The following is a 72,089-nucleotide window of genomic DNA, read 5'->3' on the forward strand; positions in this document are numbered from 1 at the left end:
TGATTGCAATAGGATCTAGAGGGATGCCAAATAATGACCAACGTTGAGTAGTGACCCAACTTATGTAGCTCCAACTGTCTATAGGGTGTTGACTACCATCTATAATCGACACCTGGAAGAACACATTAAGGGGCATCCTTATTTAGATCACATCCTCAATGAGGAGGAGCTGCACATTGCCAGTCAAGTGGACTCCAACGACTTCTTGCTTGATGTCCTTGCTTCATTCTTTGGTATGTGGCAACAAGAGACTCTTCTTCTCTCCTCTTGCTTACTTGTGTATCCTTGAGAGAGGAAGTGAGGGAGTATGAGGGAGTGAGAGTGTGAGGGTGAGGGATCAAGGAGGTGAAGCTCTCCACCATCTCCTCTCTTCTTCTTCTCCTCTCTTCTCTTCTCTTGTCTCGCACGTGGCTATGGCGGATGGAACTTGGAGATGAGGGAGTATGAGGGAGTGAGAGTGTGAGGGTGAGGATCAAGGAGGTGAAGCTCTCCACCATCTCCTCTCTTCTTCTTCTCCTCTCTTCTCTTCTCTTGTCTCTCATGTGGCTATGGCGGATGGAACTTGGAGGTGAGAGAGGAAGTGAGGGAGTATGAGGGAGTGAGAGTGTGAGGGTGAGGGATCAAGGAGGTGAAGCTCTCCACCATCTCCTCTCTTCTTCTTCTCCTCTCTTCTCTTCTCTTGTCTCGCACGTGGCTATGGCAAATGGAACTTGGAGGTGGAGGCTTGAGGATGCTTGAGCTTGCATCAAGAATCGTGGAGGTACCAATGTGCTTGAGGGAGGAGGTATTGGGGGTAAAGGTGCCTTTGCCTAGCCCCCATGTATTACTACACTGACAGTCACCGCCACTGCACACTGCAGGTGGCTGCGGGCACCCGTCACCATCACTTTATTCTTTATTCTTTTAGTGACAATTTAAATAAAGGAAGGCCTGGTCACACATTATGGCTGTTGGAATTTCCATTTCTAGTCTCTCCCTTTCTTGCTCTTGCTCTCCCGCTATAGCTCTCGAGTCCAACCTTCGATCTGTCACTCCCTTTCAACTGGTATCGGAGCTTTACTTTCCAACTCTTGAGCTTGGTTCGTGGCATTCTCAACATCCCATTAACTCTCTACTTGCATTGGGTCTCCTTCCCGGCAGCCATATCCGACTCCTTCGAGCTCCTGTCACTCCCCGGCTTCCCAAGCACCTTCCCGGCATTATTGGGCACCTTCAAGGCATTACATCATTGGTATTTGATCATTTTCCTCAGAGTTTACTTTAGTTCTCATGTCTCACAGGCTGTAAACAAGTTGTAGGCAGCCATAGCTCACACCTCTTGGAGCTTCCTTCACCTGGATCTTGCTTCCAGCCTATCAAGGCTTGCTAAGGCTTGGTGTAGGCCTTCTTTGGCCCTCATTTGTGTCCCCTTTGGGCCCCATTGTTGACACATGGGACAACAGACCCCTCCAACCAGCTCACTTTTTTTTTGCGCATGTTTCAAAATCCGGCCTAAAAATCACTCTTTTTGTCATATATCGGGCATTCGGAACCCGATTCAAGCAAGGTAAGAGTCTAAGTTGGGGTTTTGGCACACTCCGACGTGATGGTGATGTCAGATTTGCCAAATTTTGATGATAAAATCTTCTACAATAGATTTTAGGTTTGAGACAGCATGTATTTGTATGCCTGTGCTTGTTTGGATATGACTACGTAACCGGTTTGATGCCTATTACATCCCAATTGATTGGGGACTTCCAGCTACATGTAATGCTATGATTTTGGCCTGATTTTTGGGTTGAAAATACACCGTTTATAATAGTAAATGCATGTTGAATACTCTTGGGCTGAAGCTATCTTTCATGCTTTGACATATGCCTATTGGTTCTGGATGTATGTCTTGGGTTATGCTATGATGTATTGATCATCAAGGGACGACTTTGAGCTTGTCGTTGAATCCAGATGCTTTTGGAAGCTTGAGCTTATTTCAGCCTACACTTATTGATATTGGTATATGCTTTGACAATGATGCTTCTTGGGTTTATGCATACCTGTTACCTACGGCTTGATGCTCATGGCATGGTTGATTACCCTATGCATACGTTGAGCTTGAGTGCTCATTGAAGCTCCACCTTGGATGCATTTTGGATTATCTGGAGTAGTCTTGGATGTTACTTGGCTTGTCAGAGTTTGGATTGGGATGTATTTGATGTCTTACATGCTTATGGATACTATATACGAATGCTCTACCGCCTACATGTTCGGGATGTACTATTGATGTATTGTCTTGGACTTATGTCATTGGCACTATGTCTTGCCTTGGCTTGAGCTCTTGAGCTCGTACATATGACTTTTGTGCGAGTGGGAACATTCTTGAATGCTTATCAGACATTGAGCAGGTGGTACTTTTATGCATTGAGCCGTTACATGCCATTGAGCAGTTACAGACACTTGAGACTTTGGGACTTCTTATCTTTTGGGATGATACATCATATGTCTTGGTTCACTGTATGCTTATGAGCTGTCTCAGTTTTGGATCCGTATCTTTGTGAACTGACACCTACTTGTGTCAAGTTTTGGTAGTGGCAAGAACACTTTGCCCAGCGAGTCAGATGTATTGGCTAAAGTAGCAGCTTATGGATCTGCGCATGAAGGAGAATGTGACTATGTCTCCTCACTTGAGCCAGTTCCATGCTATACTCAAGAACTTGACTTTGCATGACATCACTTTTGCAGAGGATGTTACTCCTCTTTTCTTGCTTGGTACTCTTAATGAGTCATGGGATGTATTCCGCACTGCATTATGTGCCTCTACTGCTACCTTGAAATTATCTTATGTTGAGAGTGCTCTTCTACAAGAAGAGGTTAACCGTAAGAATTTGGATGCCTCTCGTGTGTCGCATGCTATGACAGTTAGAGATAGGAATGATGGATATGGAAAGCATGGCAGTGGCAGTGGCCGTGGACGGGATTCTCAAAAATCTCGATCCAAGTCTTGTGGGAAGTCATGTAGCAAATCCCGTGTAGATGTTACTTGTCACCATTGTGGGAAAAAGGGCCATATTAGGCCACAATGCCATGAATTGCACAATGAAAGGCACAAAGATAAGGGGAAAGACAAAGTGCAGGATAAGTCTTTTGATCTCGCAGCATAGTGCCTGCAAAGTCCAGTGTTAAAATTGAAGAGATCAATGTTATGCAGCCTGAGACTGTTGATGATGATGATTATATCCTAGCAGCTTCTTCTAGTACTTCGCAAACGATAGAGATACACTCTATGCATGCACAGTGTTGGCTCTTGGACTCAGGTGCATCCTTTCATGTGACACCTTGCTGAGAGTGGTTTCATTCATACCGTACTATTTCGGGTTCTGTGCGCTTGGGCGATGACAGCTTTCTTGATTGTGGGCATTAGTGATGTTAGGCGCAGTTTCCTTCTGGCAGTAGTTTTGTTATGCAGGATGTACGTCATGTACCTGCTTTGACACGCAGTCTCATGTCAGCTGGAAAGCTTGATGATGCAAGATATCATGTATTTTTTGGAGACCTTACATGGAAGATCACTCGTGGCAGACTTGTGATTGCGAGAGGTGCCAAGGCTGGCAGTCTCTACCCCTTGATTGTATCAACTTCTTCCCTTGATCATGTTTTGTATGTGGGTTCTATCCCACATGTATCTCTTTGGCATGCTCTTTTGGGCCATATGTCTTTGAAGGGAATGAAAATGCTTTCTAGTTTGCAGTACTTATCGCCCCTTGATTATGCATGTTTTGATTCATGTGAGCATTGTCTTTATGGCAGGCAGACTAGGTCTACGCATAAGAAGTCTGGTAGGCCACGCACGAGTGAGCCCTTGGCATTGGTACATTCGGATGTCTCTGGGCCCATGCCTTGTCAATCTATGGTGGTGCAAAGTATTTTGTTACATTCATAGATGATTTTTCACAGAAAGTTTGGGCTTATCCCATTAAGCTCAAATCCGATGTCTTGGCTATGTTTCAGAGATGGCTTGCATTGGTTGAGAACTAGTCTGGATATAGGCTAAAATGCCTAAGGATAGATAATGGGGTGAGTATGTCTCACATGCTTTTGAGCAGTTATGTGATAAGAGGGGTATTAAGCGTCAATTGACCACCCCCTACACCCCCCCCCAGAATGGTTTGGCTGAGCGGATAAATAGAACCATCCAAGAGCGTGTACGCAATATGCTTAGTCATGCAGGCCTACCACAGAGCTTTTGGGCTGAGCCAGTTAGTATAGCTATGCATGTCATAAACAGATCACCTTCTAGTGGTTTAGATTTTCAGGTTGCAGAGGAGGTATGGACTGGAAAACCCCCCTCTTATGCGCATCTCCGTGTCTTTGGATGTGAGGCATTTTTCCATGTGTTCAGGGACAAGAGAAGTAAGTTGGATCCCAAGAGTGACAAATGCATTTTCCTTGGTTATGGGGATGTAGGCGAGATGGATTACTGTCTCTGGGATCCGCAGGCACGGAAAGTCATCCGCGGTCATGATGTAGTCTTCCATGAAGACAAGATACATAGGCAGCCTAAGAGAGTTGTTGAGATCCGTAGGATCATATTTCAGGAGAAGCCAAGAGCTCTTGCACAGCCAGTTAGACAGCCTATAGCTACAGTAGATGTTCATGGTCAGGGCGTTGAACAGGCAGCTGGGTAGGCAACAAAGCCTACCGTGAGACAGTCTACTAGAGATAGACATCCACCAGATAGATTTCAGCCCTCGATGCATTATGTCTTGGTTACAGATGCAGAAGAGCCTTTCACTTATGATGAGGCTATGCGCAGGGGTGACAGTCACTCCTAGAAGAGGGCTATGTAGCCTGAGATAGACTCCTTGCATAAGAATGACACTTGGGATTTGGTTTCCTTGCCTACGGGCAAGAAGGCTTTGCCATGCAAGTGGGTGTACAAGCTAAAAAGTACCCCTGGACACCCCAAGCCAGCATACAAGGCTAGATTGGTAGGAAAGGGTTTTAAGCAGGAGCATGGTGTGGACTTTGATTAGGTCTTTTCTCCTGTGGTTAAGATGACCACCCTGTGCTTAGTCTTGGATTTGGTTTCTCAGCTTGACTTGGATTTATACCAGATGGATGTCAAGATAGCTTTCTTACATGGGGACTTGCATGATGAGATTTATATGGAGCAGCCTAAGGGCTTTGCAGAACCTGGCAAGGAGCACCTAGTATGCAATTTGAAGAAAAGTCTTTATGGCTTGAAACAGGCACCTAGGGAGTGGTATCATAAGTTTGATGCCTTTATGCAGTCACAGGGCTACAGCCCGAGTGCTATGGATCCGTGTCTTTACACGAAGAAAGCTCGTGATGGTTCTTTATTGATTTTGGTACTCTATGTGGATGATATGTTGATAGCAGGGACAGATCATGATGAGCTAGATGCTCTTAAGGCACAACTCAAGAAGAGCTTTGAGATGAAAGATCTGGGACAGGCCGCTCACATACTTGGTATGTGCATTACACACGACAGGCATCAGGGACTCCTCTACTTGTCACAGAGGGAGTACATTCATAAAGTCCTTGAGCACTTCCGCATGCAGGATGTAAAGCCTATTGGCTGTCCATTGCCTTCTTATGTGAAGGTATCACAGGCTGATTGTCCGTAGAGACAGAAGAGCAGAAGGCCGAGATGGCCAAGATTCCCTATGCATCCGCAGTGGGCAGTCTTATGTATGCCATGATAGCCACTCGTCTAGATATTGCCTTTGCAGTTGGTATTGTGGCACGCTATATGGCTACACCTGGCAAGAAGCATTGGAATGCCGTGAAGGGTATCATGAGGTACCTGAAGGGCACTGGAGATATGTGCATATGCTATGGCAGCCAGGATACAGGAGTTGTGGGGTACATTGACTCTGATTATGCAGGATATGTAGATAGTAGGAAGTCCACTTCCGGCTATGCATTCATCCATGCTAGAGGTGTTGTTTCTTGGATGTCCAAGGTGCAAAAACGCACGTCCCTTTCTACTACAGAGGCCGAGTATGTTGCAGCCACTGAGGCTTGCAAGGAGGCCATTTGGTTGGGTCATTTAGTTGCTGACCTTGGTATTGATGCTATCCCTACACTGCATTCGGATTCTATGAGTGCTATTCAGTTAGCCAAGAATCCAGTCTTCCATGCGAAGAGGAAACACATTGAGGTGAGGTATCACTTCATACATGGGGTCGTTGAGGACAAGTCTGTTGATCTTGTCAAGATCTCGACTGACCAAAATCCTGCAGATCTACTCACGAAAAGCCTCTCTACAGAGCACTTTGCCTTTCTCGGGAGGTTGATGGGCGTGCGATGAGATGACCTCTTTCCTCATCCTGTTGTACATGTGTACATGTTGTAATGTCTTTTTTCTTTTTCTTTTCACTCCTCACTGGGGTAGATTCACCTTTAAGTGGGAGGTTGTTGGGGGAAAAGGCGCCTCTGCCTAGCCTCCCGTGTATTACTACACTGACAGTCACCGCCACTGCACACTGCATGTGGCGGGCGCCTATCACACTGTCAATTTATTCTTTATTCTTTTAGTGGCAGTTTGAATAAAGGAAGGCCCAGTTACACATTGTGACTGTTGGAGTTCCCATTTCTCGTCTCTCCCTTTCTTGCTCTTGCTCTCCCACCATAGCTCTCGAGTCCAACCTTCGATCCATCGCTCCCTTTCAGGAGGCAACTCATTCGGCCATTGAGGTAAGCTCATACACCACCCTGGTAGGATCAAAGGCTCATCGACTAGGTGAGAGATAGCCATAGGTGCTCACTTGAAACGTGTGAACAAATAAGCAATCCATGAATCTTGGCGGTTGAGAGTGAGCTCCCTACATGAAAGTCCTTATGGTTGTGGTGGTTTTGATAGTTCTAATAGTTTTGGTACTTCTAGACTAGTTATGAAAGTCATTTTGGTTGTGGTGGTTTTGATAGTTTTGATACTTTGTGTACTTCTAGAGTATGTTTGATGATTTTGGTAGTATTGACTAGAGTTTCTTTTTTTTTTCCTAATGTTTTGAAACTCTTTGTGTTGGGAGTACCAAGAAGGAGATGCTAAGACAGATATGTAGTACAATGATGACCAGTCAAAGTCTTCTAAGTATGGATTGCTATTTGAATTCTTTAGACTAGACATGAAGCCTAATACGTCCGTGGTATCTCATCTGAACTACATGGAAAGTCTTCTAACCTAGTCTTGCAAGAATAAATCTAAAAATGGATGAAGATATATATGTATTGGTGTCTTGTTACAAATTTTGCCTACATATTATGATAATGTCTCAACCACCCTGATCAACATTCCAAACCCTAAATTGGTTGGCATTAAGGCCTCCTTGTTAGAAGAAGAAAAGAAGATTAAAGGAAAAGAAAAAACTACAAAAGACGGACAACTGTTGTATGTCAATAGTAAGAGGAATAAAGGCAAAAGGGATCGGCTAATTTGTGACTTCTGCAAAAAGATCACACATAGTGAGAAGTGTTGTCATGCCAAAAAGAGGTCTCAAAAGGCCTACCTTCCAATGATGAAAGAAGAAGAAGACCATCAGGAGCAGAAGGACAAGCCTCACCAGTCCTTTTATTCCTAGTTTCTTGATGGAATTTTTTGAAGCATTGTATGTACTTGCCTCTAATGCTCCTTTCATAAGCCATGAAAGCCTCCTCATGTAACCTATGCATAACAACCTCTACACACTTAGTGAGGCATTGTAATAGCCCTTGGATGTTAGCCATGTTTTTTGTATCTGCACTTAGCCTTTTTTGTGATAGCCTCTAGATGATTACCATGTTTATGGCATACCCACACTTAGCAAGGTTCTATTCATGACAGCCTCTATACACTGAGTGCATTTTCATGGTTGTGATTGAGGAGGGGTGTTGAGAGTTTGGCAATCACACCCGTTTGTATGCCTCTTTTTATGGATCCGTAAGGCAAGAGACATGTAACCAATCCTAAATCCCATATGCACAGTGAGACAGAATACTACTATCCAACTACAATAAAGCATTGTACTTGACTATCACTTTCAATGAGTTGAATGTAATATATCATGATGCCTTCTTCTTTCAGTTAGTATCATTGTCATTGTCAGTCTCCTACACAAGATTGTGTTTATGAGTCCAAGCTTCCATCTTGGAACCTAATTCACTTGTGTAGCAATCAATCCATTGTCTACATCATCATGAGTCTTGTATTCATCTTCCAACCTCCATAGCTCTTGCCATGCTCTAGATCCATCTTTCTAACACTGAGCACTCACAGAGTTGATTCTATGCAATTTTTTGTTCTCTATTTCACACAAAATAGAATTGTTCTGGTTTTTAGACAGCAAGTAGTAAATTTCATAATGCATGTTTGATGCTTCAAGGATGCTATTTTGGTACTTAGATGATATGGTTATGTTTTTTGGACTAATTTCAACTTGAAATAGCTTAGGTTTCACTATCATGTCAATGCTATAATAACAGGCCAACAAGCATTTATCAATGAAAAGCTTATGCCTAATGCTCATTGATGCTTTACAGGATACTCAATGGATAAACTATTACCTCAATTGTTATGTATATTTCTTGATATGCTATGGCATACTTTTAAGCTCCATTACATTGATCTTGGATATGGTTACATGCCTTGGTTACTTCAATGGTTTATGAAATTATAGGCTTGAAGAATCTATTGGATTTTATGCTCATTGCTATTACTTCATGTATCTTGGATACTCGGATGTCATGCACTTGATGTTTTGAGCTTGCATTGCTCATTTGGCATTTGATTTTGCTCCAATCGGAGTTGGTGGCACTACTTTGGATGTTCCATAGAGCTTTGGATTTATGTAGTTAAGCTTGAGCTTACTTTCTATGGGACATTTACTTCATGTATATGCTCTCTTGATATGTATTGGATGCAAGTATCCTACAGTGGGCTAATTTGATAACTTACTTTGGACCTAGCAACATTTGTGTCTATCAATGTGTCGTTAGTGATATCATCTATATACTTTTGGGTTATGTATTGAGCTTCGATTAGTGGGTTATACATTTGGCAGTTCTCTTCTCTTTACCCTGAGATCTTCTACGTGCATGTTGTCTATGTCTACCACGTGTGGTTACTTACACATTGCAATTATAACGACTTTCTATATTGATTATTCGTGTTCTTTATTTCTTGGTTGCTCACAATCTATTGTTGACATACTAGTACAATTTATTACAATAGCTTGTCATTTCAGTTGTATGCATTCTATCTAAGGGTAGTCACTTGGATTTGACGGTTACTTTATTACAATTTGTGGACAACTCACTATTTTGGCAGTTTCTCTTACTTAGCCCTTGATTTTTCTCTATTTTGAGGCTATTTTGCTATCATTTACAATAGCCTATTTATCTTGGATTGTGCTTTCATCTCTTGCATTATGGCTGGTGGATCAAATGACAATGATATCTTTAACATTAAGGAGTTGGATGGCACAAATTACAACTATTGGAAGGCACAAATCTGGCAAGTTCTAAAAATTACAAATCAAGCCATTGAGACATGAGGGTGTAAAGCCTAAACACTTTGATGTAGAGGATTGGGTTGAGCTAGATCAGTTACGTAAATCTACAATCATGTGTCACTCTCTAAGTAGGTGTATTATAATGTTGTCTTTGACGGGCAGACCGCCTACTAGTAGTTATGGGATAAGATTCATAATGTCTATGATAAGCAAATCATGCCTCTCAAATGTATTGGTTGAAGCAACTCATGGACCTTCGTATGAAGGAGGAGACGTATATGTTCACCCACTTAAATGAGTTTCATTCTATTTTCAGCCACGTCTTTGCAGGGGATTGAATTGAAGGAAAATATTCATCCCTTCTTCTTGAAGATTACGTTGCTTGAGACATGGGACACATTCTATACTACTATGTCTGGAAATATACGTGCTCATGGGTTGCAATTACAAGATGTAGAGGGTATGAAGAGGTTATCAGAAAGAATGTAGATCCTTCCCGTACCTCTCAATGCTTTGGCAATCAAAGGCAATAATGGTAGGAGCAATAATGAACACAATGGGAGAGACTCTCAGAAGTCTCGTCCTCAGTTAAGTGGATAATCTCGCAATAAGTCTTATGGCTATAAGTCTGCATTGACTTGTCACTATTGCGGGAAGCAATGTCATATTTGGCCATAGTGTCATAAAATGCATGATGACAAACGCAAAGAAAAGGAATTTGATAAAGTGCTAGAAAATAATGAGGATCATAGCATTGTCTCTAGTAAGTCCAATGTCAAGATTAAAGAGATTAATATCATACAAATTGATTCTGATAATGACTACACACTTGCAACTTCTTCTAGACTTGATGTTTCACAATTGACTAATATCTCATCTACCTATGCTCAGTGTTGGCTGCTTGATTTAGGGGCTTTATTTCATACCACCCCTTATCGAGAGTGGTTCCACTCCTACTGCAGCATGACAGGATCTATCACATTGGGTAATGACTTGGCATTGGGTATTGTTGGTATTAGAGATGTTCATCTGCAATTTTCTTCAAGTTTTATGTTTACTTTGCATGATGTACACCATGTTCCAACTTTGACTAAAAGCCTACTTTCAACTGGACGGTTGGATGGTGCAAGTTATGATGTCTCTTTTAATGATTCCTCATGGAAGCTTACCTATAGGAATCTTGTCCTGGTATGAGCTACTAAGTCTGCTAGCACTTTTTACCCCTTACTTGTATCTAGGTCTATCGACCGTGCTTTGGCAATGGCTACAATACCACATGTATCATTATGGCATCGCCACCTTAGAATTAAAGAGAATGAAAATGCTTACATGTCTGCAGTATCTTCCGTCACACTTAACTGTCTTTATGGCAAGCAAACTTCTAATTCAAGAGGTTGACATTATGTGCATGGGCGAGCCTCTGGCTCTTGTTCATTCTAATGTTTATGGACCTATGTCTTACAAGTCTTTAGGTAGCATGAAGTATTTCATTACTTTCATTTATGACTATTTGCATAAGATCTAGGCATACGCCATGAAGCAAAAATCGAAAGTCTTGAATGGATTCCAGCATTGACTTGCTTTTGTTGAGAACAAGTCTAGGTATATGCTGAAATGCCTATGATCTAACAATGGGGGTGAGAATGTATCTAAAAAACCTTTGAGCGGTTTTGTGATAAGAGAGGTATTAAGCGTTAGTTGACCACCTCATACACCCAATCCCATCCTAGAATGGTATGGCTGAGCGTGTGAATAGGACAATTCAAGAGCGAGTTCATAGTATGCTTAGCCAAGCAAGCTTACCGCAACACTTTTAGGCTGAGGAAGTTACTATTGCCATACATTTGATTAATTGATCTTCATGCACTGCTCTTGACTATTAGGTTGCCCATTTGCGTATCTTTGGTTGTGAGGCTTTCTGCCATGTTCCCAACAACAACAAGTGTAATAAGCCGAATCCTAAGTCCATGAAATGCATCTTTCTTGCTTATGGGGATGCAAGTGAGATGGGCTATCATCTATGGGATCCACATGCTCAAAAGGTCATCTGCAACGATACACAGGGTGATATTTCAAGAGGAGCCTCCTATTACTGTATAGCTAACTAAACAACCTACAATAGCTAATGCTCTAGAGGTCCAAGTCCGTGATGTTAGATAGGATGTATAGGTCCCATAGCCTATTTTGCAACGGTCTACAAGAGATAAACAACAACCTGATCAATTTTTGCGCCCTCTATGGATTATGTTATGGTGATAGATGCTAGTGGGCCTCTTGCCTATGTGATAAGGCCATGCACAGAGATGATAGTCACTCTTGGAAGAGGGCCATGTAGTCAGAGTATACCTCACTGCAGAAAAATCATACATGGGATTTGGTTTCTTTGCCTAGTGAAAAACATGCTTTGCCGTACAAGTGGGTGTACAAGTTTAAGAGTACCCCTAGATGCCCCAAGCTAGCCTAGAAGACCAAATTGGTTTTGCTAAGGGTTTTAAGCAAGGGCATGGTGTTGACTTCAATGAATTTTCATTTCCTTTCATCAAGATGACTATCATACGCTTGGTTTTGGCTTTAGTTGCATAGCTTGGTTTAGACCTCTATCAGATGGATATCAAGAAAGCTCTCTTACATGGAGACTTACATTATGATATTTATATACAATAGCCCAAGGGCTTTGAGGAAAAAAGGCAAAAAACACCTAGTGTGCAAGTTGAGAAAGAGCCTTTATGACCCTATAATAACAGCCTTATGATTTGGTACTCTATATGGATGATATGCTCATTGGTGGGAGTGCTCATGATGAGCTGGATACCTTGAAAGGTTAGCTCAAGAAGAGCTTTGAGATGAAGGACATGGGATATGCCTGGCATATTCTTGGGATGTACAACATACACGATCACTCTAAGGGGCTTCTGTACTTATCGCAAAAGGAGTACATCCAAAAGGTCCTTGAGCGCTTTCATATGCAAGATATCAAGCCAATTGAATGTCCTTTACCTTCTCATGTGAAGGTTAGTCATGTCGATTGTCCATAGTCTAATGAGCAAAAGGGAAAGATGGCCAAAATCCCTTATGCATCTATAGTGGGTAGTTTGATGTATGCCATGATAGCCACTCGTCTTGGCATAGCATTTATAGTGGAAGTTGTTACACACTACATGGCTACACCTAGTAGGCGGCATTGGGATGTCATGTTGAAGGATATCATGAGGTACCTTAAGGGCACTGTAAGTATGTGCATATGTTATGTACAAGAGTCATGGGATACCGTGACTCTGATTATACGGGACATGCAAACAGTAGGAAGTCCACCTCTAGCAATATCTTCACCTTTACTAGAGGTGCAATTTCATGGATGTCCATGGTGCAGAAATGTACGGCCCTATCTACTATAAAGGCAGAGTGTATTGTAGCCACTGAGAGTTGCAAGGAGGCTCTCTAATTAGGTTGTCTATTTGCAGACCTTGGTATTACTAATGTGGTTTCTACACACTACATTCAGATTCTATGAATGCCATTCAATTGGCCAAGAATCCTCCAAGAATCCGATCTTCCATGCGAAAGCAAAGCACATCAAGGTACACTATCACTTCATCAAGGAGGTGGTAGAGGACAACTCTGTTGAGCTTATCAAAATCTCGATTGACAAGAATACTGCAAATTTGCTCACTAATAGTCTCTCAGTGGAACGTTTTTCCTTTCTTAAGAAGATGATGGATGTAGAATGAGATATCTATTTCTCATCATGTTATACTTTATGTACATTTGTACTTTGTCACTTTTTTCTTGTTCTCTCATCAATAGGGACACATTCGCCTTTAAGTGGGAGATTGTTGGGGATAAAGGTACATGTGCATACTTGCATGTGTATTCATTACACGTATTCATTACACTAAGAATGCCCACACACCTGTACATTGCAAGTGGCGGGCACTTATCACAATCACTTTATTCACTATTCTTTTAGTAATATTTGAATAAGTGAAAATTGGTCACACATTATTGTGACTACTACTATTCCCACAGACGGTGTATCTCACTCTTGCTCTCTTGCTCCATCTGCCATAGTTCTTGCTTTGCTCTTGCTTCCGCTTGTGTGCTTTCACTCGAACTCTACCTTTCAGTGGCAAGTAACACCTTTTTATCCAAAGTGGCGAGTCTTATCCTTTATGCAAATACCACTCCCACAACATGCCATTTAGTCATGTTAGGACTAGCATGCACATGTATACTTAAGAGAGTTGATTTCTTCTAAGTACAAAATGGTATTGCATAATCCCAACAAGAGTAATATGTACCCATCTTTAATTGTTTATGATGTGCTTATGGTGTGACATTCCTTACATATGAATTCACTCTAAGATTGGGATATTTTAATTTAAGTCAATACACTTTTCACTTCAAATTAACATATTGCATGAGAGAAGACTATATTCTATGGTTGATCAAATCATTATTAACCAATCTTAAGAGTGCAAATTACAACCTTAGAAGATGTTTCAAGACAACCAATTGATAGGGCTGCTATGTAGGAAAGTTTTAATAATGCCCTAAAAAGTCATTCACCTAGAGAATGTGCACAAAACCAAAGGATGTGCTATAAGGCTAGCACACAAAGCCTAAAAGCTCTCTATATCCCCCTACGAGTGAGATTAGATGGCAACAAACCCAAAAGAGAGACAAATCATTCACTTGTTACAATGATCAAACTTACATCCAAAAAGACACACCATAATCTTCCAAAATAAGCTTGCACTAAACTCTTCATAACAAAAAAAAGGGTTATTGTCAACATTATCCCGATTTGACTTATCATATTTTTTATTTTTGCTAACATATGATCTCTGGTTAAAAGAAAATCTCAAGTGAGATTGCCCCAAAAAAAAAAAAAAAACATATATTGAATGGTGAATTACACTATTTCCATCCAAGATGTCCCAATTATCCATAAAAGTTGGTGCTTAGTACTATTAGATCTAAACACTTTCTAGGTATTGTGGAGCTTTAAGCATATTAGCAAAGAGGCATTGATACTAGTGAAGGGTCATTGGTTGGCGATCACCTTTCCCATTTCCTACACATAATATCCCAACAAATTGTGTCCTCTATAAATGGGCTTAATGTGCTTAGGTATGAACTTTTGTAGGTAGGTTGGGCTATAATTTATCAACTTGGGGGTGACTTGAAGGCAATGCACGTCCTTAGAATTTATGAAAGAGCTATAGGGTTTAAAACCAATTTGTTGAAATCATGTTGGTTGAGTGTCCCAAAGACTACCTTATGAAGCTAGATTGACTTGACAGGTGATTAGTAAAGGGAAAGTTTGATGCTATCTTGGCTTCTCAATATAATAGGAATAGGGATGAGTGATAATTGGAAGACAAGTTGGGTGATGGACAAATTAAGAATCAAGGCACGCAATTAGAAGTTCCACATCTTGGCCGCCTCATATGTGAATGAATATTCTTGAGATGTTCCTTTTTTAGGCACTCCAGTTTTATCTACTAATACTACAATGGAATAACTGAATGCAAAAAATATAGGATTCTATGATGGGAAACTTCATTTGGGGTAAGCAAGGCAAGATTAAGTATATTGCCTCAATTATCATGGAGCATATCAAGGACCAAGCAAATAGTGGATTGCAAGTGCTTAGAGTTGACATTAGATAAACTTAGGGCTAAGCTACTTCTAAAGTGCTGGGAGCAAGAAGCACCTTAGGCAATTACAATGGTAGAAAGTCTAACAAGAAATATCAAGTTTTGGAAGAAATTGGGCTTAAATAAGAATGCAATCATGTCCACACAAGCATTGTTTCTTGTGAAAGTAAAGGGTATTCTATTGGACATGTAGCAACATGGAGAAGATTGTTGCTCAAAATAAAAGGGACCAACTAGCCAAGGAATAGATTTGAAGGCTAACATATTATGGTCTTGGGATATTAAATCCCCCATTCCGATAGTCCTCAATATAAGAGCCTGTACTTTGGTCAACAAAGGGCTCATAAAAACAAGTATTGGATTAATAGATATAGAGAGGTTATGACAACAAATTAAGGGAGTTGCCAAGTGGAGGTAACCAAGGCATCTAATCTCACCTCAAACCAAATAACTGGATTTTTTCCCCAAAGTAGTTGCAATGCCCAACAAAACTACAAAGACTTGCTCAAATTATCAACAAAACAATTAAGAACCCCAAAAGTTGCCACCTCTACAACTAGGCACAAGAAGCATAAGGGAGGCCTTAAAGAGAAGGTTGGTGAAAAAATTTACATGCCAAAGAGAGACCAAAAGGATAACCAAAGCATGGCACATTACGATGTCATATTGACAAATTAATACACTATAGTCACGGATGTCATACTTGCAAGCAAGCAAGCTTGGTGAGATCTCAAAAAGTGTATTCCCATTTGGTCATACAAACATTTTGGGATGGATGTGTAGCATCTCAAGCCTAAAAATAAGTCCTAACACATTAAATTTGGTGCTCAAAATAGAGATATGCAAGCTTGTATGTTCAATGAATGTGGACCTTCATAAGGAAAGATTGGAGACCTCTCATACCAAAGTGATTACCCTCAAAGAAATTCAAGAATCAAAAAATAGGATTTTATTGGAGGTGTTAATTGAGGAAGTAAAATGGAGCAAAATAGCATCAAAGATGTAGTTTTGGGGAGGTGTTGTCTCACAAGTACAATCAGTGTATCTTTTGTCTCACGAGTAAATTGAACAAGGAGTATCTAGCTAGTCTTTCGAACTTGTTAAACTACTAGGATCCAAACCAATATGTAATCATATCTATTAGTATTATTACAATATTTAGGAGTCTTAATTACTAACTTGAAATTGACACAAAAAGGGGGGGATGCTTATATCATACTCTTTGATCAAATATATTAGTCTTAAAAACCCCATTAACTTTTAAGAACCAATTGAAGGGATACTACTAAAATTTGAGGGATATGTTCATGGGGTTCTAAAACTAATATTGTCATACCCTGCATTTTGATGAAAATTTTGCTTCAAATTTATCAAAACCCCGAACACCCCTATCATTCTAACAAAAACTTAGTACACAATATGCAAGGTTTTCTGATCATAACTGTGTTGAAAAGTGAGAGATGCTAGATTGAGCAATCAAGAATTCTTATGATACTATACAACAGCTCATAATTTTGGTCATCATTTGCTGAAAACAAGTTTGAAAACTTTCAGAAAATTCCAGGCCACTTTGGATATTTCCTGTTTTGAACTATTAAACCTTCAACCCATGCACATAGTCGATTCCACAAGGAAATAAAGATGGCACATGAAGGGAATGTTTCTACCTTCCAAGCCAGGCATGTTCTAAAGAAAGACCTAGGAAATGTATTGCATCTTTAAGAATATCAAGCTCTGGCGAAGCGACTCGCTTTGGGCTGTAGCATTCAAGTTACCAAAATGAACCGACCAATTTCCACTTTCTTAAGATGTGGCCTTACAATTACAAGACTAGTCTTACAATTTCTACACACAGAATGTGGCGTTAAGTGTTACAACCCTACACATACAAAACTAAGATATAAGACTTATTAACAACTCTGCAAGGCCTGCTACACAACCCAAACCAATGAAATCACATCCTTGTAGACTATTATCCCCACAATGGTCTTAATGCCTTTTTATATGTCCAGCGCCAACTGAGAAAATGCAAGAACAAGAGCATACCCATGTAGAAGTATGTTGCTTACAGCTTGCAGTTCTACTCAACTGTTCTAGATGTGATAGAAAGAGAGTGAAGGGTGTGTGGTATTTTAATGCAACATCTGTACACCTTCAAAATCCCTTTTTGGCACTATGGGACAGCTGTGGTAGTGTCACTCCAGACTGTGAGCTCTTTGTATTGAGGTTTAATTCTCCAACTGAAATTTTGGGCATTTTCCTGCAATGGAGATTCAATCACACAGATAAAGAGCTTTGTCAGACAATTATCTCAGGGCCCTCCACATGTAATTGCATATCAATGCAGCTGCATATGTGAAGAATCAGAAAGTTAGTTCCCTGCTCAAACAATCGAGCTATCAGCTGCTCTTTTTACTCTCATTTTGAAAGATATTTTCAGTTTCGAAGCACTCGTGCAAACTACTGGCCTCCATATCGCAAAAGAAGGCCCTGCATATTTGTACATGAAGTTCATGCACTTTGTATGAACTAAGCATCAATTTGGCACTTGCTCTTGTGCACAAGCATGCTCCCGATGTATAATAGTATCATTTGAATTCTGCACCAACGCTATTCTCATCCACCAAGAAGTCCCCCTAAGGGGTGTCCGTCACCCATGTACTCCATTCAAACTTGAGCTATTCCTTCCACACCCCTGCTAGTTCATCTGGTTCCAATTGATTCAGCATGACATGAGCTTTCCTCCGTTTCTTTGCCTTGACCTTCTTCATGTATTTGCCTGCTTTTGCCCTCTTCTCTTGTGATCTTACCTGTTTGCATTCAAACACATCAATAAAAACACCACGCACAAACACAACTGCTGGAAAATAATTAAAAGAGGTGGCATTTATGGCATAAAAAAGAGGCAATCAAGTTGAAAGCCAGCAAAAACTGTGCACCTACATGTGTACACTCATGCATGCACAAGTGAGTGTGTGATCAAGAGAGAACGAAAGGAGAAAACACACACATGTATGCACCCATGCATAACCATGCATATGCACATATAAGATCTTACATGAATGCGAGAAAGACAAAATAAAAGTAAAAATAAAAATCAATTTAGGAACTATTCTCTGCAGACAAAGGCCTGTGTTATATTTTTTCTACATTTGTAGTTCCAACATTCCAATTCTTAACCAGTATGAAACATAAACAATTTGGAAAAAGAACTTGCCGTATTAGGGGAAATGTAGAAAGGATTCTCATAGATAGTTTGGCCTCCAAAGCTTCCATTAAAAATTTTGATCGGATGCAGACAGAACCTCGGACCAACCTGCAGAAAAGTTAAAAAATCAAGCCTATGCTCTCTACACTTCTTCATCAACTTGTCCATTTGAAACATCTGAAACTTCAAGTTTGCTATAGTATCTGACACTTTCAACTCGTCAGGCTGACTGAAACAACCGGCATTCAGTGACAAGTCATACATAATCTACACAAAAATGCAATATAAATTCATGCTGTGAGGGTCCAGAGGACTACCTCAATAAGAGTCATCTTATCCAAACCACCTTTTCCTATCTTTTCTGTGCCATGATGAGGAACATTAATCTGCAAATACCACATAGAACAACATGAAAGTCAAAACTTTGCCAACAATCTGTGGAAGCTTGGAAGGCTTGATGCTTGAAAAATATTGACAATCCCAAAAAAACTGTCAGTGTTAAGCACAACCTCATCCAAATTGAAACATCGTAGGTAGGCCGACAATTTTGATATTCAAGCTAACAAGAGAATCACTCGAGGAAATTGACTACTGATTTATGAAGAGCATTGATATAGAAGTGCAAAACAAGCGGCCATCTGAGATTTACGTCCTTGGCATACACAAGACAACCCACCTGGTGACCCATAATGCCACCATGACCCTTAAAACACCCCGACACCTTCCTGCTCGTGCATGTGTGCACACTAAACACCAATCCCCACCCCTTGAGGCACACACCCACAACCATCCTTCCTCCATCCTCTCCGCCTGCTCATGCCTAGTCCTGCCCCCCAAAATTTGGCCAATCAAAAGATCACTCTTAAGAGCAGCACTCATGAAGCTTGATTACTAGTAGGAAGGGTAGCAAAAGCAGTACAAGTGCAAGGACAATTGGATGATGAGCTTACAACAGATCCTTAATGTCTCTCTGTCTTGAAATGTAACCCCCATGTGTTGCATAAGTGCCCTTAAATGGATCTTACAGGGGCAAGCCAGCATTCAACCAAGAAGAAGCCTTCGCAACCAAGAAATAGAAAGGTTTGTTCCCTCTTCAACTGTCCAGTTTTTAATTTTTGGAAGTTGGAAAGCCACTTTCTAAAGATGGCTAGAAATGGTGTTTCAAAAAGTCTGACCAAGATAAAGCATGCATATGCCTCTGCCTATGATTACTCCATTTAATGTTACCAACAATCTAATGAGAGATGTACATGAATCCACACGATATCAAAAAGCTCTGTCAAATTTTTGCAAAGTGTGTATACCTCACTCAGGTAGTGATCTAACCAAAATAAGTTAAAATAATGGGACTGATAATTCATGGGGATTGTGGTACCTGATAGTTTCTAAACCATACATGATTGTCGGTCACTGAAAATGCGAAAACATGGTCAAAAAAGGGCTTCACTTTCCTGTGATCTTTGGGTGTGCAAAATATCTGCAAACCACCAGTTATGTGCTTTCAATGTAGGTCATACATGCTTCAAAACTTAGCATGCTAACAGGACATTGCACTACCTGTCTTAGCAATTCTTTGAGCAGTTGAAAATGAGGCTGCAAGTCAAATGCTGCTGAGAATGTTAATAATGGACGTGAACCTTTGAGGTGATTTCCGGTAAGCTTCAATTCTGCCATTGTATGCACTGTAAGACCCAAAACAGAGCTATTTAGTCATCACCCTCAATGTTTGTGAATTAGCATCATTCATGTTGTTTGAAATGAGGTCTCAAATTTAAAAGCAGAGATTTTACATTCAGTGCATTAAAAACGTCTATAAAAACCCAAATACAGCTATGGACATCATATTTAAGTAATGCTTGCATATACATCTTAACCTACGAACATGTATCTGCAGCTCTCTTAGCCCCTGAACAAAGACTGTATCATAGCATGTTGTGTTATACATCCAGTCTGCAGACCTCTTAACCCTGCCAATCAACCTTGCATCTGCTCGTTTTATTTTCTAAATTATGAATCTAGCACTGATACCAAAAGAGGTTTGATAATCTCATCGCCATACAACTCTTCCACATATAGAAGCCCCACCACCACCCCCAAACTTTTTTCACTGCTCTTTAAAGCTCCAATATCTAGTCTCACAAGCCTGGTTCAATTCTTCTTGCAACAAGTATGCCAGAATAACTGTTTCACATTTCACATGCAAGGTTGAATCCATCTCACCACCAATTACTGTGTGTCCAGCTCAAGTTGTTTAGTCTATTGATGTGCAACACCATTGACATCTTCTTATCTGGAAAACACCTTAAAACATATTTGGCGATGCAAGGTTGGATCCATATTACATATTTGGCAACGCAAGTGCTGAGCCATAGACAGGGGGAGCTCTAAAAGAATAAGAGTTCCACCTACTCCCATCAATGTGTTGAGGTGCCGAGAGACCCAATATTTACTTAGCTACTAGCTATTGTTATTCAATTGTATTTGGTGTCACTTACATAGTGTGCATCACTATTTAAAATAAGTGCTAATACATATGCTATTTAGTACTATATTTGGTGCATTTTGTTTTGAGTGGTTCCACTTGAGCACTACTATCACATATTCAACTTAATACTATTTGACCAATGGTACTTAGCTATATAGTTAGTCTTATGCTATTCAGTACAATTTGGTACTGCTCATTTCTGTTTCATTTACTTACATTATTGTCATACGCCTCAGTTGCTTAGTACTATCGTATGCTATTTAGTTCTCTCCAGTGTCATTAGAAGCTACTACCTTAAGATAGCCAATCTCATATACTATTTATTACTACACATTTAATGCAAGCTATTTTGTTGAGCTCAAAATTCCAAACAGTGTGTTTTAGTCTATTGATGTGTGACATCATTGCAATTTCGTATCAGGAAAAACAAAATTTTAAAAGTCAGAATTTCCGCACCAGCTTTCACCAAAAATTTAACAGAGGGACCACTGGGGCACTTCGACATCCACAGATATAGATCTTTCTTTTTTCTGCACTGAAAACATAATACAAAACCTTCAATATGTGCATTATATGACGAATGTAAGCTCAAAAGCATCGGTACAGCAACTTATTCCCTAAGCCCACCTCAAAAAACAAGCAGCTGCTGCATCCTTTGAGATCAACAAGTTCATTCAGTGTTGCAGCTTTGTTATCCCTAGCTTGCACTTTCACATCCTTTTTACTATGTGGCAGCAACTCCACTATATCCATCATCAAATGACGGAACCTGCATTTGGAAACATTACAGGCCTTAGTGACTCACTGACTACTCCTTTGAAGCTAGTTTTACTTATAAAGCATTGATGTTCCTAGAGATGATAAAATTATTGCTCAAAAACAAACCAGCCTATTAAAGAAAGAAGAAGCCAAAGCGTCACTAAAAGGGAAGTAGCTTTCATGTCTCGACTCTAGCTTCAGAGCTTAGCACAAGCTTGTCTTCTTCACCCAATCTAAAAAAGGAGCATTTCACATTAAAACTTATTTAGCTCATTTAGACAGCCCAAAACTCAAACTTTAATGCTATAAAGAGTTTCTGTATCACATAAGCAAACTCCCATAGTTTGGTCAGTTATGTGCTCAGTCACTTAATATCCCATGCATGCATTCACTCCAGTCTTCATCATGTGGCTGCTGTACGCTGCTCCTCAATTTCTCCACCTGCCAGCTGTCCAGCATTGTCCTCATCAGTTCTGGGCCTGCATTTTGCTGCTGTGCAGGCCACCCAACATCCGACTTACCTCTCCCATCTGTCACCCAGCTTATCTCTGCATCTTGTGATAAGCTGCCATCATTTTCAGGCAGTACACTGCTGCATTTACCTGTGAGAGTGCACAACGGAAGAGGAACACAAGCACATAGAGAAAAGGGGAAGAGAGAAGACAGCAGGAATGAAAGGGAAATCTGCGCTGAATCTGGAAAGAATGACGAATACAATGATGGATTGATTAGTCCCTGCACGCAGCCCAAAGCATCAGTGAGGGCACCAGATCAGGCTGGAATATGATGACAGCACCAAAGACAGTGAAAGAGATAGTGACCAAGATAGAAATGGAGATGGAAGTGTGCAGCCAGCAGTCCTCGCGAATGATGGAGAAGAATGTTGCAACGTGAGTGAGCACCTGCAGAAGATAAAGAGATGATCTTACCCATTAAGTGACCTAGCTACATACAGCCAAATAACACCAAATCTGACCGACCAGCAGCCTGGGGACAAAGATGTGCAGTTGGCCAGTCAGAAACTGGCTGAGCAGCCCCAACTGAAGTGAAAAGTGCCACCATCCTCAAAACATCAGGCCGCCCTAGGTAGATCACAAACAACTAGCTCCTCCTGACTGCTGGAATGCATGGTGCACAAACTAAGTGCTCTGGCACAGTCACAGCTCCAATGTCCCTATCAGACTCTAACAGGGCTCACAACCAAGAGATGACAAACTAACAAAATGTGGCAGGCTGACACCCTTCTCAAATCCTGGAAGTGTCTGAAGACCCAACAACCTCACATGATGATGCATAGAAGCCTGGGAGAGGCTTCATGAAGAGATCCACCGTATTGTTTGCTAGGGGCAATAGGTCACCGCTAACTCAAGATCCACGATTCGCTCCCAAATCAAGTGGTACTACATTGAAGACCCAACAACCTCACATGATGAAGCATAGAAGCTTGTGGGACAGGCTTCATGAAAAGATCCGCCGCATTGTCCACCATGGGATAATAGGCTACTGCTAACTCAAAATGCATGATCTACTCCCGAGCAACGTGGCACTAAACCTTGATGTGCTTCGTGCAAGCATGAAACACAATTCTTTGCCAAAGCTAAGGCATTCTGGTTATCCACAAGTAGTTATGTGGATCCTATCTCTAGAAAGCCAACCTCCGCCAACAAGCAATGGAGCCCAACATCCTCCTAAGATGTAGAACAAACTGCACAATACTTAGCCTCCATAGAAGATAAGGCAATGGTAGGTCGCTTCTTGCTGCTCCAAGAGATTAGCTCGAGGTGAGGGAGAAAGCAAAACCGGTAGTGAGCATCTCAACTTTGCATCACCTGCGCAATCTGAGTCAGTCCATCTAGCAAGAGTCAGCCCCCCCCTACATGATCCCGTTGGATCGAGTCCCCTGTAAGTAGAGCAACATGCGCAAAGCAACACACAAATGTGCTCGAGTAAGAGTCTTTATGAAAGAAAACAAAATGCCATCACAAAAGAGGTGTTTGGCCGAGTATGGATAAGCCAAATCACTAATCCAACGAGACACCTCTACCAAGTAGCATCAAGAAGGGGGTCTCTGGTGGTAACAAACTTGGACTCCAAGTCCATGAGGCTAGAAATACGCGGACACTCAACCATAGCAAACTCCAAAAGAAGCTAGGAGATATACCTATGTTTGGAGATGAAAATGCCCAGTGCCATCTGATAGATCTATAGACCAAGAAAGAAGTGAAATGTTACATTAATTAATATAACTTATGGGGAGACAAGCGCGAGGGATGACCGTGCGGGGGCTTTGGGCACCCGTACGGGGTTAAGGGGAGCTTGGAAGTAAGTGAGTAATACTAAAATAGTACTCACTAGGAAAAGATAGCTGGCAGAGGGAGTCACGACGGCATGACACTGCGAGAACTTCCTAAGCGTGGTCGGGGGGAGAGACAGATATCTCTCGAGCTTGTTTTTCTCAGTCGTTCATCAACAAAAGAAAATCTAATAATCAACGTAACTTACCTTGAGCCATCTAATATTGGTATCAGAGCAGTCTGGCTATGTCCTATCGAAAAGTTTTCGGCCCGTCTTTAGCCACTTCAACCACGCTTAGGTGAATCCCCATGAAACGGAAATACAAGAAGAACAATGAGAAGAATTTTTTGCTACACGAGAACAACTTGATGATCTAACTACTCGTGTGCAAGCACAGGGGGTTCAAATGGAGTTGCTAATTCAAGCACTCACTGAAATAAAATCCCAATTAGCCTTATTATTCGAAAGGGATAAAGGTAAGGTAGAGACCTCAGATATTCCGTCTTCATTGAAAGATCTAGATGTAACTATGTGAGACCCTAGGGAACCCCACCAAAAGCTGAGGAATAACCCAGTGTTAAAAGATATGAAACCCCCTCGGTTTCATGGGGAGGAAAAAGACAAAGATAAAGATACTATCTTTAATTTCCTCCAAAAATGGGAAGATTTGCACAAATTAAAGAATACTCCACCACGTCTCCAAGCGCTGGAGGCCAGTCTAACCTTAGGGCCGAAAGCAAATAAATGGTGGAGAACTTTAAAGGAGGCAAATAAATACCTGAAACTTAGGCTCAATTTGAATCGGTCTTTTTGAAAGAATTCCTTCTTGAAAATAAAATGGAAAGAAATTGGAAAGATTGGGATTTTGTCAGACAAAAGGAAAGACCTTTGCTGACATATCTTGAGGAGTATCTTGAGATAATTCTCAAATTGGAAGGAATAGATGAATTTCAAAAGACGAGGATTCATAAGGGGACTAGATAAGGCCTTTAAAAAGAAAGTGAAAAGGAGTTCACCCAAGACACTTGAAGAGGCAATCAAATTTGCATTAATCAATGAAGATAATATGCATCCAAGTGCACTCACTAGTCTCACTGATATGGAGCCCAAAACTAAGGAATTTGATACCTCAAAATTTGTCGGCAAATCCAAAAGGAAAATGCCATTCCTTAAGGTTAAGAAACAACCCTATGATAAGAAACAATATGTAAGGCCGAAGTTAAGTCAAGATGACTTTGATAAGGCCAAAAAAAAACTGCCCATCTCCTAACCATACTGCCTCAAAGGAAAAAGGGGGAAGATAAAGGAAAGGATAAGGACAAAGGCAAGGGAAAAGAGAAACAAATCCATGTAGTGCAGACCCTGGAATTAAAGGGGCATGAAAAGAATAAAGCTTTAAAGGTCTTACACAAGGATGTACAACACTAGTGTTGTATGCCAACTTCTATGTGGCAGCCTACCTTTGGGCCACATAATTTAGTTAGAGTGCATGGATTGATAGCGGGAAAGAGGGTTAGAGTCATGATTGATGATTCTACCACCCACAATTTCATAAATTATACACTTGTCAAAAAGTTGAAACTTCCCAAACAATAGAGTGAGCATTAATATGTTGTTCGTATGATGCAAGGTCAGAATAATAAAATATGGGATACAATGGTATCCAATTTGGAAATCGAGATCCAAGGATATAAAGATAAGCTTGATTTCCACATTATGAATATGGAAAGAGCCGATATTGCTTTAGGGAGGGAGTGACTATAGGGATTGGAACCATCCTTAAAGCGTAGTTAACATCATAATACACTGGAATTTGAAAGGGATGGAAAGACTTTTGTGATTCAAGGTAAACATAAAGTATCTGATAACCCTTTGATGTGTTCCCTTGAAGTTCAGAAGCTGATAAAGAAGGAAGCTTGTGAGGTATATATATTATAGTCCCTTCCTGTACAGAACACTTTTACTTTTTGTAATATAAAGCAATAACTTTTTTATGTTTGTGAGTTGAATGTAAAAAATGAATTAAGTGGTTTGTTAGATGAATTTAAAAATGTGTTTCCTTCTGATTTACCAAGTGGCCTTCCACCATATAGGGATGATGTAAATCACCCAATTGACATAGATAGGGATATACACCATGTTTCTAAACCACCTTATAAGCTGAGTGAAACACAGCACCAAGAAGTCGAAAGACAAATCAAGGATTACCTTGATAAGGGGTTTATACAACCCAGCAATTCACCTTGGGCTTCGCCAATTTTATTGGTAAAGAAAAAAGATCGTTCTATGCAACTTTGTGTTGATTATAGAGCACTTAATAAAATAACAGTGAAGAATAAATTTCCTATGTCCAGAATGGAAGATCTTTTTGATCAATTACAAGGGGCAAAATTTTTCACAAAGATTGATTTAAGATCAGGCTATCACCAAGTAAGAATTAAGGCCCAGGATGTTCCTAAGACGGCATTTCATACTAGATACGGGCACTATGATTTTTTGGTGATGCCTTTTGGCCTCACTAATGCACCAGCTACTTTTATGAAGCTGATGAATAGTGTGTTACGGCCCTATCTAGGATGCTTTGTAGTAGTCTTCTTGGATGATATCTTGATCTTTAGTAAATCAAGAGAAGAACATTTGAAACATTTACGATTAATATTCCAATTGTTAAGAACTCATTCTCTTTATGCGAAGAAAACTAAATCTGAATTCTTCGCATAAGAGGTCAAATATTTGGGACTTATTATCTCAAAAGAAGGAATCAAGATGAATCCAGAAAAAGTAAGGGCAATTATTGAATGGCCATCTCCAAGAAACCTAGAAGAGCTGCAAGTCTTCCTAGGTTTATCTGGATTTTATCGTAGATTCATTCGAGATTATGCCAAGATAGCTGTTCCAATGATGGACCAACATAAAGGGAAAGGGAAGAGTTTTAATTGGGAACAAATCAAAATGAAAGCTTTCAAAAACTTAAGGTAGCTATTGCTACAGCTCCAGTACTATTAATTGTGGATCCCAATAAGCCATTTGTGGTTGAAGCTGATGCCAGTGATAGGACAGTAGGTGTGATCTTATTACAAGAAGGTTGACCAGTTGCTTTTGAAAGCAAGAAATTAGACCGTGCAAAACGAAATTATTCCATTTATGAGAGGGAGTTGTATGCAATAGTACATGCAATGAAGAAATGGAGGCACTATCTATATGGTGCCAAACTTTTGATCTTGTCGGATCATGAAAGCATTAAGTGGCTTAATGACCAACCAGATCCACAAGGGCGTAAAGCCAGATCGGTTGAACTCCTCCAAGAGTTGGACTATGAGATAAGGTATAGAAAAGGATAGTATGATATAGTGGCGGATGCACTCAGCAAAATGCTCATCATAAATGAATTGAGTTTTACTTAGTTTACTTCCGATTTACTTGAATCCTTAAAAGGGAAATGCCAGGTTGATCCGGCATATTCCAACATATGGGAAGCAATAGAAAATGGGGATCCAAATGGAAGAGCCTCCACTGAGGAAGGAACATCTGAGGATGTTCAACAAGGAAATGGAGCATCAGGGGTTGGTCAAATGGGATTCAAGTGGAAAAATTTTACCATTGATAATGGTTATTTACTCTACAAGGGTAGGGTATGTGTCCCGAAAGATGAAGAAATAAGACGCCAGATACTCTTTGAGTGTCATGATACCCCTAGTGTGGGACATCCAGGAGTTAATAAGACTTATAGTCTTATTAAAAGGCAGTTCTATTGGCCTGGAATGAATAAGGGCATCCTTGACTATGTTGTCAAATAATGTAATAAATGCCAAGTTAATAAAGCTGAAAGATTGAAAATGGGAGGACTTCTCCACTCATTAGAGATTCCTTTGGGAAAATGGGAGAGTATCTCCATGGACTTTATTGTCGCATTACCCAAGACACAGAGGGGACACGACTCTGTGTGGGTGATAGTGGATAGGTTAACCAAAGTGGCTAGGTTTATTCCAACTTCAACTGATGTTAAAACACCAGAATTGGCTAGATTGTTCATAGAGAACATATATCGATTGTATAGCCTTCCAGCAAATATAGTTTCTGATCGGGATAGAAAATTTGATAGTAAATTCTGACGTGCTGTATTTAGAAAATTAGATACTAAACTTAGCATGAGCATAGCAGAGCACCCGCAAACAGATGGGCAAATTGAAAGGGTTAACCAAATCCTTGAAGATATGTTGAGAGCATATGTAAGTAAAAGGCAAACTGATTGGGAAGAGTATTTACCGATAGCAGAGTTTGCATATAATAGTGCCAAACACTCTTCTACTGGATATAGTCCATTTATGCTAATGTATGGGTTTTAGCCCAGAGCTCCTCATGCAGTAGGACTGCATAAGAAAAAGGTTCAAGCAACGAATGATTTTTTGGAAGATGTGAATAGTATGTTAAAATTTGCTCAAGAAAATATTAAGAAAGCTCAAAATCGAGCTAGAGCTTATGCAGATCCTCACCGAAGAGACATATCCTTTAAGCAAGGGAAATTGGTCTATCTTAAGGTGCCCGAACAAACTAAAACCATGAAAACGGGATGATGTCCAAAGCTTTCACCCAGGTATTGTGGTCCTTTCACAATACTTAAGACGGTGGGGAAACAAGCTTACAAGCTCCAACTACCTGCTGGTAGTAAAACACATCTAGTTTTTCATGTAAGTAAGTTAAGAAAGAAGCTGGGTAATATGGATAATCTAATCTTAAATGATAACATTGAGGGGCTAATAGGTGACCAATCTATTCCACATGAACCAAAAATAATTTTAAGTGTTCGTAACAGACGAACAAGGAATACTAGTTATGAAGAATATCTAGTAAAATGGAAAGATTGTTCAGAAGAAAGCTCAACATGGAAGCAAGTAAGTACCTTAGGGAAAAGGTTTCCCAATTTACAATTGGACCTCCCAAGCATCGTTTTCGAGGACGAAACTCATTCTTAAGGGGGAGGAAATGTTACATTAATAAATGTAACTTATGGAAAGACAAGCACGAGGGATGACCGTGCAGGGGCTTTGGGCGCCCGTACGGGATTAAGGTGAGCTTAGGAAGTAAGTGAGTAATACTAAAATAGTAGAAGTCACTAAAAAAAGACAGTTGACGGAGGGAGTTACGACGGGGTGGCATTGCGAGAACTTCCTACGTGGTCGGGGGGAGAGAGAGATATCTCTCGAGCTTGTTTTTCTCAGTCGTTCATCAGAAGAAGACAGATCTGATAATCAATGTAACACTTACCTTGAGCCATCTAATATAAAGGATGCCAATGTCCATCATGTCAAACTCTTGCCGTAAGATCTCACGAGTCCGATCAACGCTTGTGAGTCACTCCCTATAATAATCAAGCCATCCACATACAAAATGACTAAAACACACCGGTCAATCACAACCTTATAATAAATGTTGGAGTCCTGAACTGATGGATGGAAGCCACTCTCTAAGCAGAATGAATCAATTCTCTAATACCAAACCTTAGGAGCTTGCTTCAAGCCATGGGCCTTCCACAATCTGTAGACGTGATCCTCCTTTCCCTACACAAGAAAACGAGGAAGTTGTGAAACATAAATCTCCTCCTCAAGTATGCCACTAAAGAAGATAGGCCTCACATCCATCTGAAAAGCAGGCCAATGGTGATGGACTACAAGAGCCAAAATAGCCTAAATAATAGACATATAGGCTGTAGATGTTAAAGTCTCTGTATAATCTAGACTTGCACACTATGCAAAACCCTTGGCAATAAGCCTAGCTTCGTGCTTGTCCAAGGAATCACCAATCAAATACTTAGTCTTGAGGACCCACTTCACACCAAGCACCTTCCGCTTACATGGACACAAAACCAACTCCCAAGTCTCATTATGCTCAATTGCATCAAGCTCCTCCTACATAGCACAGGCCAAACATCCTATGCAAGAGCCTCATGAACTGCAATAAGCATAATGCTAAAGAATCTATGGAATAAGAGTGTAGTTCACACAAAGTGAACTATCCTGCTAGACATGTATCATGTATCCTAGCTTATCTACATGGACCTAAAGGAATCGCAAGAAAGTGAGCAACACCAACATCCTCCATGAGCCATCAATACTATCAAGGAATGGCAATAGGCTCACCCTACTGCAAGAGAGACTAAGATAAGAGATCTCTGAGATGTGTAATGCATGTCTCGAAAAGAGACTCCCTCTCAAAAGAAGAGGGCTCCTCCTCATAAGTCTCGAAGAAGACACTTGAGGGGATGGGGAAGGAGTAGAAACGCTCAATGAAGAAGGAATAGAAGGAGGCATCAAGGGTTAAAGAGAAGTAAAAGGGAAAGAAGAAGGGGTGGGAGATGCACCTGCACTTGTTACTCACTCAACACAGCACAGAAAGGTAACCCGATATGTGAGAGCACGGTATACTCTTGTATTATTCAATCAAAGAAACGGTACAACATGGACACATCCCAGGACTATACCCTTGTGATGCCGCACATAAGAGGGTTCACCACTGGGCATAGGGAATCACATGTAGAGTGGAAACCAAGTAGGGCTTAGAGTCACTACTACTCCCTATATAGGTGTTTCCAGTAATAACGCCATGGTATAGCCACAAAGCCCTTACACTCACCCCCGCTTACTAAATTGTTGTCTTCAGTAATCTAAGGATAGCGTTTATTTGACTCATCCTGTAACGTGTCCCCCTGTCCATTTGTAGGACACATCTTAGCAACCCATCGAAAAGAGAGTCCAAAAAGCGCCGCCCAACACTCCCAAGGAATGTCATGGGATTTGTGATCCAGGTCTTCCCAAGTCTGCCACAAAGTGAAAGCATTCCGGCCGTTCCCACTTAGGACCAATCTGAATCAGGGTTTCCCTAATGGTCAAGTTCCTAAGAGGTAACTAGCGTCGAGCCCCAAACGAACTACTTTACGTAGAAACATCAAGGTTAAAGCGGATTTATACTGCACTTGGTTCAAGGAGAATGGGAAACGAGAGGGATGCGAAGCTCGACCTCTCTACCCGTAAGGCATAGTCCCATCCACCGCACTTTCCTCAGGTTGCTTTAGTTATCTGATTACCTACCACATTTAGTTTGACAAGCAAAAACAGCTTCTTTAATTAACCAATTAATCACCGGTCTTTTCACGTAACTTAGGCACTGACATAGAAAAACAATGTCAAGCAAGTTTCTTTTCAACATTTGATCTTTATTTATCAGTCTTTGAAATACATCATATAATCCGTCCAAAGGCTATTCCAACAATCCTCAGGGATCGCTATTCCAAGTTCCGCCCGTTGACTAGTATGCGAGCCTCAAGATTCCATCTGGAGTCACGTCGGCCTCTTGTGTAGGATCCAGAGGAAAGGGATTTACGGCCAGAGCCTCCCCTGGCACCCAAGCGTCTTCTTGCTCCAAGTAGCACCCACGGAGAGACCTCTCGCGGCGAGTTCGGTCCACGTACCCGGTGCGGCTAACAAACCCCTTGGATAGGGTCAGGTAGACAGTCAAAGGTAACTGATATTGCCTTTACCTCCAGGCTTTCAACCTGAAACATTAGTTATTTTTCCAGCATTAGTTCCTTGAGCAAAGAAGTACAAATAGTGCTCCTAAGTGTACAATCACGAGCATTCCAGTGGTCGTTTACACAGTCAACTGCTAAGGTGTGAACCCTTCTCCCCGAATGCCTCCAATATTCGATCTTGGATCAATCGCGACTTGGCAAGATCCTGAGGGTTTCGTAAGTTGAGTTGCTTGTTTACCCTCTTTCCTTGGGTTAGGGTTTATACCTTGTTGACCCAAATTGTCAATACCTTAGGTTTCCGTATATTGTGGTCAATAAATCCTAGACAACCCCGTTGTCCTCACTTGATTGGTCAATTGCCTACTAAGCAATTCATAATTACCCTAACTTGGCAAATCAGCCCCAAGGAAGGGTGATGTAGCAGGATGACTACTCATCCTCTAGAAAATTAGACTTGTACTTAGAACTCGCCAAACTTGTTCTAAGGAGTGAAAATGCTATTTTGTGATTTAGACCCAAAACCATGCGACGTTGCAACTTGTTGCACAAAATAGTTGTCAATACCACCTTATGGGGATTATTTTTCTCATCACACGGTATTCCTTGGTCAAGAATAACTTTGATCAAGTTGTAGGATTTGGGAGTCCCATGGAAATATTATCGGAACCTGGGCAATAAGAATCGGGGTGTTGTCCACTCGCGTACTCGGGGTGGACGCTCCCGCGTATACTCCTCTTGACTTTTGCTTCGGAGCCATTGACGCAGTAGCTTTTGACTCGGCGAACTTCCCCTCGGCTTTCTTACGCGTTTCGAAGTCTCTCTACCCAGGGTCCTCTTCTTCCGCACAGGAAATGGGGCCTTGCAAACCGGGGAAAGCACGGGTGAATAAGGCCTATGAAAGCCTTATTAGAAGCTTCCCAATAAAAGCTTCCAAGCTTTTGAAGTACAAGGAATGACGTGGATGGGGAGAACGAGTGGGTGAAGATGATGATAACGATAGAGGTGAAGACGATGATGATAATGATGATGATGATGGTGGCAATGATGAAGGCGGCAGCCTGGCGGCGGCGGCGGCAGCAACGGCCAGCACCACACGATCCTCTCTCCCCCCTCAAGCTTGGGAAGGGGGGGTTCATATAGGTAGGAAAGGGGGGGGGGACTAGTAGCCACACACGTAGCATGCAGCATGTTCCCCTCCCCATGCTCCTCCCTACTCCACACATACTCGTACTCCCTCTCCCCGCCATGCAATGGCTAAAGGGGAGGGGAGTTTTAATTAAAAAATTTGCAAAAATTATCCATTATCCTTTTCCCCTTGGAGGGGTGTTCTCGCAGTGCACTACAAGATTTTAGCCATGGTCTCTTATGCACAACGCGGGCTGGAGTTTATCAATGCACAAGGGTGGAGCACTTAGCCCAAGGTTTTTCTGTGCAGGAAACCACTCAAAATTGCTCTTGCGCGGAATGTGCGGGGTCTAGGGTCATTAATATTTCATTACGGAAATATTACGCATCCGGGGTCTTTACACAGCTTTGCTAACAAGCTTGCCAGTGTCTGCCGGTCTAGGACTTGGAGAGACATTCGCAGGGTCTTAACACAGGCTATACTATCAGGCTAGTTAGTGTCCGTCACACAAGGACTTCAGGGTCTTAACACAGCTTCTTGGGTGATGCGGTAGGGTGCATAGTGGCAGCGACTGAACTTGGGGGTCGTATTCTTTGGGAGTGACATATTCTTAGAGCTGACTAGAACCATGTCGTCTTTAGTGAAAAGTACGGCTTTTCTCTTTTTGTTGGCTTGCTCTGCCATGGTGATTTTGCTTTGTTCTAGACTCTACTTGGCCGCCACATTCCGATCTCTCCATTTCTTCGAGAATTCCTCTACATCTTGATCTTTAATTTTGGCCACTCCAGATGCTAAGGCAAGGGGGGTGATGACTTCTTTTCCTGTGGCCAATTCAAAGGGTGTGTAACCTGTGTCGAAGTGGATGGAAATGTTGTAGTGGAATTCCAACACATCAAGGTACAAGGCCCAATCCTTTGGTCTCCCCAGGCATAACTCTTGAGATAATCTTCAATGCCTTGGTTGCTTCATTCTATCTACCCATCTGTCTCAGGGTGGAAGGATGATGAGAATCGCAACTGTGTTTCCAAGGACTTAAAGAGTTCCTGTGACATTAAAGTGACAGTTCCTTCCACATGTCACTCATGAATCTTCCATCTCTTTCTGACACTATGGCTAAGGGTAAGCCATGTAGCTTGAACACGTGTAAAGAAGAGACAAGCTACCTCTTTGGCATTCAACGGTGGTTTGGCAGGGATGAAGTGGGCTTGCTTGGAGAAATAGTCCACCACTACAAAGATGATGGTGTATCCATGGGATTTGGGCAGCTCCACAATGAAATCCATGTTGATTACATCCCATGGGCAGCTAGGTACCGACATAGGTTGAAGCAAGCCTACTGGCTTAGAGCGTAGTGCCTTCAAAAGTTGGCAAGTAGGACATGTCTTGATGTAGTCAATGACTTCTTCTTTCATTTTGGGCCAAAAGAACTGCTTCCTAAGAGCCTCTAGTGTTTTGCTCTATCCTTTGTGTCCTCCTAATTTTCCATCATGTATTTCACATAAGATGAGTTTCTTCAACTCCACATTGTTAGGGATATACAATCTCTTTCCTATGAATAGGATTTCCTCCTCGAGGGTATACATTCGATGTGGTGTGTTATCAGCTTCCACATCTTGTATAATTTTGTGCATATCTTGGTCCTATTCCAAGGCTTCCTTCACTAATTCCATGAAGTTGCTACTGACCACATTCACAGCTTTCAAATCAACTTTACGGCTCAAGGCATCTCCTATTTTGTTGATGGAGCTTGGCTTGTGCTTTATCTCCAAGTCAAATTCGGCTAAGAAGTCTAGCCAGTGAGCTTGTTTGGCCGATAGCTTGGGTTGGGATTGGAAGTATTTGAGGGAGATGTTGTCGGTGAAGACTACTCTATGTTTGTCTTAAACATAATTCTTTCATTTTTTGAGGCAATGGATGACTGCAAGCATTTCCTTCTCATGTGTGCTCCACCTGGTTTCAACATCTATGAGCTTCTTGGATTCATAAGCTATGGGGTGGCCTTCTTGCATCAATGCACCCCCAATACCATATTCGGAAGCATCTCTAGAGATCTTAAAAGGTTTGGTGAAGTTAGGTACTTTCAAGACAGGGGTTTGACTCATGCATGTCTTCCTCTATTCAAAAGCATCCTATTGCTCGCTGCCCCATGTAAAGGTGTTATCTTCTTTGGTGAGGTGGGATAGTGGTGTAGTGATGAGGCTGTGAATGAACCTTCTACAAAATACTGTGAAGCCGAGGAACTCTCGCACTTCCCTTACAGTCTTCAATACAAGCCATTTTTGGGTAGCTTCTACTTTCTTGGGGTCCAGTTCAATACCAACTGCTCCCACAATGAAGTGTAGGAATTCTAACTCTTTTACTGCAAACTCACATTTTTCTGGTTTGGTATATAGCTTATGTTGCCGCAGCTTCTCAAAAACTAAGCATAAGTGCTACTTGTGTTCTTCTAAGGTTTTGCTATAGACTAGTAGATCATTGATGTAGATAATGACAAAGATGTCTATCTCGGGTCTAAAGACTCCATCCATGAGGCCACAAAAAGTACCTTGCCCATTGCTTAGCCCGAATCCTAAGACTAACCATTTAAAACTACCATATCGAGTACGGAAAGCTGTTTTGGGAATATCATCTTTTGCTATGAGAATCTAGTGGTATCCTGGCATAAGGTCTATGCGGCTAAAATACTCGACTCCGTGTAGCCTATCTAAGAGGTCCACCACTAGGAGCATGGGATATTTGTTTTTTATGGTGATTTTATTAAGATCCCTATAATCTACACATAGTCTAAGCCTCCCATCCTTCTTAACAAACAACACTAGGGCACCAAAGGGGGATTTGCTGGGGCGAATGAAACCCTGTTCTTCTAATTCATTCAACTGTTTCTTCAATTCCATGAGTTTTGTGTGATTCGTGCGATAAGGGACTCTGGCCACTGGACTGGAGCAAATCTTGGGATGAGTTCAATTTTGTGATCCACATCCCTTCTAGGTGGTAAGCCCTTGGGTAGCTTTGCTACATTACATCTTTGAACTCCTCAAGTATTTCTGCCACTTTTGTGCTACTGGTTTGGGGTTTGGGCTTCTTGGTGACCTCTTGCTCAATGGGTCGAATCATACATAGATAGACTATATCTCCTTGCTTAATTGATTTCTCCAATTACTTGGTGCTACACATCATGATGCGTGGCCTAATAGGGTTCACTTGACACGGTGTTGCTTGGATTGGCGCTCTTGATTGGTTTGGGCCTGACTTCATTGTTTGGCAAGAAACTCCAGGCTTATTCTCCTTCATTTGCACTTTGATTGGTGTCCTGCTTAGCAACTACATTCTTTCACAGGATATTCTGACGACTTCTCCTTGCATATCTAGCATCATCTCATTAACTCCCTTTTCAAACATTGCAATGACATATTTATCATAGAATTCCAAGCCTAGAATAACTTCGAAATCATCCATGGGGATGGGGATTACTACGAAGTTGAGCTTTGCTTTCCATTTCTTGGCTTCTACTTGTACTACAAAGACATGTTTCACTTCTTTGGCCTCTCCTTGTGCGAATGTTACTGATAATCCTTCTAGGGCCTTAGAATTTCAATCCACGTTTGGCTGCGCACTCTAGTGTGATAAAGTTGTGAGTGGCCCTTGTGTCCACCATAATCACTTGATTCCCTTCACTCACTATGCCTTTGATGTATAGGTGGTGGACTGCTACTATCCGGGCTGCCATGCATTGGGGTCGCGCACTGACTATCCCCACTCTTAGGTGGTCCATGCTTTCATCACTTTCGCCTGGGATTTCTTGGATGCACGAGGGTTGCAGTTCCTCTTCTCCATACACACTAGTGGCGTTCACCCTCGACCCGCTTGATGAGGGTATCTTCTATAGGGCATCTATTTTGATAGTGTGGTCCCCCACATTTGAAACATCTAATCCCTGTGGTTGGGCCTGGGGGTCTCCACTATGATGTGTTTGATCCCGTGGGACCATATGACGCACTTAGAGTCGGCTTGTAGTGGTTGTTCCCCCATCTGCCAAGTACTCCTCTTGGTACTAATGCGGATTGTGACACGGTTGGCATTATCCTAGAGGTCTGGCTCCCCATCTCCGTGAGTGAGCCTCTAGGAGCATTGGGTCTCGAGGTCCATGAATTGTTGTTGAGGTTGGTGTTGAATCTATTCTGGTTCCCCTGGGCTGCCCTCCTGCCTTCTAAGTCCACTAGTATTTCAACCATTCTCATGGCCTCGACTAAGCCGGTTGGCTCTTGCCTCTGTACGTCTCTTCTAGTCCATTCATGCATCCCAAATAAGAATCCATGCAATTTAGTATCATTGTCAATGTTGGGTAGTTGCAACATGATCTGCATGTATTTACTGACGTACCTCTTCATCTTCCCTTGCGTTTGCTTGAGGTTTCTCCATTCATCTCTAACTTTGAGTTTTTTCACCTTTGGAATGAAGTAATCTTTGAGTTCCTCTTGGAGTTCTTCCCATGAAAAGATGGTGTATCTCTACTCCTGTGCCAATAGGTACAAACTAGCAACATCCTCCTCCAAGTAGATGGTTGCCACCTCTGCCTTCCTATCTTCGGTAATCCTGGCATATTTCAAGTATATGTCCACCTCTGTGTTGGGAATAAAGGGCCATCATGCCTTTTATATGTGCACGGGTGTAAGCAAACCCTTAGCACATTTGTACTTTTATATATCTCTATCTAAAACCTAAAGAGGTACACACACCAAAAGATTGTACCCAAGAACATCGTGCATCTCTCTCTCTGACTCTCACTCTACTTTTGCTCACGTTTTGATCTCTACCTAACATTTTCATCACATGACATTGCATCACCATTGCGCAACGCTCACTTCAAACTGGTATCATAGCTGCAGCTAAGGTGTTCGCGCTTCTTGGAGTCCACTCAAGTCAGCTCACCATTGTTCTTTCACTGGATAGACAGGCGACAGTTCTAGTTTGCATGCAGATCAAAGCCATCATTTCTTGGTAGGACACAGTCATGCGCAAGTCACACACTTCAGGTGCAAGTCAAAATGTCGTTTTTCAGGTCACGAGCAGGTCACGCGAGTAGGCGATGGATTGCCGGCTGTAAACGGGGCAGATTCATCACTTTTCTTTTGCAAAATTTTTTAGTTTTTTCAAAGGTTCCCTGCAAGCAAGCCCTTTGCTCACTGACGGGCATTCGTGCATGTAAGCATAGTTCAGAATTTTGGGCAAATTTGTGCCAAAGATTTAGGGATTTGTCCACATTTGATGCAAGCAAGACACAACAGTGATATTTGTCTCAAAAATTGCAGGAATTTGTGACATTTTGCCTCCGACGTTTGGGGCTTTTCATGTACATGCAAGAATTAGGCTAAATTTACCCAATTTCTCGACATTGATGCACATTGGACCCTATGCAATTTGGGGCTTTTGCTGTTTGGGCGAAATTTGTGCGCCATTTGGTCATTTCATGTACATGTGGGTTTAATTCCATGCAATTTGAACATCTAGCACTTGGAAAATTTTGGGAGCTTTGCTGAAATTGCTCTATTTTGGCAAAATTGGCCTATTCTATGCATATCAGAGACAATGCAGATGTATGCTTGATGCTTTGAGCACAAAAATTTTGGGGCTTTTGACCATGCGTGTCAAATTTTGTGCTCGTGGGTACATGTACAACAGAAATTGCAGCTAAAATTTGGGACTTCTCATGTAATGTGATGTATTTGTCCTTGGAACAACTATAATCAGTTGAAGAGTGTTGTAGCACAAGGTTTAGTGCTTCTGAAAATTTATTTGCAGATCTGAAATTTCTGCTTTTACGTGGTTATTTATTGTTGGTTGGTACTTGTTTATACTTTGGTCACTGGTGTGACAGTTTGGGCCTGCATTTGCTGAATTTTTTGGTCACATTTGGGCTGAAAATCATGGCTGGCAGCAATAACAACAGTCATCTCATGCACATTAAGAAGCTTGAAGGAGCACATAACTTTGCAGTCTGGCAAAAACAATGCTATAATATCCTATTGCAAAAGAAGCAAGCAAGGCCGATTAAGACCAAAGGGGCAAAGCCCACAAATATGGAACAGGAAGACTGGGATGAGTTAAATGAGCTTACGCGCTCAACCATCGAGCTATCGATTTTTGATGCCTTGTTGTTTAACATTGAAGGTTTGGATACTGCCTATTCTATTTGGACTCGACTAGAAGAACTGTATGCCCAGAAGAGTGCCGCAAGTAAAGTTTACTGGCTGAAAAAGCTTATGGATTTGCGAATGAAAGAGGGTGCAGCAATGTCTACTCACTTGAATGAGTTTAACTCCATTTTCAGCTAGTTGGTTGCCTTGAAGTTCAAGATTGATGAAGAATTTAAGGCTACGTTCTTGCTTTGCACTCTATCAGAGAGTTGGGATACATTCAAGACTGATATGAGCAATTCTAATGCGATGCTTTTGTATGCTGATATAGAGAGTGCTTTACTCATGGAAGAAATGAATCGACAAAACAATGCATCCAATAAGTCTTCGAGTGCTTTGCATACTAGGGGCAAATCATAACAGAAAGGTAAATCTGATAGCAAGGGACACAGTAAATCACGTGGTAAGGATGTTGAATGCCATCATTGTAGCAAGAAGGGTCACTTTCAACGTGACTGCTACAAATGGAAGAAAGAGAAAGGAAAGGGCAAGAAGACAGATGATGGCAAGGAAGAGAAGAAAGAAAGTCAGTCTAAGAAGAGCAGTGTCAAAATTGAAGAGATGAATGTTGTAGTCACTCATGACAGTGATAGTGGAAATGACGTACTCTTTATCTCTTCACACTTTAGTACACATGCTTTACTTGCAGATATGGATGATGACACGCACACTTGGATTCTAAATTCAGGTGCTTCCTTTCATGTCACCCCCCATCGTGAGTGGTTTTCTAACTATACAAGGGGTCTACATGGTGTTGTTCATCTTCAGAACAACTATGCATGTGACATTGCAGGTATTGGTAGTGTACAGTTGCAATTTCAGCATGGTTCTGTCTTCACACTTCAACGTGTGCGGCATATACCTCAGCTCAAGAAAAGCTTGATTAGCACAGGGCAGCTAGATGACGATGGATTTCATACCACCTTTGGTGATGGGAAATGGAAGATCTGTAAGGGATCTAGAGTGATTGCCAGAGGTTGTAAAAGTCATACCTTGTATCCTCTCCATGTATCTAGTGTGTGTGACCATGTTGTTGCCGTGACTGAGTAGCCAAGTGTTTCTTTGTGGCATGGCTGGTTGGGACACGAGTCAAACTAGAATGAAAGTACTTTCTCGTTTGGGTTACTGCCTTGTCTTTGTTATGCTGATTTGGAGCATTGTGATCATTGTGTTTATGGTAAACATGCACGGATGTCTCATAAGAAGTCTCTTTTGTTGAAATCTTCCCCTCTAGAGTTAGTACATTCCGATGTATGTCAGATGCCAAGGTTATCTTTAGGGGGAAAGAAATACTTTGTCACCTTTGTCAATAATGCTACACGGAAGGTATGGGATTACCCTATTCGTAGCAAGGACAAAGTGCTTGACAAGTTTCAAAAATTCTTAGCATTGGTTGAAAATCATACTAATAAGACACTTAAGTATCTTCGCTCTGACAATGGTGGGAAAAATGTGTCCAAGGCCTTTCAAGCATTTTGTGATAACAAAGGGATAAAGAGACAGCTCACTACCCCTCGTAATCCATCCCAAAATGGAGTTGCAAAGCGTATGAATCGGATCATATAGGATAAAATCCGTAATATGTTGTCTCATGCTACATTACCCCCCAGCTTTTGGGCAGAGGGTGTTATGACAGCTGTTCACTTGATTAATCGGTCACCGAACAAGTCTTTTCAAGGGGGGGAGGGGGGGAAGGGGGGATCCCTCAGGAAGCGTGGTCAAGCAAGCCCACCTTCATATGCTTACCTAAAAGTGTTTGGCTGCAAGACTTTTATGTACATTCGTAAAGAAGAACACGGCAAACTTGAGCCAAAGTCCTGTAAACGCATTTTTCTAGGATATGGTGACGAGGGTGAAATGAAGTATAGATTAGGGGATCCCAAGAAAAGGAAAATAGTACATAGCAATGATGTTATCTTCCGAGAATATCGCATGCATAAACAGCCTAAAAAAGACTGAGGAGGTCCATAGGTTGTATTCCGGGAAGAAATACCTTTTGGACAACAAAATGTGCCCGATGTACAACAGCAACTACCTGTTGCAATTGAACTAGCAAATGCAGAAAATAATGCTGGAAATGATCAACCAACCATTGCCCATAATGATGAGCCACAAGATGTGCAGGAACAACCAGGACAACAAGCTGTTAATGCTAATTTGCAAGCTGAAATGCCAAGACAGCAAGCTGAAAATGGAAATTTGCAAGCTCAACAATCACCAAACAATGATCATTGGGTCAGGAGATCGTCTGGGCTACTAGACAACCTGATAGATTCGTTCCTGATGCAAACAATATGGCTGATTATGTCATGTTGACTGATTGTGGTGAACCGTCTTGCTTCAAGGAAGCAATGGACATGCTTCAAGGAAGCAATGGACAAACAGGACCGCAAGAAATGGTATAAAGCCATGTTGTCAGAGATCGAATCTCTAGAGAAAAATGGCACTTGGGACTTGGTGCAGTTGCCTAAAGGGCAGAAAACCCTTCCATGCAAATGGGTTTACAAGACGGTCACTTCTGGTTCCTCGCCAAAGTACAAAGCAAGATTGGTTATGAAGGAGTACAAGCAAGAACATGGAGTTGACTTTGATGAGATCTTCTCTCTTGTAGTCAAGATGACTACATCGAGAACCATTTTGGGCTTGGTTGCAACTAAAGATATGGAGCTCATACAGATGGATGTAAAGACTGCATTCTTACATGGTGATCTGCATGAAGACATATATATACAGCAACCTAAAGGGTTTGTGGCAAAAGGGAAAGAGAAGATGGTATGTAAACTCAAAAGGAGTTTGTACAAGCTGAAACAAGCACCAAGAGAATGGTATCATAAGTTTGATACATTTATGTAATCTCAAGGTTTTCATAGAAGTCAAGTGGATCACTGCTTGTACACCAAGAAGGCAACAAATGGCAGCCTGATTATCTTGGTTCTGTATGTTGATGACATGCTGATTGCTCGCAGGGATCCTTATGCCTTGGACTCACTAAAGCAAAGTCTTCATAGCAGCTTTGACATAAAGGATCTTGGTGATACAAATCACATTCTTGGCATGTGAATACTCAAAGATAGGTCAAAAGGATTACTCTATCTCAACAAGAGTATATCTCCAAGGTTTTGCAATGTTTCAATATGGAGGGGGGGAAAATAATTGGGGTTCCATTGCCTCCATATGTGAAACTCAGTATAGAGGACCTCCCTACATCTGATGATGAGAAGGCTGAAATGGCCAAGATACCATATGCTTCAACTGTTGGCAATTTGATGTATGCTATGGTTGCTACACGTCATGACATTGCCTTTGCAGTGGGAGTGGTTAGCAGATACATGGCAAACCCTAGTAAAAAGCATTGAGAAGCAATGAAAGGTATTATGAGACACCTCAAAGACACAAAGGATTTATGCATCTACTTTGGAAAGCAGAAGGCATCTGTCATTGGCTTTACGGATGCAAACTATGCTGGTCATGGAGACTATGCTGGTCATGCAAACTGCAGAAAGTCCACTTTTGGGTATGTGTTTACCTTCACAAGAGGAGCAGTCTTGGATCTCCAGGCTACAAAAGTGTGTAGCATTGTCTACTACAGAGACAGAGTATATGGCCGCTACTGAGGCATGCAAGGGGGCTTTATGGCTTTCACGTATGGTGGGAAAGCTTGGCATTTCAAAGTTACCTATTCTCCATTGTGATAGTCACAGTGCTATCATGCTAGCACAGAATCTCGTCTTTCATGCAAAGACAAAGCACATACAGGTGAAGTATCACCTCATTAGAGATGTACTTGACAGCAAGAGCATTGAGCATTGAGCTTGTCAAAGTACATACAAATGATAATCCTGCAGATCTTCTCACGAAGGGTCTTCCAACAGAGTTGTTTACTCATTGCCAACAGATGATGAGAGTTGGATAGGTATACGTATTTCAGCTTTGTACATACCTAGACTTAGCTAATTATTTTCTCTTCTTAAAGCACATTGCCTTTAGGTGGGAGATTGTTGGAAATAAAGGGTATGTGCACGGGTGTGAACACACCCTTAGCAAATTTGTATTTTCATATATATCTATCTAAAACCTAAAGAGATACACACAAAAAGATTGTACCCAAGAACATCGTGCATCTCTCTCTCTAGCTCTCACTCTCTACTCTTGCTCATGTTTTGCTCTCTACCTGACATTTTCATCGCAGGAAATTGCATCGCCACTGCACATCGCTCACTTCACTCTGCAATCCACTTCTTCAAAGCTAACCCGTCTCTCTCCTTTGTACTTGGCAGGTTGTTCCGCCTTCTACTATCTTCTTCTTATCTTTTCTTGTATCTTGCGCCCTCCTAGAAGTCTCCTCTCTCCCTAATCTATCCATCTCCTCTTGTAATTTTTGCCTTTTCTCCTCTTCTTGTTGTTGTAACACCCATTCTCTATAGCCCTACTCCGATTCTAATTTTCTTCTCCTTTCCTCCTCCTCTTTCTTCATCTGCATGTTTCTCCAAATTGACTCTAGCATGCCCGACATACCCTCCAACTGCCTCTCCAATCCGGCTACCTTCTCTTACGCTACTCTCCATTCTTGCCCTCTACTCTTCTTCCTCTCTTCCATTGTTGGGATGGATACATTCTCTCTGTCGTCCTCCATGTGGTCAGTGGGGATTGTCGACGCAGGAAAGCAGTGTTTCGCCTTTGGGTGGTGGTTGTGCCGTGGAGAAGCCACGTCATGTCTTCAGATGGTGGATGGTGTTAGGGTCGTCATGCTGAGGTGTCACACCGAGGTCAACGCAACGGGGATCGATGCGACATGGGGCAACACGACATGGGTCGTTTCAGCTCATTCTCTTTAGAGCATTGGATCTCACTCTAAGCAAGAGTTGCTCTAATACCAAGTGTGACGCACCTGCACTCGTTACTCACTCAACACAACATAAAAAGATAACACGATATGTGAGAGCAAGGTATACTCTTGTATTATTCGATCAAAGAAACGGTACAACATTGACACAACCCAAGACTACACCTTCGTTACACTGCACATACAAGGATTCACCACTAGGTATAGGGAATTACACGTAGAGTGGAAACCAAGCAAGGCTCAAAGTCACTACTACTCCCTATATAGGTGTTTCCGGTGATAACGCCATGGTATAGCTACAAAGCCCTTAAAGGGGGAGGAGAAGGGAGGGGAGTCGAAGACGAAGAAGGGGTGCCAATAGGGAACCGAGAAGCAAAAGAGTGGAGATGATGGTGGGGGGGGTCAGTTTGTGAGAGTGCACAACGGAAGAGTGCCTAACAATCTCATATGATGAAGCATAGAAGCCTTGGGCAAAGGCTTCATAAAGAGATCCATTGCATTGTCCTCAATAGGACAATAGGCCACCACTAACTCGAAATCTTTGTAGATAAAAGAGCCACAACAAGTTGCTTCTTACTACTCCAAGAGATAGCTCATGATCCAAGAGAGAAGGCATAATAAATAGTGGACCGCCACAAGTCCACATCACGTGCCCAATCAGAGTCACTCCATCCTGATCCAAGAGAGAAGGCATAACAAATAGTGGATCGCCACAAGTCCACATCACATGCCCAATCAGAGTCACTCCATCCTGAAAGAATGGCCCCGTCTCCACACATGACCTCGTAGGATCGAGTCCCCTTTAGATAGTGCAAAACATGCAAGGCAGCTTGCTAGTGAGCCTAAGTAGGAGTCTTCATGAAAGAAGACAACAAAGCCACCACAAGAGAGATGTCCGGCCAAGTGCAAATCATCCAAATCAAAGAGCCAACGAGGCACCTATATCCAATGGCATCACTGAGGGGATCACCTACTGCCAATGATTGGACTTGGGGTCCTCAGGTCCACAGGACAAGCAATGGGCCAACACTCAACCATACCAAACTCCAAAAGAAGCTCAAAGATGTACCTATGCTCGAAAATAAAAATGCCATGTGCTATCTGATAGATCTCCAGTCCAAGGAAAAAGTGTGGGATCCAAGATTTGTCATGTCGAACTCATGGCTCAAGATCTGCTGCGTACGATCATCCTCCTACGTATTGCTCCCTATAATGATAAAGTCATCAATATACAAGATGACCAAGACACACCCTGTCCTTCGCAACCTTGTAGTAAAGGTTGGGTTCATGATCTGATCGATGGAAGCCACTATCCAAGAAGAAGCGATCAATCCATTAATACCAAGCCCTAAGAGCTTGCTTCAAGCCATAGAGGGTTGTATACATACATACATACATACATACAAATGTGTGTGTGTGTATGTGCACACACACAGACACACACACACACACATATATATACATACATACATACATACAAATGTGTGTGTGTGTGTATGTGCACACACACACATATATGTATGTATGTATAGAGAGAGAGAGAGAGAGAATCAACACTTAAGTCTTAGAATCTAGAGATATCAACCATAATTAGTAAAATTAGAGGCATAATAATCAAGTTTCAACAATAATAAAGAAGATTCAAAACATTGTAATCAGCAATGGATTGTCGCATTCAACATTGTAATCAACAATATTGCATAAGTCCAACAAGTGTGCATTGCAAAGACACAAAATATGCACTAGTCTAAAGATCCAAGTTACAAGAGCTCCAATTTCCAAGTCAATACTCTAAAGTTCCAAGAGGCTAGCTGCTGAGTGCTCTCATTCATGGAAGATGGCTCCACTGTGTTGAAAGCTCATCCTACTGAACAGCATCCTAGCCATCACCATCACCATCATCATCATCATCTTTTTCCGAACGTATAAAAGAATCAGCCTTTGCAACTGATGTATGAGCTAGCAAGCGAAGATTGGAGCTCACATAAATTAGGCCATTCATCTTCATTGTACCAAGACGATTTCTCTTGAGTGAATATGATTGAATGAAATCCATAGTTGCTCTAAACAAGAAGCGATAATTGTTTAGCTAAGAATATAAATAGTCAAACTCTGCAACTCTGGAGCTTCTACCCCGTAGCCCTCCCACCATAAAACAACCCCAATACTTGTCCTATCCTCTAGTGCATCCTCTGTACCAAGCATCCCTAATGTTTGTCGATACACACATAGCAGATTTTTAATTTTGCGTTGCATTTCATGGCTAGGATAAAGCCTTGCAAGCAATGTGTTCCAAGCTTTGACCACCTCAAGGTCTCTTTCTTGCATCTTTCCTTGAAACTCAGGATCAAGCACATATGCTGCAGCATGCATAGGAGAGTCATACTCATTCCATCTCTTGATGCATAACTCCTTGATCTGCTCATACTTGTCTGCATTTGGTTCCAAACTCTCCAACTTCTCAATCATGCGATCCGATCTTCCCAATGTATGGTGGATCCATGTCATTTGCAAGCCTCAACATGTGCATAATAGGATCAACCACTTGGTGCGATTCACCTCATCCCAAAAATCTCTATCAGAGACATATGCATTACATAACACAACAGTAGCAATGGCAGCCCCAGTCCAATTTCCATACTCATCACTAGCAAATAGCTCCCCAATTGCACCTTTGCAATAGTGCAATCGACCAAGCATAAGAAAGTTATATGCAAATCGTGTATCCCAATATTTAAGAAGTTCTTTGTCACTTCTCTTGCGAAACTCAGCATACAAGTACTGATGATTACATATAGATGTGAGAATCTTGTTGCCTTTCGCAACAAGAGATGCAATCCATGGCAAGTCCCCAATATCCTTCAACAAGTTATTCAAGCAATGCACCATGCATGGACTAAAGGTGATATGTGGATACATTGCCATTAAAATGTTTCCTACTGCCCTGTTTGTAGGTTCACCATCTGCCACAGATTGCACTACATTTTCTACCCCAACAGCCTGCATTGCCTTGCACCACTCGGATGCCAATACATCTATACTCTTTCCAATCTCTGATGCATCATGACTACCAATGAAGTAATACATTCCCATGAGAATATGCGACAACACCATGTATGGACCTATGGCGTGTGTCACTCCATCCATCTACTATCAATGTCACTTCATTTCTTGCCCATTGATTGCGAATATTTGCTATTGCAATCTCTATGGCTGCTTTCTCCTCCTGAAGCAATGTAGCCCTGATAGTTTCTGAGGCTTATATGTGGATCCATACTCTACAATCATTGTCACCATATTTAAAAAATAAGGTGACCTGGCTGATTTGAATGCAATATGGTCATGGTAAAAAGAGCGTGCCACTGCTGCATCTGTTTCTTCTTTTTCTTTGGTTCCCATGAAGTGTGCAATGAACTATGTCTAACACCACCACCTACTGCCCACTGATGGCCCTTGAGAAGGCTGCGTAGCCGCTAATCCTGTGGTCTTCTGCATGAAACACCATGTCCTGCTAGTCTTGGAGTCCATGTTGTTGGATCCACTACTATATTTGGCGTCCTCCCAACATGTGAATTCCCCATAGGCGTGGCTATGTGGTGAAGTAACTCTTGCCTTTTCTCAATTGATACATTGGTGCAAAAACGCACCTCTTTCCCCTCCTCATGTAGAAGATGGGCTCTCACTTTATGAGCCCCACTAGTGCGAGCATAAGAGCAAAGTTTGCATTTCCAAGGGCGAGCCCCTCCACCTCTCAATGGCACTCTTGCATCTACCTCATCCCACCATGACCAAGTAGTGCTTCGACTTCATCCAGCTGTTGAAAAAGTACCTGCTGAGGATGATGAAGATCCCATAGATGTAAATGCTGCCATGTATATAAAAGTGACAAATAATCAGTAACGTTCAATGAAATTGCAGAAATTTGCAGCCAAAATTTCAACATGAATGTGTTAAATGTTTGCTAAAAATGCCCAAACTTTGGTGCTACTTCAGCCTACATTCCTTATATTGAAAATGCCACAAATTTGGAGCATTCCGGACTGCATTCCCTTGCTGAAAATGCCCCAAAATTTGGTGCATTTTCAGCTCCCAAATTTGGGGCAATGACTGATTCAAAATGCCCCAAATTTGGGGCTCTTTCAAATCCCAAGATCCCAATGTTCCAAATTTGGGGACATTGCAGCCAAATTTGGGCCCCAATCCTTGTTGAGAAAGCCCCAAATTTTGGTGCAACTACCAACAACTGATCCACAAGGCTCCAAATTTGGAGGAGATTGCTACCTGAATCATAAATGCTTTAAATTGGGGCAAAAATGCAAATCCCTGTTGAATCTTCAATCACCCCTAAATTTAGGGCATGCCTCAAGGAGTGAAGAGTCAAGACTCATCTAGATTCTAAAATCTAAAATTTGCACGAGAGAGAGAGAGAGAGTCCTCACCTGATCATAGGCAAGAGTCAGGGACCAAGCAGGCGAGAGTCGAGCCAAGTGAGAGTCACGCCAAGCAGGCAGGAGTCGGACAGCTGGTAAAAGTTCAAGCAACAGTTGAGGGATGACTCGCGGGACGACAGTCAAGACGAGTCACAACAGGCGAGCGCGGCAAGAGTCGAGACGGATGGAAATGACATTTTTTAATACGCTACTAGAACAGTCGTTCCAAATAGGGAACGGCCAAGGAATGGCTAGGGACCAGGGTAGGAACGGGGTAGGGAATGGCTAGAACATTCCATCAGTGTTTCCTGGGCTCAGACCTCCTGAAACATTGTCATGACACTGCACGTCCACCACTGCGAACCTAAGGGAGGAGTTTTTCGCCAAGAATTTGAACTCATTACTCAGCATCATTAGGAATTTGTTTTCCATTGTGTGTCTTTTCGTTTGCAATTCAAACTTTGGGAAGCCATGTCATGACATTGCACGTCCACCACTACGAACCTAAGGGCGGAGTTTTTCGCCAAGAATTTGAACTCATTACTCAGCATCATTAGGAATTTGTTTTCCGTTGTGTGTCTTTTCGTTTGCAATTCAAACTTTGGGAAGCCATGTCTTCATATATGAGCTTTCCTACTTTGTGGTCTTGAATACCAACATGCTTGGGATCCTTAGGAAAGGGTATCCATTGACCTTAGACTTGTGTGCAATCGAGAAAGTGGAGGAGAAAGTAAAGCTTCTGGTCTTGCCTTGTGGAATATATAGAGGAGACACGGTCTTAACACCTAACTCAAGCTTTACACAGACATGCTTTTAGTGAATGCCTCCAAGCTTAACGGAAAGAGAAGCCTATTATTAGATGCGAAAAGGGAAGCGCTGATGGATAGTGGGAAAGTTAAAGGAGTGGGGGGATGAAGCGCTCGTCTATTCGTTCATTCGTGTAATCCAATGGGAAGAGCGAATATGATCTGATACATGCATAGGAGGGCAATTTTGATTTGCACTTAGCAAAGCAATTAGTGTAGCTTTGCTCGTTGTACTAAAGCCATGATAACGAGAGCTGAAACAAGGACAAGAAGGCTTCAAGATACGATAGGTAGTTGGCAACACCACCCTGAGCGCATCTTCGAGATGCATCGGGTGAGACTCAAAAAGTTCTGTGTCAAGTAGCAGAGGCGTCACGATATTACCAAGCAATCATAGGGTGACATAGAGAAGATTAATCGTATGCTTTGTGGGGCAAAGAAGCCCGAATAGGAAAGGAGACAGCAAGGAGATGTAACCTGCGCGTGGCGCAAGCCTTTTGACAAGCTATTGTTTGCACGGCCATCCTACCCATGGACAAATACTGCAATCAACAAGAGGAGGACTAGAGCATTCGAGAAAGAGGGCAGCTTCTATGTTTGTGTGTAGTGGAGCTATTGTCTACTCAACTTATCAAACTGTCAAGATTAACATAGCAAAGAAAGCAGTGAGTAAGCACCGAGAGGAAGAGAAGAAGAAGTTTCTTATCTCTGGCTATGAAGCAGGGAAACTTTGGGAAGAGAGTACCTCCATGCTACCATCTATCCATGAGATCATGTGTGCCACATGTTATCAATTGATGATGCATGAAAAGGAAGCTTGAATGAGATGAAACCACTAAGTTCATGCAACTAGCAGCTATTAAGGAAGCTAAAGTTGAACCTAACACCCATCAATGCTACTAAGAAGCTCTTTTGGAACTACTATAGTAGCAGCATAAATTGACAAAGGTGGACTTCATCTTATACTGATGACCTAACTCAAAAGTTGAAGGCCTAATGCTTCTTAGGTGACAACATGTTTTGAAGGGATCTTGCTTTCATCTTGCATAGCATCCCTGCGACTAGTAACTTTCGCAAACTCCTGCACGCATTCCTTGTCTCTAAAACGTTAATCCGTTCCTAAGTGCCGATACAAGCATTCCCTCTCTCTATGATTTCATGCCTTTACCAAGCAAGTCGGCACATCCACCAACAAGTCAACCACTTTATGGCAAGCAATCGATTGTTTTCAATATTCCCACCAACACTTAAGGTTGGTTAGTCAATCTTGGAATCTTCCCCTATAAATAGATTCACTCCTCTTTGTTGGTATGTTCTTCTCCAACCCATCATTGTCTTCTCTCTCCTCTCTCAATTACATCTTTGCTACCTTTACAATCCAACATGCTCACTAACCACAATGACTACATGTGCAACGTTTGATTGTATCCAACCTTCCTTTGCCCTTAAGATCACAATTCCTTTCCTTCATTTTCATCTGTGGTTTTTTCTCTCTATGTTTTATTACATCATTATATCTATGTCCTTCTCTCTCTATGTTTGAGATCACAATTCCTTTCCTTTGTTATCATCTGTGTTATCTCTCTATGTTTTATTACTTCAAAAATCCATGCTACACACTCCCACTCTAGGAATGGCTTTTGTTGCACTCAACTGCAACTTTTCTAATGCCATAAGAGGCTAGAATGGAATGATTCTTGTTTTTAGTTGTGTCACACAAATAACCACTTCTTGACTGGATGATTCATCCTCTAATGAGGCTTCTAGAAAGGTCACAAAGGACTAATTGTGAAGAAATTTCCACCAACGCAGAAATATAAATGAAAGCATACGACAAAGCATAAACTCAACAAAACATGGTTAGGGTTAGGATGACTCAAAGACGATGAACGCAATGAAAATCTGAATGAATATTGAATATACAATGCTCATGCAACAAACAAACCGTACACGGAAGGAAAACTATAACCCAAACTCTCATGTTTCGAGAACCGAGGCAAAGATAATGAGAAAGAGAGGATATCGTACTCCTGACAGATCCCAAAACGTAGCAAGGCAGCCTCCAAGATGTCAAATAGCAACAAACGCAATAGATGATGTATTGGATCAGTGTCAAGCGTGTAGAGGAGAGAAAAACAACAAATGCAAATTCAACTAATGAGTAGCAACTAGCACAATAAACACAAATTTGCATGGTGACGTGGAAGCCTATACAGCAGCCTCCAACAGCAAACACAAGCTTCTTGCAATCATCTATGAAAAGGTGGCAGCCAACAGGTGCAAACACAGCAATGAAGCACCATGTGGCACTTGGCAACAGCAAATAGATGGACAATAGCAATAGTCACGGCTGGACAACAGTTGCTAGTGGTGTGAATTGCAGGGTGAAGGCTAGAAACAGGCCTTGGATGGATGTAGACAAGGTTAGGCAGCCTCAGCTATGATGTCCTCCGCAAACAGGGTGTGGGCAGCGAAACTAGAAGGCGTGAAACCTGCAAAAACGAGGAGGATAGCCTACCTATTTATAGAAAGCTTCAAGACCTTATATCGCGCACCATTTTAAACTCTCTCGAACCACACACCATTTTAGGGTTTTCATTAATTAAGCATTTTTGGGGCTGCGTAAAGAGGCTAATTCAGCATGTAATGCTTATTCTAGCTCTACACAAACCATCGTGACTTCTTTGCTTAAATTGGTTGGATGCTCTTTGGCACCATGGATCATCATCCTTTCGAGGGAAGGCTTTATCACGACAACGAGAGACATTGGTAAAGAATACTTTTGGCTGCATCAAACATTTCTTTTACATGTGTCCCATGCTCTAAGGTCCATTAATTAGTCCACAATGAACTACCATTGTCTCATCCAAGATTGTTGGATCTTGGATTATCGTAGCCACTACAGGCTTTGCAAGATTGACCCATTTGGAAATAGTATTTTCATCATCATTAAACTCATCTTCTAGCTCCACTGAATTTTCCGCACTTTCTTACTCATCTTCTTCTAACTCTCATTCCCCTTATGATAAGGCTTTGTAAGAGAAGAACAAGCTCTTTGAGCTCCAATTTCTATGTCAGTATTAATTTTAGAGGTTTCTATTAGATCTCCAAATGGTATTTACCCCATGATTAAAGAGAATGAATAACAACTAATAGCTCTATCTCATAAACCTATAAATTCTTTTTAGCAATCTGCAAAACCCTACTCTCATAAGCTACCACATGACCATTCTACATAAGAATTGCACCACTACTATTTCTACATGCATCACGCTATATTAAAAAACTTTTCAAAGATCAAGTTAAACCAAACACACTTTCAATATAGTCTTTTCTTTCAATTGGAGCAATCTCTTTTTCACCCCATCTAAAAGCCGCTCCTTTGTTTTGCAAAGATAAAGAGGAAAAGCAATTTCTACAAAATGGCAAATGAACCTCCTGTAGTAAGAACATAATCCACAGAAACTACAAACATCATGTAGATTCCACAAATTTGGCCAATTACAAATGGCCTCCTCTTTAGTTGGATCCATCCTAACTCCATTTTTAGAGAATATGTGTTCAAAAAGTGAATCTTTTCCAAGAAGAACTTGTTCTTTTTGCAATCACTTATCACACATGTTTGAGAAGTTCTTGAAAGACTATAGCCAAATCCTTCCTATGTTCCATCTCTTTCTTTGAATACAAAATGGCATCATCAAAGAATGTCCCGACAAATGACCTATGCTAACAAAAGATCATGCCTACCATCCGATTAGATGTTATTGGAGCATTAGTAAGCCCAAATGTCATCGCCAAAAACTCATACAAACCATAGGTTGTCTTGAAAGCCATCATATATATTCTTTTTAAATGTGTATCAAATGATTACTACTCTTTCAATCTATTTGGCTGAATATTGCAAATCCCTCCAACCTGTCAAGGATATCCTCTATCCTTTAAATGGAGGAACACTTCCTGATGGTAAGTTCAAGGTGCACTGACCAATACGCATGCGGCATGAACTATCTTTCTTCAGACCCAAAAAGAAAAACAGGTGAGTAGAAAGGGGCTGAGCTAGGCTAAATGAACCCCTCAACCAATCAATCCTAGACATGATTCGCATCTCTTCTTGTTAGGAAAATCATGTGCTATGTGACCCTGCTCTTCGCCAATAAAACACTTCCCAGTAGCCGTCAAAGCATCACACCACTTCGATGACTTACCATTTTTACCATGCTCTCCATACTACTAATTGTTGCGGTTGGTGGGAACAGATTCAGCATTGACTGGTCAAACTCGAGCTCGCTTTTAAGAAACTCTGGCATTACAGTGATCTCCAACGGGAACATGGACAGGTTAAATTTACAAGCGACGAATGTGCAGACGGGCACGGACACCAAGACAGCTCATTTAGGAACATGGGGAAGCCATGATGGATGAAAATAGGCAGTCTGAACCTGAAAGTGATACTCCGTGAGCTGAGGACGAGCACTTTCTCCCTGTTGCGGAAGGGAGGGCGGCTATTCTGCAGAGACGGAGCGTGGGTATGATCTGCTACTCCTTGTCCTTCTTCTCCGACTTCTATGTCCTTCTTCTTGGGGCCTAGAAGGGTGCGCTTGGGTGCAGGAGTTTGGTCGTCCTCGAGAGGAGCCTGCCCTCCGTCTGCTTCTTTACCAGGGGCTTTCCTCTTCTTTCCCATGGCTGCTACCCCTGCTTCTCCTTCCGTCTTCACCGCGAGAGAACACGTCTAAAAGAAGCCTTGCATCGTGGTGTGTTTTAAGTCTAAAACGTAATTAAACCGTAATTAGGGTACTCCATGGAAAAGAGGGCGAAAAAGCTCAAAGCTTACCAGCATCCCTCGGCCTCCTCAAATTGGGTGGAACTCAAAAGCTTCCACCCTAACCCATTACAACCAAGTTGACCCCTCCAGCCATGTGATTGTTTTTAAATGGTTTGGAGAAATATCTTTTACTTTTTATTATTACCCGTATATGACATTGAATATTTCTTTAAATAATTTTAAGCTGTGAATCTTTTATAAAGCAGTTATCATCAAATGAAGGTAAGATATGTTGTTCAAAAAAGGGCGAAAAAGCTCAAAGCTTACCGGCATCCCTCTGCCTCCTCAAATTGGGTGGAACTCAAAAGCTTCCACCCTAACCCATTACAACCAGGTTGACCCTTGCAGCCATGTGATTGTTTTTAAATGGTTTGGAGAAGTATCTTTTGCTTCTTATTATTACCCGTATACGAAAGTTGAATACTTCTTTAAATAATTTTAACCTGTGAATCTTTCATAAAGCAATTATCATCAAATGAAGGTAAGATATGTTGTTCATGGATGTCAAAAAATTAGCACTTCTACCAAACGTTTTTGAATATCTTATTGGAGTTTAATAGACAATGAATGTACTTAAAACTTCAAATTTTTCAAAGCCATGAATTGTGCAAAAAGTGAACGTACTGCACTTATTTATTTGGGGTCCAGAAGCATAGAATGAACCATGTACAATGTATTCCTATGTATAATATTTGGGGTCCAGTCGCTATAGCTTGCAGGTAGTTACATTCCTTTTCAAGATTATGTCCTACTCCAAGTTCGTGGCCTCATCTCTGCTATTAGATATTGCCTCTATGTTGACCTCAAATTTTTATTCGAATGGTTGGTAGGTTTGGATGCCTTTTTATTTTTTTAATGGGTTTTCTTTTGTATTGCAGGAGTCTTTTTTCAACATTCATCGTGTGGCCTACGTGCACCTTTCCATTTTGTTTAGATCTAATGTTGGAAATGAAGTGTTTAGTCTTGTTTCTTTGTATTGTTGCTTTTAAATTGGCTCGTAGATGTTGGTTGGAGTTAGTGATTGATGATATAGTTGTGCTACTTGAGCTAGTGGCAACATTCTTAGTGGATGAGCTTGATGTTTTGGTGTCAATAGAAGTTTGGTTTCTTATTAGTTTACTTGACTCTACATTTATGTAAGGAAACTTACTATTGTTAGAGTTTTTAAAAAGAGTGTATGTTTGAGCACTTGCATGTCACATATATGATATCATTGAATGGATTGCTATGGGTATTATGGATTTAGTTATAGACTTCTATGTTGAGTAAGTATATGACATTTTCGATGGTCATAACAAGCTTTTCATGACCATGAGTGTAGTGGTTCTTTTCCATGTATATTTTTGGTGTTTTGCTTACTTCTCTTTTTGTCACTTCTACCAAGATCTCAAGCAAGATATTGAATCTTTAATGTAGAATCTCGATCATGTATGTCAAGATGTCTATTTTGGTGTAGAGTAGGACTTGGGCAGCACTTGTTTGTGGCAGATTCTTGTGCGTGTCTTTGTACTAGAGTTCGAATCTATTGAGTGTCTTTTAGAATTCTTGCATATATGAGATGTGTTTGTATTAGTGTGGTTAGATTCAAAGCAGCAAGGTTTGTAATTTTGACATGCTATTATGTTCTCCAAGTAGATTATTGTTGAGTATATGCTAGGATGTGTGTCCATCAAATTTTAGACATCATTATAGTTTGAAAAGTCCTCAATGTATGTCGATGGTCTTTGCCCAATGAAGTTTGCCATTCTCATTTGGTTTATTGCTAGGCACCTACGATGTTGTTGTGGGTCAATAAGATGATGCTCAAATCAATCTTATGTGTTCATGTGGTTTTGAACATATAGCTTGAACATTTGCATCCATAGTTTGATATAATTACATGAATCTACATTATTGGATTTTTATAGATACTAGGTAGTATTGTTTATATCGTGTGTACCTCATTTGGAGTCATCTTTGCCTTTGCTAATGTTGTATGTTTGTAAATATGAGAGAAAATAAGTTGTGTTAGCCTTTACAAATGTTATTTATCTATAAAAACGAGGGAAAAGAAATTGTGTTAATATGTTGAAAAGGATTTTAATACAAGTGATAATCTTCAAAAAAGGAAAAACGAAAGTTTTGTTTTTTCCCCTTGTTAGAAGAAGTCCAAGAGATGTTTGTGTGATACATTGTGCTATAGTTGGTCTATGTTCAATTGTGTTCAAATGTATTACTTATGTGTGTGAGTCATTAACGTCATGTATGGTACTAGTGCAAAGACAAATGGATCTAGAAGGTCAACTATATGCAAATCCTTCTTTCGATTGTGCCATTGCATACACGATTATTACTAAGAATATGGGTTTGTAGTACCACTTATTGCTCAATGCCTTGTGGTGCTTACTACACTACAATATGAGTTCTTGGTTGGTAGATAGGATTGTGACCTAGATTCTAGAGAACATATCATCATTTGTCTCTCAATACATTTGATTTTACACATTGCACCATTCGAGCATGTCAGACTAAAGTATAGAGAGTGTGGCATTATCTACATTTCTAATATGCTAAGGAGGTGATGTGATATTATTGGCAGAACTTTGTTCAATAGTTATAGATCGGTGGCAACTATACAAGGCTATTAAATAATATCATGAACTTTTTGTTAAATGGATTGAGCAAAGAACCTTGGCTGACATTTACTATCTAGCATACTATTATGTCAAATGTTATTTTTGTCAATATGGACATCTCATCAATAATGATTGTGTCTACTTCTCTTATTGCGATGAAGTGCTCATTTGTCTCTTGTAATGATCATGGATATTGTTGTGCATGCATTGGTATCGTAATTTGGTAGTGGACCATGGTGGAGGGGTTGTATAATGTAGCTATGGTTGCTCATGTACTTGTTGTTAGCATGACACATTTATCCTAGTAATGAGATTGCAATTGTAATAGCCAACAAGAAAGCTTTTTCCACTACTTAGTGTACCGCTAACAATGCATGGACGCAAGATGCATGAGGTGGTTGTAGACCGCTTATTATTCTATTGTCAAAGTATTGCTAGGTATTGTTTTGAACTCTTTTATCAGTTGTAACATCTTGGTTTGTGTTGATACAATATTGTGATGGTGCATAGTTGATGTCAGAGATACTATGAATATTGTTGGGTTGTATTTGATAAATGGGATTTTTTAGATGATCATATTCATTAGCACGTGGGATAGATTCGAGGCAGGTAAACTTATTTGTGTATGCTCAATAATGTACATTTCGAGGTCTTCCTCATTCACAACAAGATCACAGGGTTGGCACTCTGTGTAGTATAATTGTATCATATTTTCATTGCCTATTAGCTTGTTCTCAGATCTAAACACATTACTCGTTGCAATAATGTGTTGAAGAAGAAACCTTCAATTTGGTAGCCTCAATGAAAATCGATAAATCATAATTGTAGAATATCAAGTGACATGAGAGGTGTCTACGCCTTGCTTCTTATCACTATCAAAATTTGCATGTAGTTCAAGGTTGCTTTGGTGGGTGATATTGGCTTGGATAATATTGAAACAGAGACCACTTTTTGCTTGTTTGAATCCAAGTCTTACATACCTAAACTTTTGGCATCTTATATCTAAATGCTTAATTTACCCATCAACTCGGCCTTCATTGCATATTTGAGCAACTAGAATGAGATTGATGAGTTTATTACTCATTGAATGTTTATTTGGGCTCCCCATAAAATCAGTGACGTTGGGTGATATGATGCAACATTGCAATGCTTATCTCTAGATAATAGTAGATGTACCATTGGGTTTTAGGATATATTGTTTGTTTTGGATTATTTTGTGTGGCGGTACCTACATTTTCCATGTCCACTAATACTACTTATATAGCAGGTGCAATGACACTTATGAAGTTGTTTTGCCAAGATGAGGACTCCTAGTTTTTGTGTAAAATTGCAGCGCTCTCAAAGAATAACATAGATCCACTAGGAGACCTTCTATCTAACATGTTACTAGCCCAATCCGATCATATACAACCTCTTTAGGTGGACAAAACAACATACAATCTACTCAATAATGAAACTTGCCATCTTATTAGCATTACCCTTCATCGTGGCATGTGTTGGGGGTAAGGAGGTGCTTTTTTTTAAAAGCAAGCTTCTATAGGCAAGCTTTTAAGCCATAAAATAAAAAAAGTGAGCGTTTTTAAAACTTTGTGATTTGTAGATGAGTGGTGCCATGGTCTAGAGAAGGCACTCTATTAGTTTCATCACCTTGAGAGAAAAATAATAAAAAAAGAAAGAGAATTGGAAATGGAAATCATTGATGAGGCAAAATCACACAATACCCAACATATTTATAATGCAAGGATATACAACTTTCTTCAAAAGACTAGGCTAACTTTTCAAAGGTGTGCTTTGCTTTTTTCAAAGGTTAAGCTAACCTTTTCAAGTATATATACTACTTTTCAAAGGTTATGCCAAGTTTTCTCTAAAAATTGCTTTTTTGGAGGCTTTGCACTATCATTTCAATATTTGGGCTACTTTTTCTCGCAAGGCATAAGGCATGTCTTATTACGTAAACTAGTCTATACTCGTGGTGCACACAAAAGAAAATTGAGCTTAAATACCAATCAACATTTTATCAAAATATATTTAAAGGTACTCATGCAAAACTAGTTTCACACGCATAGTTAAATTACTTTAGAGCTTTTTTTCATTGTTCTAGATAAAAATTTTCATTTTAGGTGATCATCATTCTCATAGCCCATTTGATGGATGGAATTGCCATATTTGATAGTGTATGGTATAATGTATGAAGGAATAATGAAGAAGAGTCAAGAATGACATTTACTAATATGTGTTTATTAATTCATAATATCTACATGGTGTGAGGATAAGCATTTATTGATTCACAATCATGACAAGGAGAGGAATGCCCGAGATTGTGGATTTATAATTAACTATCAGAGAGTCGATGGAAAGGGTGATAGAAACATTGACAATTGGTGTCACATAGTTAATTAGGTATAATTTTATCTATGAGGAAATCAATCCCATGTTATCTCTATTATAATGCTTCCATACAAAATATATTATTCGTCTTATATACCTAATGGTGAAAGAAACAATGATAAAGACACCATAACATTGTATAATCTAAATTATGGTAAAGTCAATTATATATTAGGGCAATACATCCTATTCAACACATGTCATGAATAGAGTCCATAAAATTACATAACTCTAAAACCCACAAAGCATGGAAAACAAGATGCTTGCCATTCTCTATGCCCAAGTAATGTTGGTAGTAGACTGTCCTTGCATTATCAATAAGCTTTCCGTATCCAACAAACATATTACTTTTTTGTATTTCTCCTCAATAAAAGTATATAATAGCCACCTACACAAAGTATCACACTAGTTGCCATAAAATATCATCCATAATCATTATGTACATTTATTATTTAGATCTTTGAATATAAACATCACATACAAAAGTGTGATGACCACTCCAATCCCCTTGCAGATATTCATTGCCTACTTTGTGGTCATATGGCACGCTTTTGCTTTGCTGCCCTAACATGTTCTACTTTGCATTGAAGAGGGCTCATGAAGCTTCCTTGCCTCTATCAACCTCATAATGGGCTTAGGACATCCCTTCTTTGAGAAAATTGTGACCATGAGAGTCCTCACTTTAACAATAAAAAATGATTTAAGTTCTTATGGGCACATCACCCAATACAAGACATGTGAAACTCAATATAGAAGGACATGATACAAATCTCTTCCTTGTTCTCATATATATATCCATGCTTCATTAGCAAGTGCTAACCTCAATTTGAGATGGCGGAAAAATGAAGGAAAAAGCGAAAAAAGGATGGAAAAAGAGCAAAGGTGTAGAGGTGGCCCCTAAAGCTAAGTCGAGGCATGAAAAGCGCCTCAAAAAACTCTTGTAAAGAGCGCCAGGCTCCCTCCTGTGCCATTTGTAAAAGAATAGACGGGTATAGGCTTAGGGCATGAAGCAAGAAGAGGGAATTAGAAAAATTGACCTTGCCACAATGGCCGATCATGTAAAAAGGGATGGGTGCCCATGGGATTTTAGGGTTTGTATATAAAGTTCAAAAACTAAATGGAAGCTCATTCTTAGGTGTGTGGCTATAACAAGAGTTCTCTCTTCTTATCTTCACCTTGCTTGTGTGTGTGCTCTTGAGAGAGGGAGTGTGAGAGTGTGAGAGAGTGAGTGAGTGTGTGGGAGTGAGGAATCAAGAGGGTGAAGCTCTTCACCATCTCCTCGACTCTCTTATTCTCTCTTCTCTTCTCTTCTCTTTTCTCACATGCACGAATATGGTGGATGGAGCTTGGAGATGGAGGAGGCTTGAGGATGCTTGAGCTAGCATCTAAGATCATGGAGATACCGTTGTGTGTGAGAGAGGAGGCAACTCATTTCGGCATCAAGGTAAGCTCACTACATCCTGAGAGGATTGATGGCGCATCGGCTAGGTGAGAGATAGCCATGAGAGCTCGCTTGAAACGCTTGAAACAATAAGCAGTCCGTGGATCTTGGCGGTTGAGCGTGAACTCCCACTACATTTTGGTTCCTTGCCAAGACCACTGGATTCAAGCTTGAGCACTTGCGCGCCTCATATCGAGCATTGAAGTAAGGGATTCATCCCCGAAACGGAGCTTGAGACAGGTAGGAAGTTTGGGTTTTTTATCTTCGAAACAAGTATGTATTTTGGGTTATTTTGTTGGTTTGATGATTGGAAAAGATGGAGAAATCATTTCAATTTTTTACCTTCGGTCTTTATTGCATTTAGCGTAGGTTAGGATTAGGAAATGGGATCGGAAAAGCGTAGGGTTTGCTGCTATAAAATAGGGCAAACAGGGCACAAATCATGCAAAAATGAAAAAAAAAAGAGTGCTTGGGATGTTCAATGTCGGCAAGTGAGTGATTGGGGACATCAAAACCTTACCCGGGAAGGGATTTAAGAGCCAAGAAGTCAAGGAAGAGCTCATTTCATACCCTGACATTGAGAGAGAGAGAGAGAGAGAGAGAGAGAGAGAGAGAGAGAGAGAGAGCTCTTGGAGATTCGATTCGATCTTGCCGCCATGGAGTCTACCGTGTGTTTCACGTATATCAAGTCCTTCCCCTTATGCCTTGGTACTGTTTTGGAAGCTCTGGTGTGATATGATTGCATATCTCACAAGATTTGAGCAAAGTAGTATCTTCGCTGACGTCATCGTGCGCCGTTCGGCCCATCCGAGTGGCCGGTTCCTGGGCCGAGTCCCAAAATCGGCCCTCGGCCCAGAATCATCCAACTTGGCCCACTAGTCAATTTGGCCCGTCCGAGCATATCACTCAGCCCACTCACAACTCGGCCCTTGGCCAATCTACCCCATTCGGCCCTCGGCCCGCGTCCGAACGAATCAACTCGGCCATATCAAAACTCAGCCCTCGGCCCGCGTGCCTTGACCCATCCGAATAGACCCCCTCAACACGTCCGAGTGAATCTCCTTGGCCCATCCGAATCACCTCGTCTGAGTCACCCTGTCTGAGTTTCCCATTTGGCCCTCAACCAACGACAACTCGGCCCGTCCAAGCGACACACTCAGTCCACAACTTTCATTCAGCCCTCGGCCCGTCCGAATCCATCACTCAGTCCTCGCAATTCGGACGAGTTGGGCTGAGTCAGAATTTTTTCAAATTTTTAGGAAATTAGATCAAACTCGGCCGCATAAACCTTTGTGGGTCATCCTGATGTGCAGAACTCGATTCTGGCGTAGGAAATAGGCAAATTCGTAGGACGTAACCACTTAGCAGCTCGAGTAGGCTATTGTGAGACCTAGAGTCCTAGCAACATCCATCTAAGCCAAAGACCCTGAACAAACCTAAAACGGGTTAGACGATGCAACGAGAAATCCTAAAATGTGACAAGACGACCATAAGTGGGTCAACAAGCCTATCATGCCTAAAATGAAGCGCGAGTGCATAAGCCGCTTAGATACTTGTTTTCCGTACTCACCCTGAATTTTTCACACTTGAAGTTCACTTAAGGACATCTGAAAGCCCGATTGAGCACAAGTGCATGGGAAAGAACATACACACACTGAGTAGAGATAAATTGAGGATTGGATGCAAAAAGTCAAGAAACTCACTCAGATAAACACCTCAAGGAACCCACTAATAAGAGAGGATCCCAAGACATAGACGGACAACCAAAGCACAGAGTAGGACCAAGCAAGTGGCACTAGAGAAGTGGATCTGACCAATTTGCTCAACCTGATCGACAGCTTGGTGGAGTACGAGAACGTGATCATGACGGAGGAAAGCTCAGACCGTAGCAGGCCGAACGAGGAACTCAACTTAGGAGTTTTTCCAGAGGCAATTTAGCAACTACGATGCGCACGTTCGGTATAAGCACCGTGGCAGAACGATAGAGGCCATCATACCAGACTTGGAAGAGGAACATAAGCTAGTCCACAAGGCGTTGTAAGGCATAGTGAGATACAACCAAGACCAGCGTGCTAGGAGCTTAAGGCAGAACACAGAATTGTGTGAGGTACAACGGGTGCTAAACCTAGCAGATGGGAATCGAACTGATCATGAGAGAGCCCTGGAAGGAGACTTAACATTGAATGAGCTTCTTATGAAGCGACTACTCGATAACACAGCAGTGGAGTAGAGCGCTGCAGCACTAGCGATATCATTACTAGTAGGATTAGGAGCAAAACAAGGCTCTAAGGACCAATCTAGAATCCCAGTTGCTGCAAAGCAACTGGACAAGTACCAACCCCACGACGATCCATACAGCTTTGTAGAGCAATTTGAGCAAGTCTGTGAGGCCAATGGCCTCACCGACTTGACTCAATGCTCTCAAGCATTCGGGCTTTGCTTAGGCGACAAGGGTAGGACTTGGTACACGAGTCTAGATACCGGAGAATGAGCGAACTTTAATAGCCTCAAAAACCTCTTCATCAAGAGATTCTCCAAGCCCGAATACTTTGACAAATTGCTAGTAAGACTGATGAATATTAAGCAGAAAGAGAAAGAGGACATCCGCGACTATGTCACCCACGTGAGGAGCCTCTTCAAGAGAATCCCCATGGGCGAACGACCTACCGAAAGAACAGTGTCCACCATGTTTATTAGTGGAATACAGAGTGAGGAGCTGAATAAGGCCTTGACAGGCAACTCGAGCTTGCAGTGAGACTTGCTAGGTAGGGTATTTGAAGAGGCCATTTGAGTAGCCAACCAGCTGAAAGAGCGAAGCTCCAGGAGCTCAAATTCAGAAGAGACCAACTCGCAGAGTTCAGAGAGAGCATTAGCCTCTAGTGAATGATCAGGTCCAACGGCCTAGGATAAAGGAAAAGCCATTGAGACAAACCAAGACTTGGCTGAGGTAAAAATGGAGATAGCCAAACTGCAGGATATGTTAAGATGACCAACGGGCCCACATGTCCAATGTGTGTACTGTGGCGGAAACCACTTGCTAGCTGAGTGTCAAGACCCTAGATCACGACCTTGCACTAATTGCAGTAGATTCAGTCATGATGTTGCGCATTGTAGATTATTGAGAAGACTTCCGTACTCACAACCATACGGCCAGCCATATCTAGCGAGCAGACCCCAACAATTCTTCGAAAGGGGAGCCCCATTGGCCCTTCCTGCACCTAATGATGTTAAACCGGCTATTCCTAGAATGGATATAAACCCTACGTGCATACCTAGACCGCCTGGTCCCTACGTGACCCATCTATCGAGTGACGCTCCAGTCCACTACGTGGAGGAGCCAAATGAGGAAGAGACTTACGTATACCCATACATCTCGCACGATGATAAGGGCAACACAGTCCTTATGGACTATCGACCAGTACCAGTGATGGCGTTAGGAAGAGGCCAAGGTAGAGGCCTAGGAGGGCAGACACATGATCTAATCATATGTTGGACTTGCGGTCATCCAAGGCACATCTCATCACGTTGTCCTGAAAGGGAGCAACCAAATAGGGATAAGGCAGACCTAAGGCGCCCTGAGTGCGGAATCACTCATCTCTTCATTGATTGTCCCAAGTGAAAACCATCCTTAAGTTCAGCCAACGTGCTGTTTGGCATTGAGAACCTCGATGGGGAGGCCACACCTATCCCATTGCATGTCATGACCCGAGCACAAACGAAGTAGGCCGGCATATCGTTGCCAGGTCCTAGCAACCTCGATTGAAAAGAAGAGCCGTAGACGGAGAAAGAAGAAACCCGAAGCTAAGATCACGTTGAAAACTGAGAGTGCCACAACTTTGCCTGCTGGAAAGAAGGTCGTTGACGCAGAGGCAAAAACCTCAAATCGCCAACTAGAGGCTATTGAGAAAGTGAAGGAATGGGTAAAAGAGGCCCAAGAGCACCTAAAAGATGCTGAGCCCATCCTAGAGGATGAGATCGAAGATCTCTTCAGCACAAGCACGCCAGTCTCACCCCCTCGACCAAAATCGAGGGATGCAACTGCATCGCAAGTAGTACCGCTTAGGCAAAGCCTTAACGCTATAGGCCAGCAAATCAATCACGGCCATTGGCCACTAGGACAATCCAGAATAGGAGAAAGACGAGTAGCCGATGACCTCCTTACCACAGTATTGACCACCCCTGTGACGCTGAGCCTTGGAGGCTTGCTTAGGCAACATTCCACCCTATGACAAGACCTGAAGCAGTGGGTTGAAGGATCACGAGAGCAAGCTGTTGCAGACCTGCACAACCATGATGCAGAGACACCAATACCGAGTTTGATGCTGTACTTTGTGCCAAAGTCCTTGCACGTTAATGCTTTCTGGGAAGGCACCGAGATGCATGCAGTCTTACCTGTCTTAGTCCTAGGCAACACAATGAGAAAGGGGATTGTAGACATAGGAGCGGGGGTTAGTGTACTGAGCCACGCAGTGCTTCAAACTTGGGGAAGCCCGCCTGCGAGACCGCCAAGTTTAATGTCACACTAGCAAACGGTGTGAGAGTGAAACCATTCGGGGGTACTTAAAAACTGACCGGTGAGAATCACAGGCGTCCAGTTATCGATTGACTTTATAGTCATGAAGGGAGTGGACTACGATATCCTATTAGGCTAACCCTGGATGCGCAATGCCACAGTTATCAAAGATTGGGGTAAGGGCTTAATCTTTCTTGGCAATAGAACGAAAGCTCTGAGGGTAGAGATAGACACTTGGAAGACCTCACCAGTCGACTTGGATGCATTCTTTGCGATGCTTAAAGGTAACGTTCAAGTCAAGAAGTCCTATGGGCCCTTGACCAAGTATATCCCATGCCCGGAGGATAAGTGAGACTGGATGCATGTCCTTGCTATGATTGACTTGCCATTCTCGGATCATGAGGCATACGAGCAAGCCATCAAGATAGTTGGCAAGTCAAAAGACACACCCTCCGTACTAGTTTGCATGATGGCAGGAACCCTTCGTGGGCGACCTAAACCTGTCACATTCCAAGTGTCAAATAACAAGAGGGAACTCCAAGAGATTCTGGAGTATGTGACTGGCAAGCTAGCTGGCAATCCAACAGCAAACTTCAAGCCACTCCAAGATTTGTTAGATGAACCAAGGTAGCAATGGACCAGGGTGCATGACTTAAACCTCATGTACAATTGGGCCCTAGTCCCTGATTAGAGACAAGAGATATACCAAAACCTAGGAGATGATGAGCAATTGGACGAAGATGACTCCAATGATGAGTACAAAGATTGTCGTTCTTTCAGTGAGACGAAAGTGAGGGTGAGATAGACACGGTGGAATATGACATTGAGGGATGAAAAATAGAACAGGTATGAGTGGACTCCAAGTTACAGAAAAAGAGTGTCTTTAAGATAGAGTGAGGGGTCATGCGCATGGATTGTGACCGCGCTTGGTTGGAACACATAGGAGCCATAGATTTCGAACAAGCAGGCCTAACCCAACCAGGTATGACACCGACGCTTAGAATAGAGTCACCCTCTGAGCTACGATCGCCAGGAGAAACCACCTCTTCTAGCGAAAACGACGAGTTTGATTCTAAGTCAGAAGTAAGCTCAGATAGCGACCCAAAAATACCTAGACCATCCAAGACCAAACTCACCAAGGGAGACCTACCCATCCACCTGAGGCGCAGACGGTTGAAGGAAGAAAGGGCAAAATAGCCTAGGGACATGCAAACATAAGAGAAAAGAAAACCGTAGGATCTCCCAAAGAGATTTACGAAATTCAAGAAGGGTGACAGGATAGTAATCATGCTGGGTGCCAAATGCCAAGGGCAAACAAGTGAACCCATCGAGGGACCATCCAAGGTCAAGGTTGTGGACCTAGCATAGGAAGGGGAGACACCCTGACCAGTCTTTATTGCCGATGACTTGACTAAGGAAGAGGAGACGAGTCTTGTTGCTCTCTTGCGAGAGTATATAGACATGTTCGCGTTGGTCCTTAGAAGAGCTTAAGGGGGTAGATCCGAGTGTAGTGACTCATAACATACCCATGACGCCAGACGCAATGCCGGTCAAGCAGCAACCATACCCGATGAATCCAAAACACACTCATGTAATCAAAGAGGAGATTGATAAGCTGATGAGAGCAGGATTCATTTACGAAATTGAGCACAGAGACTAGGTGTCACCCATAGTCATAGTAATGAAGAAAAACAAAAAGATTAGAGTGTGCGTCAATTACAAGAAGGTGAATACTGCCACTAAGAGAGACAACTACCCATTGCTGTACACCGAGCACATGCTCAAAAGAGTGGCAGGCAAAGAGGCCTACAGCTTTCTGGATGGCTTCTCTGGATACAATCAGGTGCAAATGCATCCTACTGACAGGCATAAATCTCAATAGGGGCCCAAGCAACCAAGAACATATACTACCACCACGGAGCCACATCCTTGACCAGCATGAGCATGTCATGGAGCTTTACGCTCAATTGAAAAGGGCAAAGGAGGAGAAGAGAGCAGTAGTAGTAAAGTTGGAAACGGAAAGGGAAATGTCAAATGCTTCGAACTAGAAAAGAGCCGCTAAGTAGCCTTGCAACAAAAAGAAATCCATGTGCTATAAGTGAAGCTAAGGGCCAGGGAAGATGAAGAGGAACAACGGCAAAAAAGATTGGAAGAAGAGAACCAGGAGCTGGTCGAAATGCAAAGGGAGTACACGCTCCTGGTTCTACAACAATCAGAGCTCGAAATGCAGATGAGAAAACTCCAAGAGTGCATGGAAGAGCTCGTTGTGCTGGAAGTAGAGAGAGAGCATGAACAAGAGGAACGAAAAAAAGAAAGGGAAGAAGCACAACGTGGAATGCAAAGACAAAGGAAAGAACAAGCAAGACTAGAAAAGGAGATTGGATGCCTGACAGAAGAAAAAGATGAACTTGTACAAAAATGGAAAAGGCAGGAGTCGGTGATAGTGGCCCTGTCACAAAGGCAAAGTGAGGGCTTGGAAGAGATGAAAAGAAGGCAAGGGAATGGGAGATCAAGAGAGCGAGAAGAAAGTGAAGGACCTAGCGAGCTACTTGGCCCTTGTAGAAGGAAGCATAATACTAGTAGAAAGTAAGGTGGTAGGCACTGCTCAAGCTAGTCTCAAAGCCCAACAACATGCCTTCCTCAGCATGATCTTAGACATCACACTCTTTGAGGAGGAGGAGGCAGTTGAGGTGCTTAAAAGAAAACTAGAAATAGCCCGCAAGGTGATTAAACAAGGGTTATGCTCCCAAGTTCAAGATACAAGTCTCAACTTGATTGGGCAAGATCAGCGAGAGAATCTGTTGAGAGTAGGCTTGATGCCAGAGGAGGTTGACACATTGGAACTCCAAGAAGAACAACCACAGGAGGCAGGAGTAGGGTCAAGCCATGAAGGAGCACAACGAGATGAGGAGTGGATTCCATCACCCCCCTCATCACAACCAGAGCCCCCTCAAGAACAAGATGCCATAGCAGAAAGGAGGGTAGAAGCGAAAAAGAAGAGTGCCATAATGTTAGATCAAGCACGCAAAAGGGCAAAAGTGCATCTGCTTGCAGCTCCACAGGCTCCCATCCCACCAAAAAGGGACTGCTCACCCATGAATTGGAATACGGAGCTATTAGTTTGGGAGCAGTGGGAAAATCGTTGCCAACCCTTCGATTTCACCTTCTGATACCCAGCAACCTTGAGCAAAGTACTGTCCACCAAAGTGGTAACGGAAGTAATCGCTATGGGAAGAAGGCTTGGTGAGACCGATGACTCATTGAAAGAGAGAAAAATCCAACAGCTTGGGAGACAAAATCCCTAGATTACTGGGAAAACAAGGTTGAGGAGGTGCCCCACATGGTGAAAGGCTACGAATCTCAACCTAAGTGGAGAAGAAGAGTCTAGAACAACAATGTGAATGTGTGGATATCGTTTTGTGGTTCCCTGCCCTTTGAACGAAATGACCCAACCTATCTACCATATCCTCGGAGGGTGGGAGTAGATTTTGACCCTGACATCCACACGGTCGATATGACTTCCCAAAAATCTACAACATCAATGCCACAAAATCGGAGGAAGCACTCGCCTTCTTAGAATAAGGCCTATGGGACTCCATGGCTCATTTCATGATGGAATTCTCCTCTTGTCTAGACCCCACCTTTGTAACATGTAATTATATTAGATTACTTAGGACTCTCCTCAAGCATTCCCTTGCACCAGCAGAGTATCATCTTCTGCCACTCTTTTTTGACATTAATGTAGGAATAGATGGATGCGCCATGACTCGGCTAATGTTGCGTGCTGCTTTACTCCCGTCATTTTTCATGGCCCTCCTTGAGGACATGAACGATAGCCATTTTACTAATTGTAGCCATCCACTTTTGTCCACCACTCCTCTCCATGTTAAAATAGGCCAAAAAGGGTACATGCTAAGTAGGCACTTCCTTAGTAAATCATTAAAGTCCCCTACATCCCCATCCCACACTCAAGAACCTAAATAATAAATCCTCTATCTTGTACTATCCCATCAAAGTCAATGCAAAAAAAAAGAGAAGAAAAAAAGAAAGAAAAAGAGACGAAGAAGAAGAAGAAGAGAGAGAAAAAAGAAGAAGAGAGAAATGGAAATGGGAGGAGATAATACGCAAGACACCACAAGTTGCATGTCGATCACACTGCACCTAGGAGTTCTCCAGTTAGGTGTGTCCGATAGCCTCGGTTGGCTGAGCTAACCCCCTAGCCCTTTTGATTCTCCACAACACATGCTTAGGGCACATCAAGGGCAAGACATACCTAAGAAGGTAAATCTTGCCTATGGTTAGACATGTCACCCTAATCCCCATGCACTGCACCTCCCTTGTGCACAAATTGGGTCCTCAAGTGTGGGATACCATTAAGGTCTTAGACCCATCTCCTAGTTCCACAAGCATATGTGCCATGCACTCCATGGTAAGGCAGAGACATCCCCAAGTAGTGCACCTTCTTTTCTTTCCAGGTACAAACAAAGGCATCAACCAGCAACTTCGGCAGTCCCATCATCCATGCAATATGCCCCTGGCCCCCCCACCATCTTCACCGGGTGATTTGTTTCTTCCCAAGCTCAATTTCTCTGCAGCCCTGTCATCATTGGCTCACACATCCCCCTTATCAGCTCAAAACCACAATGTCTTGAGACTAGCAACCACCTACGAGAAGGGCCATTTTATGTGACAACATTTCCATGAAGGCAAAGTGAGACAGAGGCAGATCGAAACAACCCTAGTCAAAAAGTGAATGAAGAAGCTCATTTGGAACAGTGAAAAAGAAGGTAGCTACGGAGGGCCAAACGATGGATTCGTCCAACTTTATCTTCAAGTTCAAAGATGGATCCACACATCTGCCTCTCTCCACGTAGGGATCCGTCCAACACGATATTCAATTTCAAAGTCACAAATCCCTCCAACAAACCCTCAACCAAGGAATTGTATACAAACTCCAAAAAGCCATATGGCTACACTTATCACTCCTTTCAACCACTCTACATTAGTGCCATGGGACTGGCACTTGTCTAGGAGGGTGTAATGTTAACTTCTCAAACAAACAACGTGGAAAATTTGAAAAATCTAAAGCAGAAGACAAGGCCAAGGCAAAAGTGAAACGGAAGACGAAGGTGTGCCAAGAAAAATATGGAAACATAAGAAGTGCATAAAAGTCCTAAATCAAGGAGAATAGCACATAAGAAAAAGCGCGTCAATACTTTTGTAAAAGAGCACAAAGCGCATCATGATTTATCTTAAGAGTGTTGGGCTCTTATCCATGAAAATTGTAAAGGTAGATGGGCAGTAGGAAGGAAGTTAGGAAGATAGGAGGACAATGGAAAAAATGGCCTAGGCCACGACCGACCATGTAAAAAGGGGATGGATGCCCATGGAAATTTAGGGTATGTATATAAAGTTCACAAAGTGAATGAGAGCTCATTCTTTGGTGTGTGGCAAAGTGGACTCTTCTTCTCCTCCTCTTCTCTTCTCTTCATTGCTTGCTCGTGTGTGCTTGAGAGAGGGTGTGTGAGAGTGTGAGGAAGTGATTGTGTGAGGGTGAGGGATCAAGGAGGTGAAGCTCTCTACCATCTTCTCTCTTCCTCTTCTCTTCTCTTCTCTTGTCCTACACGTGGCTATGGAGGATGGAGCATGGAGGTGGAGGCTTGAGAATGCTTGAGCTAGCATCAAGAATTGTGGAGCTATCGGAGTGTTTGAGAGAGGAAGCAACTCAATCGGGCATGAAGTAAGCTCACTACACTCGTAGAGAGGGATAGCGTGTCGGCTATGTGAGAGGTAGCCATTAACGCTCGCTTGAAACACTTGAACAATAAGCGGCCCGTGGGTCTTGGTGGATGAGCTTGAGCTCACCTCTACAATCAATAAAAGATCAATAAGATACAATGAGATACCTTCCATACAAGCTATATCCAGTAGTATGGTGAGAGCATTGTACCATGGAGCACGTATTTGCCTTTCTATGACCATATTATATTTTTTTCATCTAGACACATCATCACCTAGATTGGTCATCATAGAACTCTTTCTAGTTAGCCCAAACTTTTGAAAATAGAATATCTCATGTGAGAGTGTTGGGGTAACATTAGTTTGCGCTATCCTGCAACAATTGACTAAACTATGAACACATGACCATACAAGAGACAACTACAAGGAGAGTACTCTAAAAGGGAACTATTATACTTGGAGCCCCAAGAGGAAAACCAAGGAAAAGGGGATTCTACTGCAAGAAAATCTATCTTGTAATATTAACAAGCTTTTATTTCATTCTTTTGATCATAAAAACAAAGGAAACAACAAATCTTCACGTAGCATCATAGTAGATATCTCCCACGGATTTGATAGAATCAACCATAGTCTTCAACATCTTCATAGAATCCACCAATATAACAATGACCACAAAAGAATACACCATTTTTTAATGGAAATCAATCACATAGTATTCATCTTTAATATCTTCATAGTTCTCTCTATCAATCTCTCATATACAGTTACACTGTTTTGATAGAATTGACTATCTCTGGCTCTCTCTCTCTCTCTCTCTCTCTCTCTCTATCAATAGTACATCATCTCCTCACTACAATATTCTCATAATAACTCTCAATAATCCTTCTTAGGTGTGGATGCACCTCCAAGAGATATGTTTGATATGAAGAGGCACCAGAGCCACTACAGTGTCTTTTCACAGCTCAGTACTGTCACTGTCACTCAGTCTTCTCTTCAGTCTTCAGCAGCTGCTTCTTCCATTTGTTTTAGCTCTTTTGAACTTAGATTCATCCTTTCCAAAAGTTAGAAAACTTTCCCAAAGTCACATATACATTCTACAGAACACTTACAGAAGGTCTACAGAACAATACAATACAGTACCAGAGCAATTACAGAACAGTTACAAGGCAGAGACAGAGCAGAGATAGCGGCTCTACAGAAGCTTTACAGAGGATTACAGAAGGTCATCAAAACCTCATAACTCATACTCAAACCATTCCAAACTATCAAAAACTATTCAATAAGCTTCCAAAAGACCTGAATCTTCATCAATCATCAATCCACGCTTCATACAAAAGAAAATCAGAACAAAACAGAAGCTATACAGAAAGTATACAGAACCAATCAAAACCTATCACAATATCATAGAGCTTCATATCTCTACTGAGAATCATCATGAACTTCCAAAACATAATCAATATCATCTAAAACACTCTCAAACACTTCCTTTATCAACCATACATCACTCTAAATCCATCAAAAATCAATCATTCAGTCCTAAAAAACAACAAAAATCAGTCAAAAATTCAGTCTTCTCCACTCTCAACATATCCCCACGCTTAGAAAGGAAGCGTCCTCGCGACCCAAGGAAAAGAAGAATATAAGTTTATAAAAGAGCTCAATTTTGATCTTCTTCAGTATCTTCAACAATCTCGCTAAACCACGACCCCAACTTATCACCCGTATCTCCAGAAAAAACTACTAAAGGAAAACTTC

At 41.6% G+C, this 72,089-nt stretch overlaps 1 protein-coding gene across 1 annotated transcript; it reads right to left on the reverse strand.

Moving 5' to 3' along the window:
• Positions 1-17,079: 17,079 nt before the first annotated feature.
• LOC148032630 (ribosome biogenesis protein BRX1 homolog 2-like) lies at positions 17,080-53,643 on the reverse strand. Its single transcript, XM_087683249.1, has 8 exons — positions 53,256-53,643; positions 21,466-21,607; positions 21,295-21,373; positions 19,911-20,035; positions 19,729-19,830; positions 18,671-18,739; positions 18,363-18,461; positions 17,080-17,955 (listed from the first exon to the last, which is right to left on the reverse strand). Exons 1-8 carry the CDS (start codon positions 53,495-53,497, stop codon positions 17,824-17,826), a joined length of 990 nt encoding a protein of 329 aa, XP_087539375.1. The 5' UTR covers positions 53,498-53,643; the 3' UTR covers positions 17,080-17,823.
• Between the last annotated feature and the right edge of the window lie 18,446 nt (positions 53,644-72,089).

Source organism: Lygodium microphyllum, chromosome 8 (genome assembly GCF_053477565.2).
Source record: "Lygodium microphyllum isolate KBCC chromosome 8, Lygodium_microphyllum_v1.1.10, whole genome shotgun sequence".
Taxonomy (NCBI): Eukaryota; Viridiplantae; Streptophyta; class Polypodiopsida; order Schizaeales; family Lygodiaceae; genus Lygodium; species Lygodium microphyllum.

Excerpts from the sequence above, each read along its gene's own strand:
- LOC148032630 (XM_087683249.1), bottom strand. The coding sequence starts at position 53,497 with ATGGGAAAGAAGAGGAAAGCCCCTGGTAAAGAAGCAGACGGAGGGCAG. Across the intron at positions 20,036-21,294 it reads TAAATTTTTGGTGAAAGCTG|TGCATACAATGGCAGAATTG; the intron begins GTGCGGAAATTC and ends TGGGTCTTACAG. Across the intron at positions 18,740-19,728 it reads TATGGTTTAGAAACTATCAG|ATTAATGTTCCTCATCATGG; the intron begins GTACCACAATCC and ends TGGTATTTGCAG.